The sequence below is a fragment of the Agelaius phoeniceus genome, chromosome 13, assembly GCF_051311805.1.
Source record: "Agelaius phoeniceus isolate bAgePho1 chromosome 13, bAgePho1.hap1, whole genome shotgun sequence".
NCBI lineage: Eukaryota > Metazoa > Chordata > Aves > Passeriformes > Icteridae > Agelaius > Agelaius phoeniceus.
In genome coordinates this window covers 10,547,428-10,613,623 of record NC_135277.1, presented here as the reverse complement: position 1 = coordinate 10,613,623, position 66,196 = coordinate 10,547,428, and the positions used below count along the sequence as shown (strand labels likewise).

The following is a 66,196-nucleotide window of genomic DNA, read 5'->3' as shown; positions in this document are numbered from 1 at the left end:
GGACTGGAAGTTCATTAATCTAGTGAAACATGCAGCACATCATCAACCTCTGGTGTGTCATTTTAAAGAATATGCTTATACATTGGAAGTATTTACAGTGTTGACAACTTTAAAATGGTGCCCACCTGGGTTCTCAAACCACTAGAAAAATACATTGTCACAAGCCAAAGACTTAAAACAACCTCTGGTCTCTGCTGCTGAACAGAGCAGACCCTACAAATAAGGGTCATCCACACTCTTTCCCACAGCCACTTGAGTTTCTGCAAACATTTGGACTCTGAAGAACATCTAGACAAACAGATTTCTATATGGCCTCCAAAACACTTGTCAGCCACTTGAAGTTTCACTTAAGGGGAAAAAAACCAAGGCAACTAAGAAGCAATTCTGATGATCCGGTTATCACCATTTCCTGTGACAAACAGAAAGATGAACTCTCTGATTAACCAAGATCCAGAAACTCAGTGGTATTTGAGTTCCTTGATCAAACCATGAAATCAAATCCAAAAATAAAAGACACCAAGAGCAAGACATATAACATCATTGCTACATGCACAGCAGAATAACATACAAGCAACTCTTGTTCCACAATGCTCATTCTTCCAGGTGATTTGGAGGATCTTATAAGTGTATTTTAAAGGATGTAGATGGCATGGATTGTGGTGGCAGGGCCAAAATCAGGGCAGGATAATTACAGGTAGATTGATTATAAGTAGGAATGGTAGAAAAGACAAAAGCCATGCTTTAAAGTTGGCTATCACCTGGGAAACAGTGACCCTAAATATTTACATAACTTTATGCACACTTTAAATCAAGTCCAGTACATTCCTCCAGTAAGACATCCTACTTGCTAACCATGCCTTAGTGTACCTCCCTGTGCTCATCACCATCATGGACATAAATCATTGTACACAGTGCCCAAATTATTACCATGTAACTGATCCTCAGAGACATACTTACTGTCCTGCTGTTTGGTTTTCATAAAGAACACTGGACTGAAATTTTCAGTGCTGGTGATCTTCATGCTCAGCAGCAGAGATGCAAAGTACTGGTCTCCCTCCTTGCTGGCCTTTGGCTGGCCAGTCCTCTTCATCTTAACTCAAACACTTCTTCCTCTCCTCCTGAAGGATGGTTAGCAGAATTGTCATATTTCAGGCAAACTGTTTTGAACTGTTGCAAATAAAAAAATCTTACAACTAGAAGTACTATGATAAGTAGTATCATTTCAAAAAGTTTTCAAAAAACTTTTCAAAAAGTTTTTCTTTATTTCAATTTGTATGAACTTTTGCAATAATTTCATTTTTTTAATCTGTAAATTTACTCTAACTCAAGTGAGCAAAAATAAGTATGTCCATCTTACATATTTCTTTATTAAGAGGCCTTTATTATGCCAATAAAAACAAATAGTGTGGGAAAGTTTTAGTGTGTGTATTTTTTTAAGTACATAAGAAGCACAAACAGTAATTACATCCAGACAACCAATTAACTGGTTTAAATCTAAAAAAAAAAAAAAAAAATAGGTAACTCAAAATAAAACACATCAATTTTCCTTAATGCTGTTTGGTCAGACAAGCTGTGATAAGTAGCTGTGGAATCCAATATTAATAGATTAGGGGACATATTTTACCCCAGACTTTTACTCCATTTTTACAAATGGCTTAATTGAAGTTTTCATCTATCAGCAGAGTTTACAGTGATGGAGAAGGAAATCCAACCTACATTGAGAAATAATTTCATCATTTGTGATATTGTGCAAAGTGTTATTGTAATATTTCTGTAATATAAGAAATATGAGAGGAAATAAAAGAAGTTCTTTCTTGGCTAAGATATTAGGGACCTATGTGCTTCTGCAGAAATTATAATGTATTATCTCAGTTGTATCCTAAGTGAGCATAAACCTATTACTTTTTATTACATTCAGAACACATCTCTCCTATTTATGCCTCTATGGAACAGTTTAACACAGATCTTATGTTGTCCTAAATAAAATAACATCTTTAATTTACAAGAAGGCAAATTTTATATCACTCCACCAAAACCCATACATTTCTTTTACTAAGATCTGAATGAAACAGATGCTCTTTCTCCTCCAAAGCACCTGGATTCCCCAGTATCAGTGACAAAGAAAGTACAAGGAAACTCAGACCCTAATTCAGACATTCCCTTCTCAGTATTTTTTAGGAATGTTCTCTACCCCATTCATAGCTGGTTTTGTTTCTAAAGCTAGATATCATTTTAAATCAACCCTTACCCAGAAAGGGTGAAACTTATCCTATGTCTCCATTTGCTGAAGACAGATCCATTATCAGAGTTATTCTTTAGGGGGTTCTAAAGAAAAGAATTAAACCAGAAGAAATCCAGACTTTCATTCTATCTTCCAGGTAGGGGAAGCAAAACCTATTTTTGTAAGACTAGTGTTGAATAAAAATAGAACTAAAAATACAGTGGAATTTTATTTTTAATCCCCATCTAATATACATACAGTGATGTATTTAATTATATGTGTACTACTAGAAAACTAATCTTAACAATAGCAATTGCTTCTTTGATTTAAAAATAAGAATTTTAATCCACCCTTAGTTCAAGAAAGGGAAATATATATACTACTACTTTCTGTCAGCTAATAACCCTGTCAAATTTAATGGGAATTTTGCCACAGTAACAGTTGCAAGCCAAGCTTCCTCAGTCTTACATTTGTCCCCAATGACCTCTTAAATCCCACCTGTAAACTCAGAAGCAAAGTGAAACAGCTTTCATGGCTTAGCATAAAATGCCAACTGTTGGGTGAATTTTCAGGCTAAAACACTGAGGAAAATGGATATAGCTTTTTATTCCAAATTAATACATTATTCCAAATTAATACATTCCAAGTGGGTGGAAATCAGTAACCAAGAGCCTCTTCTTTAAACTCTGATTTATGCAGAACTCCCTACTGACTCCAACAAAGACAGCTGAATCAGGCCCTACATTCCTTCAAACACTGTCAGCAAGGGATTGGGTGTCTCTGCCTCTGTTTTCCATCCTAGTGTTCCTCTGGCTATGTGATGTCTCGGTTGATAGGGAGTTGCCCCATGATGCAGTTAAAATAATAAAATAGGTAATAGGAGACCAGGGATTAGACAATGAACCCACCACATTCCATTTGCAAGGCCTTCCTTTGAGAAATAACACTATGAGAGCATTGCATAAAGCTCTGATAGAGTCAATGATGACTTTAAATAGGAAGGGACTTGTCCTTCAGTCCAATTCTCTGCTCAGAGCAGGACCAACTTAAGAATGGGCTGCTCAGGCTCTGTCCACATGAGTTCTGAGTATCTCCAAGGATGGACACCCCACTTTTCTGGAGTAACCTACTCCATTGTTTCACACAACCCTTGCTGTGACAAATTTTTCTTAAAACTTACTAGGAATTTCCCTTCCCTAGAATTTGTGCTTGCTCTTCATCCTACCACTGTTCAGGCTCTATCTGCTCTATACTCTGAAGACACCAGGCTATATATCTCCTCTCTAACCTCCTCTCTAACCTGTGCTTCTTAAGTTTGGATGAACCCTCTGCCCAGAGAGCATTGCTTCAGCCCCTCAGCACATTGGTGTCCCCCGCCAGGCTTGCTCCAGGTGTCAGTGGCTTTTGGGTTTAGGGTTTTGGGTGTGGTTTTTCTGTGCCAGGGTGCTCAGAGTTGGATACAGCACTGCAGATGCAGTTTCTAAAGCACCAAGAGAGGTAAAGAATCCCTTCCCTGCAGTCCCATAGCACAGCCCATGTGCAGCTGGCCACCTCTGCTGCGAGAGCGCCGCTGACTCACGGAGGACAGGGATGAGTCTCTGGCAGTAAAGAGTTCAGAACAGCTCTGATCTGCACTTTCCTTTATTCAGTAACTTTCTAAAGGCTGACTTCATTTCCTCAGGTTTTCTAGATACCAGTAAACTGAGACAACCTCATCAAGAGTCTGAGACTTCTTACTGGATATAAAATCATTTGGGGATTTCCCTCCCATTTTGCCTGTTGAAAGGATTAAAATTTACTTACTGAGGATCACTGGGTGGGTTTTTATCAGGTTCACAAGTTTCAGCAGCCAGCCTTCATTGCCTCCAAATGTCCATCAGATGCAAGGTCTTTATACACCATACTGGATAGAACATGATCCATTTATTAATACATACATCTTTAATGTATTGCATTGTACATTTCAGTAGTTACTTGGATAAATTCAGCCCACAGACATCAATAGAAAACTTCCTATTAACTCCCACAGTATTCTGTTTCATTTTTAGCCCCTTCTCATTTATGCATTGGCTCAACTCATGGCAAACTGATTGATTTGCAGTATATAGATGGCTTTTGGCTTTTTTATGCTTTATGGCTATTTTTTCAGGATAAAATCAGGTTGCCTTTACTTATAAGGAAATAGGAAATAAAAATTGCAGTTAATTAAAAAATATATTCATTTTACCAGTAGCCAAATTAAGTAAAAGAAGCTATTTGAGGAGGAAGTTGCAATAGATTCCACATACTGTTGCTTAAAGTGGGAATGAGAAGGGACAGGAAGAAAGCTCTGTATGCTTTTTGGAGCATGAAAACCTTTTTTACTCTCCTGCAGAAAATTAAGATACAGGGATAGAGTTAAAATCTATTTAAAACCACTTGAAAGGAGAGTAACTTTTACTAGTTTCTAGTACAAATTATTCAGATTATGTTTAAATGAGGAAAGAAATTCCAACAATAAAAAAATCTTTTCAGCTTTTTTTAAAACACAGAATTACTGCCTCTAGAATGTCCCTAATGGTTTACAAATTGCCAACACCAGGTCCACCCAAAACTGCTTTTACTGTGATGAATGGGGTGGAGTTCAGAAGAGATTGAGCTGCTACATTTCTTTTTTAAAGAGTCAGGTTTTGACACTTTACAAATTTGAAATAAAGATGTTGAACACTTTTTCTAGCTTCATGAACTCCTTTCAGTACCAAGAAAAATACCACACAACTTCAGACAAATAAGAATGAAGGTCAAACAGGCAGAGTCAGCAGAGGAAATGTCACTTGAAACACATGAGGGAGAGCCAAGGAAAAATACTTGACAGGAGATGCTTGGGAAAAAAAGACATCTATATCTATCTATCTGTGGATATATGGATATATATTAAGGCTGACTTTTCCAACTCCTGTTCATCAGTAAAAGGAAGGAAGTGTAATTTTATGGCTGAAAAGTGGATGATGTCAATAAGGAGATTCATGGTGCCTTTTCAAGATAGGGAAATCTTTCAGAGGCTCCAGTCTGGACACATTTTATGATAAACTATTGGGAAAACAGTTTCCCTGCAATGATCTGGAGAAGCTTCCCTTGGCACTACAAGCCTAGTCCAAGCCCAAGATATTTTTTTTTCCCCTCCACTTATTTCAGTGGAGCTCAGAGCATGCCCTGACTTCAGTGTGGTGAATGCTATTCCATCAGTTCAGCTAAGCTAGAGCAGTGAAATTTCTGAAAAGAGCCTATTACATAGATTGGAAAGCTTTATGGAGAGCTGGAAACAATTCCTTCCATACAGTTGGCTACAAAGTCTTTCCTCCTGTTCAAAGTTTGCAATCCTCTGCCTTCATTGGCCTGTACCTACTTGGGGTTTTGTCACAAACAGCAACCTAACAGCAAAAAGCCTGTGCAGTCTTGCTGACTAAATATTCAGAGTCCTGCACAGTAAAAATACAAAGCAAAATTCCAGAAGTGTTCTCTAAACCAAGAAATAACTTGTTTTTGAGTTTACTCAAACTTGTAAAAAATAAGTCTTCAGAATTCACATATGTATCATGCTCTAATACACATGTTCAAGAGTGTCAAATTCAGAGCTAGATGTCTTATAAAAACAACTGTACCATTGTATCAGTTCTGCAGATCACTGATATGCATGTGCCAACAACAGTCAATCCCCACAGAATCCTGAAGAAATTGTGTCTTCTTGGGCAGCTGAGCATTTGAAATCTGACTATTATTTTTTGTGTTATTTCTTTTTGTTTGGTTTCCACCTTTCCCCCTATCACAAACTCCATTTTAAGGACTGTTGACTTAGGCAACCCTGGTAGCTACTTACCCTGTTTCACAAGCTGTCCTTCCTCTTCCTGCAGTCAAAAACTATATAATACCATTTGCAAGCAAAAAACAAAGTTTGAACATTTTAAATTGAGTATTACCAATTATGCAATTGGCTGAATCCATAATATGGGAAATGTTAGTCCTGTGCTTATCCAAAGCCCATGCTGGATAAGACAGCTCTTCTAAAACATTTGGAACTGAATTCTGTTTACTGTGATTGAAGGACCAGAGCAGAAAGAAAACGTTCAGGAATTTCTTCCATTCATGAAGAATGCAGGTGGGATGTAGCCCAGGAAGATGCTGCAGAGTACAACAGAGTGTTAATCTGCAAATCCCAGCTATAAACCCATTGGAATCTGCACTGTTCAGCCCTGCTCCTGAGCTACCAGCATCCAGCTGTGTGTCAAGAACATCTGGCAGCTGCCAGGTGTAGAAGCTGCTGTTCTTCAGATGAACAGCATAATATGTTCCACAGTTTCCAGCACTTCTACAAGAAAGCATTCAGCAGACAGTGTGGTGATTTCATTTATAAGGCTGTTCATACTCCAGGAGCTCTCAGAAAGCCCAAGACTTGGCCTATTGCAGAGTATGAACAGGACAGAAAGCAAGCTCCAGACAAGTGGCCACTGCCTTTGACACCAGGTCTAGGCAAGGTGCAGCAGCATTGGAAAGACATTTGGACAGCAAGGCAGAAACACATGCAGCAAGTAGCCCATCTCTTGGGCTATTTGCCATTACAGGACCTTACAGCTTTTGGATAGGGCCTCTGTCATTTTAAGACCTGTTTTCCTCGTCAAGAGCCTCATTCTTCTCAAACTACAAAAAAGGGAAGAGAATAATTATAAGAGTGGCAGAATGTGTCTCGTTATTAGGGATTTTAGCAAGTGTTCATCAGTTATACTCAGAGATTTGTGGAGGTGACTGAACACTGGAACAGGCTGTGCCACAGGGGTTGTGGAGTCTCCATTGCTGGAGATATTCCAAATCCTGGGCACTTGGCTCTAGGTGATTCAAAGGAATCTATTCAGTCACTCCTCTCTGATACTTCTACAGGGCATGGTGTTCCAACAGATTTTCTGTTTCAGAAACCCACAATCACTGAGTTTGAATCCAAACTGGCCAATTTCCCTGTTCTCCTAAGCACAAGAACCCTGCAGTCCTACTTTGACTCACATGTAAAGCTGTGTCAAGCTCTTAAATAACTACATCTTCTCCTTGGACAAAGGTGCTGGAGCATATGCCTGGAATTGCAAGGTTATGGGACTACTACACAGACTGGATGCAGAGAGCTAACAAATGGAACCCACAAAGAATAACAGCAATACCACAAAGGAGACAGGGAAGTGTGTGTCAGCTCAGCCCCAGTGCCTGCACTGCAGTGTGGAGCAGCAGGGCTGGGTTGGGCCCAGCTGCACAACTGCCAGGGGTCACACAGGGTGTCACACAGCAGCAGACCCTGCCCTGCTCAGGCCCACACACCCCCAAGGCAGGGCCTGCCAGCTCATTGAGTAAAGCAACTCCTGCACCAGCTGCCTGCCTGTGTGCTTTTTACAGCTCTACATATGATTTTGTTTCAACATTGCATGTTGAACACGCTGCTTCCTACATGTGTACATGGGGATGATTTTGATTTAGTTTGACTGTTGACACTGCTGTTCATGAGAAGAGTTAAGAACAAGTTAAACTCCCTGGCTGATGAATTGGTCACAGCTTCCCACAGGGACTGCCCAGACATCCGCAGTGATAAATAGAGTCAAAGCCTCTGCTGGCTCAGCTCATGTTTATTAGAACTATCTGCTAATGACCTAAAGGGAACAATCTTGAGAAGTGTAGGAAATGGTTTCCCCAGCTATTGGTTATTGTAGCATGCATGGCTGACACAGGCAAATAATCTCTAGCAAGAGCACTGCAGGAAGACAGGAGTTACGTTTTATGAAGGATTTTACTTCTCACATTTGGTTTCCTTCCAGTTTGGAAGGAAACTGAGATACTTAAGTTTTCCACAAAAGAAAAATCACGTGGGGAAAAAAGGACGGATTTGGATCTCCTAAACTGTTTCGTTTCAATTTTGACTTTTTAGAGCTGCAAAAGTTTACAAACCAAGACTCATTTTAAAACAAAAGGTTCCAGTCAAAGAGTGTTAAAATGTTTTCATTCTTGGAATGTTTCCATTTTTCTCCCATAGCTAAATATGAAGACAAACAATTCTGTGAAGGATTTTAGAAGAACTGTATTTTTTCATATGGAAAATTGTCAACATTTTCTTTATTGACCCTATATTCTTTTTATTCCCCTTTATTTTCTTCAAAATATTAGTCCAAAGCATTCTAGAAGAAAATGGAAATGTTTCTAGTGGGAAGTTTGAAAAGAGCAACTAACCTCTGAAAAGTGAATCCTCTATCTACATTTTTTTTATACCCTTTGCCTAAGCAGAAACAGATGATAAGTCTCTCACTAGTTACCCTATCTTCTCCAAGGACATTAGCAAGTCATTTATGTTTAAAATACAGATTCCCAGAACCAAAGAAAAAGACAAGAACTTACCCATTAACTATTGCTAAATGTAGCTTGAGCTGCATACCTGGATTACAACATCAGTAACTTGAGCAACAAACCAGGGAAATATAGGAAAAGAAAAAGTTTCCATTCTGATCCTGTAGGTTCTTGCCTGCTTTCCACCTCATGAAAGCTGCATAGTACACAAAATGGCCAACTGGCAAGTTTAAAGGAGGAACCCAGTCATCTGACAGGCTCCTTATGTCCCACGGCTCCCACAGGCCCCAACAGTGTTAGACACGCACCAAAACCTGGCACGTGCCACAGAACACACACAGAGCAGCACTGCTGTCAGGACTGGGTTCTGCTGGTGTTTCTACAGCCCTGGCTGAAGTTTTAGTCACAATGGCATTGACACCAATACCCCCTGTGAGGACCTTTGACGGCACAGAAAATAAATGTTTACTACATAGCTTTGAGCTTTTTCTGCACGTACGGATTTTAAAGCTGGGGGGTACAGCTTGGCCTTCAATTAAAGTCAACATATAAAGAAAATTTCACTTAGAGACCTTCATTGGCAAGAACCCAAATCCATGAAGAGGTTTTTCTATGGAAGAGAAGAGAAGCAGAAGGAAGGAGAAGTTACCAGAAGACTTTTGGTTTTTACAGAATACTAACACTGTCCTTAAATGTATGGTGATGAAGTGTTACATAAACGTACATGTGGTGTGAGACCACTAGAGGGGAGTAAAGTAACTTACAAGAGAATGTTTCCTCTACTCGGTTTTGCTGTACAAATTGCATTTGCACATGGTAATTAACAGCTATAGTAAAGCCAGAGTATTAAAGAATTGCATTTGCTTAACATTCTAAGCAAAGTTGATTAGATAATTACAGTATTTCTGTACCATTGTCCCCTCTCACTAGGCTGCAGGCTGACAGGGAACATTCGTCATCTGGATGAAGCCAGAACACCAGGGATGGCATTCAGCCAGAACATTTGGCAATAGACATGTATTTCTTTACTTGTATTCACATTTACAAAGAAGCAATGCTGCATGATGGAAACAGACTCATTTTACCAAGTGTGAAAAAGGCACTGGGCTCAAAAGCTTGCTTGGTAGGTAAGCATGTACAGGAGGGAAATGAAGAACCTTGGTTCTCACAGAGATCACCATCAAAGTCTACACAAGAGTGAAATATTTACCCAAGCAACAAGAACAGAGAGGAGCATGATTAATTTGGAAGTGCAAAGTACTCTGCACCAGAATGCTGGGTGAAATCTCACTACAGCTGCAAGTAATGTGCTCCTGTATCACTGCCAGGTTGCCATCGTCTCCATTGTGAGCCATCCACACTGTGGGAGACAGGACTGCACAGTGAATCTGCACAAAAGAGAAAAATAAATTTCAATGGGAAATCTTAGCAACTCCCACAGAACAAAGGGAAACATGAGAACAGAGTTCCAACAGCAGAAGAATAGCTTTGACAGCAATTTTTAAGGATGAATGACTGAAATATATATATATGTGACTGTGTATCTCAATACTTCTGAGAAGTGTACCCAGCTTGAGATTTTATGGGAAAGGGGACATGATACAGCAGTAAATAGATCTTCAAACCTCAGAGGAAAGTTCCACCTATAAAGTAATGTAAGAGGTAAGGGGCAAAGAAGATATGAAATTGCAAAGGTGGTAAGTAAAGCCTGGGAATGCAAGCAAGCCAGAGATCTCCTTAGTTGCATATCCACAGGTGATACTTAGGGAACTTGAATTTAATCATAGCAGTCTTGAAAGGCTTTCACAATCTGATAGAGTATTTTGCAGATTACAGTAATTCTGCAGAATGGACAACTGGCTGAACCAGACTAAAAACTATCAAAAATGGTAGGACCAAGACTGTTGGCTTTAATTTTTTTCTATTTATCATTTGCAAGATAAATCAGCCAAAGAAAACACAGGGAACAAAAATACAGCAAACAGAAGAATACCACTGCATTCTGCTACTTTGGGGATGTTGTTAAAGAAAGTTTAAGTTATATAGTGCCAAACTGCAACATTACTGGAATAAAACTTGATCTGGCTCCTACAGCATAAACACAGTGCTGAAAAAGAAATCATCTGAATCAAAAACATCCAACAGCAGGTAACCAGTTCTTGAATAAAGCAGGTAAGTTCTTTCAGCCATATAACCTAGTGGGTAGGAATATGTGACAGGCTTATTTTAAGAGACTCATTTAGTGACTCTACTACAATCTTGGCTCAACTATCCAAGTCCAAGCACACATATTGCAACATGACATCCCCCTTGCTGACTGGTGTCAGCTGTCCAATTTCAGGAGTTGCCACCCCCTATGCTTCTCTGTTAATTGCTTCATTCTTTCCTACTGACATTGGAAGGAGGAGTGCTGAGGAACACTTTTGACTAGGAGCTGTTGATTCTCGGGCTAAGGATCATCTTGCACCTTAAACTTTACTCACCAGGGAATGATTGCTGCTATTTCAAGGTAGATCTCTTGGCCTCTACTGCTGATTTTCATTAAGCAAAACTTAAAATCTCCTTGGCAGCTCTGGAGCTCCTTGGAGTTGTCACTGCAACAAGAAACAGAGTAAACATTAGGTGAGCAAGGATTTAACTGAATCTTTACTTACCTTCACATTCCTACATACATTTCAGTTTTGGTCCCTGAAGTTGTCCAGTATGACACAACTGAAACAGCAATACAAGAGCAGTCAGTCAGTCAAGTGGAAGGTCCCTCCTCATCGGCCCCAGCTTCTAAATTTAATATGTAGGAGCAGTAATTACTTCACTCGATATTGAAAGCTCACCACTGAGCTTTTAAACACGGGGAATTTCTTAAAAGCTGTGGAAATTCACAGTAAGAGTTACATATACAACACTAAACAAAGCAACAGAAATGTGTTACAAAAAGTTACATTTTACAATTTTAAAATCAGTTTGCACATGGTCACCAACTGTGGCATTTGGGGGAGTTAACTATGGAGCTTTTGCACCCACCTCAGCTGGAGTATTTGGAAAAGTTCCATTTGGTCCACAGCAATGAGATGATGGGCCCTCAGCTGCTGTCTGAATGGCCAGGGATGTCCTGGATAGCTGGATGTTTACTTCTACAGATCAAATCTGTAAGCTGGGTTGGATTCTAAACTTGGCCAATGATTGAATCAGTCTGATGTGTTGGCTTAAACACTCAAACATCTTACACAGGACTAAATATGCTTCTTTTTTACCTTGTGGAATTTGGGAAAATGTTTAAGCTAACCAGAAACAGCCACTCATTGCAAAAAAAAAAAAAGGAAAAAAACCTCCACTTGGGGCTTAGAGGACAACTAGTAAAAACTTTCCTTTGCAGACAAGGCCACAGCTATTTCCTCAGTTAAGAGCTCGGAATTTGGCCCTTGAACTTAACCACGGCCTGTGTTTGTTTAGGCACCAGCGGTCTCTCATGGCCTCAGTTTGCTCCCACTGATGATGACAAACCCCACCTCACTAAAGAGGAAGTGGGGTTGGATTTATGGGCAACATGAAAGCCACCAAGAAATTCAGAAGTCTCTTGTTAGAGTGCCTGTGAAAGTCTCAAGTCCCAACCCAGGCCTGTGTACCAAGAGCCAAAATGCATTCTGCCTCGCCAGTTGTCCTGGAATATAAACATGCAGGACATTTTTGTAAAGTTAAGCACATTTATCTTCAGATTCTGTACTATTTTCCTCTTAAAACTCGAAAGATTCTCAAACTGAACTGTGATGTTCAACTCCAAAAGACCAAATAAGCAACATTCACAAATAAGCATTTAAATTTTTCATACGAAAGGGATACAGAACATCTTTGAGAGAACAGTCAGACTTTTTCTTCAAATGTCACAGAACAATAGCAAGAAAAACCTTTTTGCTTAGAACTCCCATATTACTGTGGCTGTGAATTGCTGGCCCATAACTATGAATTGCAACAAGTGTGATTTAATTACCCCCTGCATAACCAGCAGCAAAATTCTCTGCCCATCACAGGATCACTGGAAATTAAATGCCGTCCCAAGAAAAGGAAAAAGCCTAGGAAAAAAGATATATTTTGCAATTCTCTTTAAAATGTGAGCAAGCCTGTAAAATAGGATACTTCTAAGCATCAGGAGGGCAAAGTACCACATCTTCAGTTTACCCTGATAACACAGTAATTAAGAAACACCTACAGGAATATGGTCATTCTAACTTAAGATACTTTTCTTACACCCAGTATCAGCTATTTTTTGCTGTATCAAAGGGAAAAACAATTGAAACGTGATTTGTTATGATAATTTAATGAAAAAATGCAAGCATATTTGCTTTTGTTGTGGGAACACAAACAGAGGGTTACAGGAGGTCCTTCAAAATGGAAAAGTCAATTAAAATACTAACTTCAAACATCTCTCATTACACTCTGAAGGAATTTTGATAACCATTTTAAAAATGACCACAAGTTACAGTAGCTTGGTTTTAGATAAACACTGCACACTAAATTGAATATAAAAATAGATTCTATTTAATAAATTGGTATCTAGTGCACTATAAACATTCATGAAAGTGTTATTACAAGGGTAAAGAAAAGTCTGCAGCAATATTTCAAGTAACTTGATAAAATTTGTTCATGTAACATTGATCACGAAATGGACAGGGTAGGAAAGATTTTCCTCAATCATCACACTTTATTTAAACATCAAGTTAATTCTTTCCTTCAAACGAGGACTGCTGGCATTGGTTCAAGTTAGAGAGAGTGGGCTAATTAAAAAACACTATCTTGCTGAGACTGGGGATCCCACACCATTTTTCTCCAAGCATTTGTTGCAGCATTTTCCTACATTTGAATCTGATGTTGCATTGAGATGTGGGACAGCTGAATTTGATTTGTCAAGAGTTGAGGAATGAAGTATGCTCTGGGTTTGTTATCTGCTGGCCTCTACTATAAACTTTTGTGCTGCTTTTTGTACTGAGAGTCTTGCCACCGCCACTAGAAATGTCTCTCTGAGAAGTAACATTTTCATCCGCAGGAGAAAATGACCTGAGGTGAGGAAACTCTTCGCAGTACACAGTCTGTGCTTGAATATTAGTATTGGCTTTTTGTTGAGGATACAAGAGAGGCATTTCACCACAATCCAGATACATGCTTCCATTCCCAGAACTCCATTCACTACTGCTTCCTTCATCTCTTTCTGGAGGGTCTTTAAAATCAAATTCCTGACTTCTCTTAGACTTAGTTTTCCATTTTCCACATGATTGGATACATTTATCCTCTTTCAAGCCTGTTCTTCCATTCTTGCTCTTCAGCACATGATGAGTTGGCCCAGAGCTGCTGTGGCCATTTGTAGCCCTGCGTATTTGCATATTTTGTAGCGCTCCCTGACCAGCAAAGGGAGGAGCATCACCATTACTCACAGCACACAATGGTCCTTTGTCTATATTTGCAACGGGGCCATATTTTTCTCTTCTTCCATCTTCATTTGGGTAACATCCTGGTAGAGCACCTCTACATGAACCATCCAGATTTTGAGAATTATTCCTGTTCTGAATACCTGAAGTCACTGTTTCACAAAGCACATGTTGAGTTTTGGTCTGTGTTGCATCAAACTGCTGTCTCAAGTCACATGGAACACGCTTCTGGACAACTTTATCAGTGCCTTTTTCAGTATTGCTTTCACTACATGATTTGCTTTCCACATGGTGTGGCCTTGTCCGAAGCACACAATCTCTCTTGGAGCACTCACCTCCAGGATCAGAATTTAAACGCAGAGCTAGGAGAGGAGGCAAAGAGACAGATAATTAAAGATAATGTTAATACTGGAAGAAAAGCATTTTCATTACTACATGCATTAAATCAGTGTGCTCAAGAAGAGCAGGACCACAGAATGCAGCTCACCTGGGCGGGCAGATTTGCGCTGGGGAATGGGCCGAAGAGGCGTTTCCAGCCCTTTGGCCATCGTAGCAAGTTTACTGGCAGCATCCATTATTTTCTTCTCAGCTCTGCCAAGAATTGCAGAACATGTGGGAAAAAAACAACCAAAACCAAGTTTAAGGGTAATTCAACTCTACAGTTTACTTCAAGGCAATGTTACTGAGAGTCAGAGAATACTGACAGGACAGTGTGCCAGGCAGCTCAGCAGTGACCTGGCACCAACACTCAGACCCTGGCAAGACTTCAGGCCAGGCACTGTTTGCTCCAAGGTGGACAAACACCAGCCTGAGATCTACACACCTCTTGCACAGCCAACAGCCATTTCCAAACATCCTTGAACTCACCCTTCATGTTTGCCATCATCAGTGAGCAGCTGTTGAAGGCATGTCAAGTAGTATTTGCGCATTTTCCGTGCTGTCTCTTGGCGCTCTCTTAAAACCTCCACTTTAATCATTTCAGCAGCTCGTTCCTTGCTTTCACGGATATAACAAAGCATATCACCTACAAACACACTTCATTAGTACCAGTTTTCCCCCAGAGTGGGGAAGAAGCCAACACCACAAACTGGGATTGTCTAGCAGACCTGGAACAAGTCAGCAAGGAGATGGATTTACCTGCCAACATTCCACCAAATCCTTGTGCCAGTTGCTGCCTACTGGATGAGTGTCAGGGCAAACCACAGCAGGTCAATGTGAAGCATAAGAAAGGAATTCAGTGATCTGATTCTGCATCTTAAGCAGGGGATCTGGGAGGAATTTTGGCTGGTAAAAATATGGGTCTAGAAACTTTTCAATGGCCATGCAGAAATTTGGGGACCTGCTGCACTCAGGTAAGACCAGGTGTTACACTTAATCCTTTCTCCTCAGAGAGAAGGTTGCTGACCAAGCCAGAAGACAGGGTACAGCACAAGAGAAAAGCAGATTTTCTCTCGGAAGAAGCTGCAGTCTTGGTAGATTTTTTTTTCTGGAGAAACAAGATCATTTCTCAAAATGCACTTTACCACTTTAAAATACCTTCTACAGTACAACAAAGCAAGGATGGTAAAACAAGGCTTTGCCCATCACAATTACATGTTGGATTTAGGGTGACAATTCCATTTCTCACAGTCACTCTAGTAAGATGGAAAAATTTACTTCTCATGTGATTTGGTTGTCAGATTCCTGTCCAAGCTGGCTGAAGGAAGAAGCAACAAAGTAATTTATTTTCCTCCACTAAATCTTTAACTAAGGCTTTAGTACTTACACTTAATCTTGCTCAAAGCTTTGATGTAGTGAGCACGCATTTCTTCCAGACCTTTCACAGAATCAGAGGATGCACAAGGTTTTGAGATGCCTTCCCTTGACAGGGACCTGAAATGCATACACATCATACTGCACAAAAAAACCAACTTATATCTTCCCAAAATAAGAAATCATCTTCTTTATTTTTTTAAATACCTTGGTGGTGATCCCTGGTCTTTCAGTTTGGTCTTCATCTCAGAGTTTTGTGCAATTACAGCTCCTGGAACCATCTCATTTTCTATTTAAAAAAAAAAAAAAGCCGAACCATAATTCACTGCATTTCTCTAAATCCAAGTTCAAGAGATACTTATGTTATAACTGCTGCCTCTGGTACAAGACTTCAATGTCACCAAGCATCATTAGTTGCAGTACAGCTGTTGCAGTAACAAGCAGACACACTTCAATGAAGTCTGAATATAAAAATCATCTCATACAGTAATTAAATAAGCTTCAAGCCTTCATATACCATTACTAACACTAAACTGAGATATCAAGTATACTTGGAGAGAAAGGACAGGATAAAAAAATAACAAGGGTGGTTTTAACAAACATTGAAAAAGAATTATTAATTTGTGGGTTAGCAACTGTGCCTTTGAGATATAAAGATACAAGATAAAACTTAGTAGGTTTTGTCAGTTTATTGTGGTGAGGGGTTTTTTTGTTTGAGGACAATAACCAAAACCCCAGTATCCACTGAAAATTAAAAGATCCTACAGATGAGAGAATCAAAGTTGTCAAAGGTAGGACTATCAATCCTAACCTTGGATTTGCTCTGACCTAGCTTCATATTCCTTCAAGCAAGCTGAAGATGTTTGGGGGCCATCTCCAGCTTTCTTTTCAAGTCCTGGCACACAGCCTCTTTTATCAAGCTCCTGGCAGGAGCACTTGCAGCACAAATCTTCCTGAGACCCCAAGTTCCTTTTTGTACATTTCTGACTTGCAACAGTAATTGCTAAAAGTTATACATCAACATGGGACCAAAAAAAAAAGAATCAAGCCCAACCTATTTTCAGTGTTCTACTTAGTCCTCTTCTCACTGGAAAGTGTGTACTATTTTAGCCCAATTTAACTAATCACAAGAGACTGGTACCCTATTCCAGAAGGTGCAGCAGCATCTATAAACTCATACAGCCCTCACAGCCTCAATGCACTTCCATCAGTGATGATCTGATTTCTTCAGTCAGCAAAAAGACTTGCAGGTTAAAGCTTTTAGAATTTTTTTAGTATTTTTTTTAAATAACAACAGCCAAGCAGGGTCTTTTGAAGTCAGCTGAAGGAAATGTCGCAGCTGGAAAGCCTCACACATGTCTGAGCCTGGTTAAGGGATACACAAAGACTGGGCTCCTTCCAGGCCAGCCCTGGCTGCTCCCCACAGCCAGGCCAGGGCGCTCTAGAGGCAGGAGCACTGCGGTGCTGCTATTGTTCTGTGCTAATAGATCACTCTGATGCTGGTGCTGAAGGAATTCAAGCCATGCTACAGGCACAGAGCCAAAAACTCTCTTGGGTTTTGTTGCTTTATGTTTTTCACTTGCGTAAGATCTCAAGCTAAACAGAAAGCCCCAGGGACATCTGTCCCTCCCATGGAGCTTTTCCCATCTACACTGGCTCCAGTTTTGCCATAGTACACGTGACAGCCTTGGGAAGAGCTGCAATGCCAAACTACATACTAGGCTCAGGGAGTGGGGGGATAAGGAAGAAGGGAAAAAACAAAAAAAAAAAAAAAAAAAAAAAAGAGAGGAACACCACCCAGGGATTCACACTTTTTTCAACTACATTCTTGACCAAAAGAACCAGAGAAGACTACCATGCCAGGTCAAGCAAGTTCTTGACACAATACTATCTTTTACATGAATGCAGAATTCCTTGTCTGGTGTACTGCCAAGAGCAAGCAGTACAATTCAATCTTTGAAGCTCCAATCTAGTATTACCCATTTACAAAACATAATTTAGACCATACCCTGCATATCATGGCTAACACTGCCTTGCATGTGAACTGTTATATACTCCAAAGGCTGTGCTGCTAACAACCCCCAAAGAATACACACTGCTTTAGCAGATGAGACAGCTATTTCTTTCCTCCTGAAGAATGGCCTTAAAAAGCAGAAAGTTACTAGCATTTGATAAAATGAAACCTCAAAGCCAGCATTAAATCAGTAAACTGGAGACCAGTATCATTTGTTGCAGTTTGTGACTTTAACTTAGCTTATGCAGTATTAAACCACCTTACAGTCAGAAAAACTGTATCTTCCTCTGTCACCCAAATATTTACTAATTAGCTAACTTTGCATGGGGGTCATCAAGAGGACATGGAATATTAAAGAATGCTACTAACAAGCTCAATTTGATGATATGCAATCTGCCAGATTAAGATCAAACCCAATACCTTTATCTGTTCCTGCTTCCTGCAAGGGTGTCTGTCTTCTCAGTCTCCTTTGTGCTTCTGCCTGGTGTCCAACACTGCACACAGGGGGCCTTGCCACATCCCCAGTGTTTCCTGCACCATGTTGTGGGTAAGGGTACGATTCTTTATTTGCATTACTCACTAGCTCTTCATATTTCTGAAATTGAAAAACACTTCCTGAAAACACAACACAGCAAAAAAAGCATTCCACACCACAACCAATCCTGGTCACCAAGTAGCTTTAGGAATTTTAACACAGGTACTTTAAACCTGCAGTAGAACCACAGATTAGAAGTCAAATTGTAAAGAAAACATCTATTCTATGATATAGAAGTTGTATTTAGCATAAATCATTGCAACAGCAGTGCCTGAATATCTTGAGTATTATTTGGAAATGCCAGTAGGCCTTAACATTGCAGAACTATACACTTTGTCTTTGAACAGCTGAAGACAATTTGCTTTTTAAAGAGAAAAGACATTACTAGGAAATTAAAAAGAGTTCAGTAGATAAGGTGGTTCAAGCCAACCAATGTTTTGAGATTCAAGGGCATATTAAACAGTTTACCAAGAGACATTTCGTTTCCACTGCAAAAGGTGCATAAGGCAAAGGAAAATATTATTCTCTTTATCATCGTGGATATGACTTGTGACATGAAAACCTTTCAGACCCACTTGCTGAACAGAAATATATTAACATGAAAGAAATGGTAACATCTCATCTTCTCTTGAAAAACAAGGTATTTTCTCTTTCTTATTCTCAGATAATTCCCCAGCTTTTAACTGCTGGGTAGCAATGGCATTTCCGGTGGGATGCTCCCCACAACAAAAAACTTATTACAAGCATAAGCACTGCAAGAAGAGGAATCTGCTAAAACAACAGAAACAAGGGCTTTGGGACACAATTTGACTTAGCCCCAAACTCCTCCAGAAGAGGGTAAGACATCTTTCCTCATTTGAGCAGGCACACTGAAAAAGATTTCCTAAAGGCACAATAAAATAGGCAAGACTTTTATTCCCAAAACAGAACTGACTGACAAACTGACCTACTGCAGGCAACTTGCAAAAAGGATTTTTAGTTCTGCAAGGTTTTCATCTTTATTTGTATAAAGAGGAGGAAAAAAAAGTGTAACATGATCCACAATCACTGTCCAATCACCACTGCAAACTGGATTTTGCAGCGATGCAAAAATCTGAGGTGAGTTCTGTCTTTACAGCCCATCAAAGAGATTACAAGGAGCCTTTAACAGACTCCCAACCTCAAGCAGGTGGACTAATCTCCTTAATTTACAAGTCTTTGTATAAATGGCATTCTTAACCTGACCTTTTCTTCTTTAAAGACTCAAGATGTCAAAGCTACATCCTTTTCCATTTCACTTGTTGATGGTAAATTTAGTCTCCTTTCAGTTCTAGAGTACATTAATCAATGTACTCAAATGCTGAATTTTCTATTTTTCACAATTACATGGATATTTCATGGGAGAAAACAGGCCTTAGTGATTTGTCAAATCCCTTTTCTGATTGGCAGTTATAACTTACAGAAGTATTACCTCTTGCCACTCTCGCTCTTTCTTTTCCAGAATCGTGCAGACTGTGGTTCTATAGGCCTTTTGTAAACAAGCCTTCAGTTTGTCTTTGCCTTGACTGGTTAATTGAACATGAGATTCAAAACCCTTGTCCTTCCAAGAATGTTTACTCTGTGTGCACTTGACCAGCTCTTCATGAATTTCTCTCAACAAATACTCCAGCTCAAGCAGAGTTTTCTCCTCATACCCATTCATTTCATCCTGCAGCCTCTTGGCTTCCTGAGCCTCCCATTCCCGCTGCTTTTGCTCTAGTAACATCTTGATTTCTGCCTCTTTCTGAATGGAGAGGTCATTCTTCTGCTTTGCAAGGTCCTCCTTTGCTGTTGCAAGGACCTCTTTAATTCTGTTTCTATGATCATCTAAGAATGATTGGTAGTCTCTCTCATTTTGCTCTTGTATCTGCAGAATTTCTTCTTGCTTTTCTTTGTTCCACTGCACACGGGCTTTTGCTAGTTCTGCTTTGACAGCTGCAGGGATTTCCTCTTTCTTTAGCTCCAATTCCCTCCTCAGAGAAATTATCTTTTCTTCAAGTTCTTTAACTCTTAGTCCAGATGTCTCTGTACTTTCATATTCTTTCTTCCATTTCTCCTCAGCAGCTGAGAGAACCATGGCTAACTGGGAAATAAACAACACAGTCATTAGAAATATATACACACATTCATAGATAGACAAAACATAACTCTGAGTCATTAAAAATCTATTGGAGATCTTTTCAATTTATTTAATAAAAATTAAACCTATATAGGCTTTTCCTTTTATAGGGAAACATCTTTCCTTAGTGACTCCCTGTGCCTATGTCTACATTCATTGCAATACTATATGGGATTTGGAAGATTTAACTGTTTATCAACACACATATAGCAGTATTTTGGGCTACCTGCTCTGCTGTAGTCTTTTGGTGCTCCTTTTCCCATTTTTCTTGTTCTGTCTTTAGATTTAGTTTGTACTCTTGCAGCCACTTGGCATGAGCTTGGGCTAAAGCTGCATCTACCTTTAAACAGATAAAAAACCTGCTTCAGTAGGTAGGTAGGTACACTGAATACATTTTTATTATTACTTTCATGTAATAATAATTCATACTTTATCATTACTTTCAAGAACAGATTTCAGTTTGGATTGTCTAAGTTTATAGAAATCAAAAGAATCAGACCAGCAGCACTTCATGCATTTCTTGATGCAAAAACTATGCCAAAATTAAAAATACCACATTTATTTTTAACAAAATAGTATAAAATCTAAGTGTTGGCTCAGTTCTGTTCAAAACTTCTGCAAAACTTGTTTAACGGTGTGAAAAACAAACCACATGCTACAGTTTTTTTTACAGAACTTTAACAACTCTATTTCTAATAGAGCAAATATCAATACTAAACTTAAGAGGAAGTTAGTGAAGGAGTCCACTTTCTTTTTTCTTTTTTTTAAGATTACTAAAGTGGACACAGCAGTTTCAGAGACTCCAGGTAGATAGAACAATTATTTGTTACCTGGCTGGCAAGATTTTTACAGTATTTATTTTCCAGTTCTAATTGAAATTCTTTTAAGGCCTCTTCAGAGGCTGTATTTTCTTTCAGAGCCTTCTGGATCTGCAGCCTCTGGTCTTCAACAGTCCCTTCTAACTCTTTAGTTGAAGCTTCATCCACAACTTGGTCAGTTTGGCAGCTGCAGTCATAACATTCAACTACAGTTCTTCTCACTTCTTCCAGCCTACTTTGCCATTCTCTTTCTAATTTGGCAAAGACTTGTTCTTTATTCTAAGGAAAAAAATATTTCTTTTAAGAAAATCTCTCCAGTGTCTAAATCAACAGATTTCACTGGCGCTTAGCAAATGAAACACTGTTCACATCAATGATCCTCCCTAACAGGAGAGGAACAAAACCATGCACAGAGAGAGTTTGGTGACTCATCAGAGCTTTCTCCTATGGGATGGGATCATTTCCACATGATACCAGAAAGCATAACCTTCACTCAAGCATCAGGGTGGAAAACTCCAGCATATTACCAGCTGTGACATCCAGGGTGTTCTGTTTGTTACTTTGCAAGATCTAGGTCTTGGGTTTCTTTAAAAATATGAAACATGTATAATATCTAATGACTCCTTCAGAGCTTTTAAAATGACAAATCCTTAACAGCCACTTCCAATGGCAGAAGAGTAGCACATAAATCTAAAGTTCTGTTCCTGAAAATAAACAGCAAAACAACAACAAAAAAATTGAAATTCCCTGATCTAAGTTTCATACCTCCTTTTCTTCCTTCTCCCAGTGAACTTTGGCTAAGGCAACTTCCTCTTGAACTTGCTGGTTTTTCTCTTCCAGCCACTGCTTCTTTGCTGCTGCCATGGACCTGATGTGTTCCTCTTCAAGCTCAGTCCTTAGAAGTTTAAGGGAGAGTTCTTTCTCTTCTAGTAGCTGTTTCTTGAGCTAGACCAAAAAAAAATAAATGAAGTATTCTCCAAGGCACAACTGCTCTGGTACAAAACTATGAGAATGCATGAGACACGTGATTAACTCTCAAGAGGCTCTGCACTGATCTTAGAGATGACACCTAGACAAGAGATTTAGCTCTCAAAAAAGGTGTTTTAAAATATTATATCAGAGATTATTATAGGCTATTGCCATAAAGTAGGTTTTCATATCAAGCATCTTTACTGCCCTCATACTTTGAACTGCACCTCTTTGCTGTACTTGCTTACCCAGACAGCTGATCTGCTTCAGTCATTGCACACTGGTATCTTCATAAAAGCAAAGCTTTTAATCAAATCAGTCTGAATTCATTACTACTTAAAAAAAACACTGTGTTTTTCATATCAGTTTTATATAGTTTTGTATCATCATTCAGGGTTTTTTGAAAACGTCTTATGAATGTAAAAGCTCATACTGCTGACTAAGCATCCTCAGAAGTCAGAATTATGGAAGTTCACTACATGAAAACAAACAGCTATTGGAAAGAGTTACTTGTGCAGTATTTCAAAACCCAGAACACAACACCAGCTTAATTAAAAAAATCACTAAGTTATATGTATGAGCTTTCTGATTCAGCTGCATCTCTTCCAAGTAGGTTCTGCAAACATTTACAAAATTAAATACACTCTGTTTTCAAGATGTAATATTAACAAGTGAAATTATATGGTTTATAGGCAATGCCATTTGTACCTTCTCTTCCTTCAGCTGCTGCTCTTGTTGAAATTTCTGTCTTAAAGTCGTTTCCAAGGTTTCCTTCTCCTGACAAACTCCAATGTAACATTCCTTCACTGCAGTAATCTCTTTGTTCAGCTCCTCTATGTTATCCCTTCAAAGGACAGATTACTTATTATCAACTGGCCTCAGAAGACAGCAAGCCAGCTTTAAAATAAGTGTAACTAGCAGTGAAAGTCAGACAGGAAACATGAAAGGTTCAGTAAAAATGGAAATAATGCTAAGTCTTACTTTAACTGCGAGATTGTCTCTTCAGAAGTTTGAAGAAGCAGCTGCTTTTCCACAGCAAACCTCTCCATCAGCTCCTTCTCAAAATGTGCTTTGGTGTCCTCATGATGTTGCTGATAAGTTCTTTCACATCTACAATTCCAAGAAAGGAAAAATAACTACCTGATTTTAACTACCTAGGTTCAATTTTCTGTAAGAAAATATCTTTCTAACATTGACCTCCTCTTGTACCTGATAGCTGGAACAAGATTATGTGTGCAGGATGAAAATCCACAAATTCAACTAAACTAAGTTAACAGACTTACCTGTCAATGGCCTCTTGCTTATCATGATCAAACTCCTGAACCATCTTTCTCATCTGACAACAGAGGTCTTGATTTAAGCTTTTCAGTTTTTCTTCATTTTCCTTCAGTTCCTCAATAGTTGAAGTATGGGCCTGGGCAAACAAGGGTCAAGTAACATGGGGTTGTAAGAACCTTTTCTAATCAGAGATTTTTAGCATGGGGTGGGTTTTTTGTGATTTTTTTTTTCTGTAGTGGTAAGCAGCATCTCTGTCTTACCTCAACTTGCTGTAGCAAAGCTTCATTAGCCTTTTTGAGTCTCAGAACTTCTTCCTTTAGATTATCAGAAGCATCCTTCAAATTTGTGACAGGCTAAAAATAAATAAAATTAAGATGATATCTTTCAAGACATAAATGATTTGGCAGTTAATGCTTAAAAAGCTCAGTTGTCAAATAAAAATTGTACTTAAAAATACAGGGAATTATTGCACTGCAAGATCACAGAATCACTGCTATTCTAGATGAATTCTTAAAACTCAGTATGATGAAGCTTTGCAGAAGCACACACTCAGTGTAGTGTTTGCAAGCTGAATGACAACAGCCATCCAACAGAGAGCACACTTCCCACATACACTGCATTCCTATCCCACATCCAGGTCTCCATGTACAGATACTGCACCTCTGATCAATCCACAGAGGGAAGGCAATAATGGGGTGAAGAGAGATGCAATATCAAGGAGATTTCTTTTTGATGAAATTACCCATGAAGGCCCTCTGAAGGCAATCTGTTAAATGTTCTGATTGTACAATCTAATGGTACTATCAGCTCTCTTGCAGAAATAACAAGGTCCTTTTGGCTAAAGAAAACCATCTTTTTCCAATGAAATTTACTTCTAACATAAGCAGGGCAGACACCAGACACTCTCAAGCATATAATACATCATTTTAGGACTCAATAATGCATAGGCTGCCCAGGTCTGCTTCAGTTCTTTTCTTTTCAACCAAAGATACAAACCCAGAGTTGCTATGAATACTCAGCTGTGCATAAATTTTTGATCTCTTGTCATAAGAAGCTTTGGTTTTGTTCACAAAAACCAGGAATACTTGACTTTTAAAGAAGTGTAAAAGAACAAACCTCTGAATCTCTTGATGCTTTTTCTGCTTTCAACTGCTTGTATTCCTCTAGTGTCTTCTGGCAATCCTTAAGACTATTTTGTAGTTGAGTAATCTGGTTTCTCTTCATTTTATTACTGTTCAACAAACGTTCCAGCTCAGCTTTTAATTCTACAATAATTTCATCTTTAGAGAGTTCTTTATCCATGTCTCTGTTCTGTATTGCACTATCAGGAAAGACACAACCAGTTCAGCATTTAAGAGACAAAAATCTAGCTGAAAGGCAGTGGTAGCAAAGAGAAGAGTAACTAATGCTACCAGAAATACCAGGATGTCTAAGATGTCATAGTAAACAGCATAAGAGGACATGAATATCAAAGCTTTTCCATCAAGTTGCAATTAATTTACAGAGAACTTGTTAATTCAGCTGTTTCCTCAAAAGGATCATTCTCACACAATGAGAAGAGTTTTAAAGCAACTCCACTGGCTGATGTAAAAGACAGCTTTAGCTTTAAGCAACTGTGTGGAGTCTTTGAGCAAGAAAAGTATCCATGAATATAATTCAACAACTAAAGGAACAGCAATATAGTCCCTATAAAATCTGAAGACTTATTAAATAGCAACCAAGATTATTAATTAGTTTTATGGTATTAGTACAGTTTCTGTTTCTCAGATTACCTGGCAATACAAGCAGTATTTCAATTATCTATCAAAACCCTATGTATTGATCCAGTAGAACCCTCTTTTTACACATAACTTGCATGATTTCTTAAGGATTTAAAATTTTTCTTTCCACAAGAATCACTCAATACCTGCAGAATTTTGGCTTCTTCCCTGTGATATTTTTAATTCCCAGCTCTACATATGAATCACCCAGGCTCGTAGGTCGCTCTCCACCTGCATCATTCAAAAATACTCCAAGCTTGGCAGCAGATTCATACAAAGCTATTTCTTCTTTCAGTTCCATTAATTCTTCCTGAAAGGAAGAGACAGGAAAAAAAAATTACACTGACCAGAGAGACTCCAAGCCAACATATCAGGCCCATGATAACTCTACCAAAGAAAATAAACACGTGGAGCTCTTCCTTCTAAATGTAGTTGTATTTAGCTGCATTTAGTTGAATTGTCTAGCATTAACTTATTTATACTTTCATTTTTCATTTCTGATACCTCTAGCAAAGCATACATTAAAACTAAAATCTTGTTAAATATACAAGAAATATTCCCTATTGTTCTTGTTACAGTCCATCTATGAAGTATTATTTCTTTTGCTCTTCTGCATTCCTGCTGTCCTTGTACAGCAAAATGGATGACAACAGAAAAGTACATACCTGGAGAAACAGCTATTACTCTAGTACTTAGTAGGATTCACAGTTTCCAAGACAACAGATCTAAATCAAACATATGAATTGGAAACACAGACTTCCACTGATGTTTTAGAGGACTTTGTAGCACTCCCTTTTGCTGACAAAAGATAAATTTCAGAACATGGTATTCTCCTCATTAAATTACAGGACTACAAGCACACAGAATTTACATTCAATTTTTTTCCAAAAGCAGGTTGGACAGAAGCATGATATCAGATTTGTGCCAATACAATTGCCCAACTGTGTTTTAATTGGTGAGGAGGGAGGAAGCCCAACATGCAACTCTGGGAGAGGAAGTAGTCAAAGATGATGTACTTGTTTCCTCCAAAAATTTAAAATGTTTCAACCACCAACCTCTAAGTAATAATGCCTCTCCCCCCACCATCAAATGAAAACATTTTATTCAAACATAAAATATTCAATAAAATTAACCTGCAAAGCCTTGTTCATGTTGTTGCTTATCATCTGTGCAGACTGAGCTTGCTGCAATTGAAACCGTAACTGATTCGTCTCCTGCATTGAGCCTATTGTAGGAGAAAAGGGAGAAAAAGAGCAAGTCAGAAACATGCAAGAAAGTCCATGCAATCTGAAGATCCCTATTAAAAATAGCAGTGTTGATTCTGGCAATAGACATTACTTTTTCTATTTCCTTGGGCTCACTAACAGTTACTAAATACATTACTATGAAAAGACTTCAATGTGTGAAGGTAGGGCAAAAGTCAAACACACAAACTGCAAAACATTTCACAATCTATTTCTATGATACAGGTTTCCAAAAATCAGCCTCCAGCTCCCAAAACAATTCTTCTCACCAGGACTTGAATTCAGAATGGCAATTCAAGTCAAGCACCTCAATACAAAATTAAGTAACTTGCATCCAAACCCTGTTGTTTAGTATGAAACAAGGTTTACACACGTGCAGCACAAAATACGTATGAAAACTTTAATCACTCTTGTTTGGGGTTTGGAGATGATGTCTACTTTTATTTCTATTTGGTTTTCACATCTTAGTCTAAAATGAACTTTCAATCTGACTAATCCACTGCATAGCAAACAGTCTAGAACACAATTAGCTTGATCTTGATTCTACTTCCATAGAAACATCAATATGCAATTTCACATTCAGAAAAAAATGAAGACATTTCTGCAAGGCAAGGTAATAGTATGAGTAAAAGGCTGACCTGTTTGGAGTAAATTTGCACACTGCTTTTGGCTTTCTTCTAGGCTTCTTGTCAGTCGATTTATTATTTCAGTTTTTTCACATTTGGTTTCTTCCAACAATTTTTCAAGTTGCTTAACGTGCTCTCCTAGATTTTTGCAACGCTCTTTCTAGGAAGAGAATATTTTTACTCACTTTACAAACATTTAACCATCTAGAACTGTTTCAGATACAGAAAAATTCAATACATACAGGATAAAGGAGAAAAATAATCAATCAGATACCTAAAGGGGTAGAGGACAGTTAAATCAATCACAGATCAAACACTATCCTTGGCTGACAAGAGACCTCCTACAGCATCAAAGTTCAGTTTTCATTGGGAAGCAGTAATTGTACTCATATATACACATACATGGATGAGAATCATTTCATATTTCCTAGAGCAGTTACTTTTCAGCACATCAGATTATCCCCTGTAATTAATCACATACACTTAAGTCTATTACAGAAAAAAATCAAGCCTTCACATGATATCAAGCAATCAGTTTATTTTAACTGAGCTTAAGCCAAGCTAGCAAGTGCCAATACTCTGGAAAAGAGGAACTGTAGTTTCTTTTTCACAGGATATACAAAGTAGACATTTATATGGCATTACTTAGTTACCTCCACAGCCCTGGGAGGCACAGAGCTTTGTATCTACACCTTTTGACTTTTTTATCTTCTCTCAAAAAACAGATCTCCCTCTTTGAATACCCCAAAAATGCTACCATATATTTTACAGTAGAGACAAAGTTGTATAAGCTTTGTTGTGGTACTAACAGACAAAAATTCAGCAGTGCATTTTGTTTAGAAGCAAGTACCAGTCACCTTTGCAAGTACACATCCCATCTATTTCTATATGTTGAGACAAGAATTAGAGAAATTTAATTTTATTTTCTTTACATGAAATAAGAGGAAAATGTATTAAGACCTGCCTGGAATACATTGTTTGAATATTTCTAATAGTGGAATGGATTCTTATGACATATCAAGTGGGATAATTTCAGTGAGCTCTACAACCATGTAACACAATCTATATCAAACTCCATCTTAAAGACAGCCTTTTACCCCTTCTCTGTTTTTAAATCCTTACTTCTAAAATAAAGTCACTGTTGAATGGTTAGTCATCCCTCAGCATTCTGAGACCAAATCTTGGCAGACTGTTCAATAAAAAGTTTTTCTTGTTTTTTTCTTGCAAGAAAACATTATTTTTTAATTAGTCCTTTTCTTTCCCAGTTATTTGCAGAACTCCTTCAAAAAAAGATTGTGCACAGAAGGAAAGCTCAGGAGAGCAACTAAGACAATGAATTTCTGCCTCCTCTGCATCTGCTATGTACAAACTCACAATTTGAATTTAGGACTGCCTGCAGATGTTTATGAAAACATACCACATAGGCCTCATAATATTGAGACTTTCCATTTTCTTAGCAGCTTCCAGAAGGAGTTCTTGGAATTGTAGGTCAAGAAATGCAGTTTGGGAAACATGGGGAGCTCTACAGTGTCTCCAGTACCATACTCAGCATCCTAAAATAATTTCTCACCTGCTCTCTGAGTGCAGATTGTGTAGTGTCAAGCTTCTGCTCTAATGCCAATACTTGCTGTTCATACTTCTGTTTGAGTGCAGAAATAATGGCCTCATGTTGTTCTCTGGCTCGCTGGAGGGCATCTGATCTCTGAAGTTCTAACAGCTGCTTCTGCATGCTTTCCATGGCCACCTCTGCCACTTTGGATTGCTTCAGTATCTGTAGGAGCAGTATGACAGTAGTTCCTAGTTACATACATTTCACTGTTGCTCCAATATTCTGTACATCAGTTCATTTTTTTGTGCAGAAGTTGCCACAAGTCCTCAGAGGATGCCTGTGTTTTCATACACAGTATTTTCAAGCAATGAATCCTATCCATCCATCATGTATTTAGCTCTTGCAATGATCATGACCAGCATTTCAAGAGACTAGCACTTCTGTCTAATGCAAGTGCACCACAAATTGAACTGTAGAGGTCTTTCAAATAAACAGTCTAAAAATATTCACAGTACCTGCTCCTCATTGGCAGTAAGAGTCTGAATTTGAGTTTCAAGGGCCTTGATTTGACCTTCAAGATGCATTTCCCGTTCCTTTCCATTCTGATAGAGTTTCTGAGACTCATGAAGACTAAGAGCCAAACCATCCTTTTCATCTGAAGAAAGAGACATAACTGTGTGACAACCATGGCCAGCCACCCAAGAGCTGCATGCAACACGACCATTCACTACCTGCTCTACAGAACCATTCACTCTGCCCTGCACTGTGAACAGCAACAGAAGACTGAACAAAACCACTCAGTCTCCATCCAGCACCCCCTGTGTCCTCCTGGCAGCAGGGAGCACTCCAATGAACTGTTTCCAGTAGGGTCCTGAAGGTACAAGCCCCATCTTGGCAGCAGGAGGCCCTCCCATTGTGGCATTCACATTCTCTGAAAAATCCCTTTGCCCAGGATTTTTCTCCTGGGAAGCTGAGAAGCCTCAGAGAAAAGGGAAATAATTATTATCTCATTTGCTTCTCCTGTGTTTTGCTCCTCTGGAATGTGTTTGGAGATTGTTTACAGGTGATTGTTTCATTGGATTCTGGTGTGAGTTGTTTTCACTCATTGGCCAATCAGTGCCAAGCTGTGTCAGGACTCTGGAGAGAGTCAGGAGTTTTCATTATTATCTTTTTAGCCTTCTGTAAGTTTCCTTTCTGTATTCTTTAGTACAGTTTAGTATAGTATCCTTTAATATAATATAGTACCTTAAAATAATAAATTAGCCTTCTGAGAACATGGAGTCAGATTCATCATTCCTTCCTGCCACAAGGGTCCCCACAAATCCAATCTCACATCCTCCCTTACACCATTTAAAGGGAGACTCCTCTGGAGGAACAGTCAAGACACAGCCAAATGGTTCACAGTTGAACTTTTCTCTCTCCTTTGCTTCTTTTGCATTCCAAAAACTATAGTCTTAATTCTCTACATTTAGTACTATTTTTTGTCTGTTCCTATACGAAATGGGAAACTAAGACAATCAGATTTTGTTATTTTTGAAAGAAATTTTCTCTATGAACAGTCTATGAAATGGCCTGTTAAACCAGACACCACCACAAAAAAAATACTTTTTCATAGATGTCCACTTCTCCTATTGGGGTTTGGGTGTTTTGGTGTCAACATTTTTCCCCCTTCCCCCCAACTTTGAAAAGACTACTTTGGCAGAACTTCTCACTTTTCTGTACTTTTGTGATGCCTGACACATGGGGACTCTGGAAAACAACAGTGGTCTTGAAAATACCAGTAGTATTTTGGTATTTAAATTCTACTAATAGCAGAAGTTAAGACATTTATGCAGTCAGGCACCAATCCAGAGACTTTTACTTAGAACAATGTTTGGGGGAAGAGGTTTGGTCACATATAGTCTCAAATCAAGTTTATAAGTATAAGAAATACCTTCAAAGACACTTTCTAAATCAATCAATCAATCTCAGAATTTAAAAGTTGCTCAATTTAAATAAAATCTAAGAACCAGCATAAAACATTTTACCTTTGACCATTGAAAGCTGATGATTCAAGTATCTAATCTGTTGTGCACTCTTTTCTAGCTTTTCATTAAGTTCTTCCAGTTGTCTTTCCCTTGCTTTATTTAGAACTTGGAGTTGAAGAATCTGCATGTTTTCTGAAGAATCTGCCAAATTTCAAACAGCATGCAGACAAGTCAGCACAGATACCAAGAAAGTCATCACTGTAATTCCTACTCCTAAATATTTTGTTATAGTGCTAGGTTGATTGGTGGTACACAAAATCTTTTTTTTAATCCACATTTGATTTGCATCACTCAAATTGCTCTGGCAGCAATGGCTGAAGGATTGTGCAAACCACAATTTCAACCTTACAGCAGGCTCAGATACAAGTTTACATGCTGTGAACTCACAGACTTGTGGCAAGTACAAGTTTACAACATGTCTGACAAAGCAGTTCAGTCATTTGAAGCGTACCTAACAGAAAAGCCCAATGTGGCATCACTCAGAGTGCACTTCCTAAGGTACAGCAAGTCGTTCTTTTCCAATATTATGGAAGGAGGCAAAGTGTCAACAAGGTCTGACATCAAGCCACCAGAAGTAATTCAGTTGCATCAATCAAGACTGCATTTTCAATGCCCAAAACTCATATACCCTGAGCAAAAAAAGATCATTTCTGGATATAAAAGATTCTATACTTCAACATCCTTTTAGTTGTCCTCTTACTGAAAAACTACTGAAATCAACGTATTCACTGATTTCCACTGAACTTTTTACACAAGTTTATTTCAAGTCTAAGCAGCAAACACTTACTTTCATCATTGCCCAAGAATTCATGTTGCAAACCTTCAAACACTTCATTTCTTCTGTTTCCTTCTTGGATTCCTGGAATATTTTGATGAATGCCATTTTGGTATGGTTTATAAGTCACTTTGTAAGATTCTGATGACTGGCCATTGACAACATCAGATGCAACAAATTGCTGTTGTGACAATAGATACATAAGAGGAAATACATTAAAACTACAACTGAACTCTTGCTCAGTGAAAATATTTTTCATTTTACAAGTTGACATTAAGAAGAGTTCTAGTAGCTCTTCATTTTCAGGCTCCAATCCAGCACAGCATTTAAGCATGACAGAATTCTTCATGAAAGCTTCCAGCTTAGCAAAGCAGTGAAATGTAATTTAAATAGAGTAAGCACACACTTAAGTGAATCACATTCATTCTACCTCACGGAATTCTACCAAGGCAACAGGACAAAGAACAAAAATCAAACATGAACATATGAAAACTTAGTTACTAATGTCTCATTTTTTTAAATAGGCTACACAAGCCTCCCATCACTGTTTGAACTGATTCTAAGAGACTGAAGGCATGCAGAAATATTACTACCAATAGCTAAAGTCCTGTGAAAATTTTCCAAGAGATAGAAAGATGTGTCAGCTTCTAAAATACCTTAAGATGTTCTTTTGGATCATCTGAAAAATTTAATATTTTATTTTGCTGATTGTCAAATTCTGGTTTATGGCCATTTGTATAAGGCCTGAAGTTTTCAGGAAGATGATAGACATTGTTCTCTTGGTAGCAGCTTGGAGAGTTAAACCCATCTCTACCAAGATACACATGATCTGGATCATCTTGGCCATCCTGGCCACAGTAATCTTCTTTAACATCATATAAATGTTTCTTCTCTTCATCATTATGTAGGCCATTCCAATTCTTCCCATGTTTTTCACCATGATCAGTTTGCTGGTCACACAAGAATTGTTCAGGGTACAGATTTTGTCCTTGTTCATAGCCCTATGAATGGATATGAGGTTTAGAATTGCTCTCTCAAAACTCAGATTTCACCCCACCCTCTTTTTCCTGAGGTTACCAGCCCTCAAGTTAGAAATACTTCAAATGAACACCAAAACACTTCACCTACATGTATTTCTCTAATTAATTTAAACAATATTCAGCATGTTATTATGAACAACCAGTAATTACATCCCTGCTCATACAAACTTACATTTGGAGGATCAGTGATCAATGGATGATCCTTCCACCTTCCATCAAGCTTCCCAGGCTCATGTGACCTAGAAAGACACAAGCAGCTTAACTATGTACTAATAACTTCAGGGAAAAAACAAACCTTCTTTTCTTAAATTAAGACACATCTAATTTACTGCAAATTGCACTACAACTCCCCTTTTATTTGGATTACTTTTACACACCTCATCAACTCAGACTTTGCTCTATTCTTGAAAGCACAACATAAATAATAAAAAGATGGTGCCAAATGCCTTACTGCTCCTCAGTCTCCTGAATGCTACAGTCTGAGTAACTGGAGAGTTGGTCTCCACTGTCCTCCAGCATATCATGGGGAAGGTCTGTCAACAATTGTTGCAACTGAAATAGAACAAACAATATTCATTATATGATCTTCAGGAAAATTAGAACAAGTTCAGCCCAAAAACATTGGCAAAGTAGGCCACTTGCACAAAATCCTGGTTTTCTTCCTCCAGGGAGGAATTCACAACACTGGAATTCACAAAGAGACTTTTACCACAGAATGCTTACTAGACTAGAGTACCAACCAAAGCATTTTTCTGAGAAACTCTTGTTAAGAAAAGAGCTGCACCAGAAAGAGGTAAGGCAAATGCCATCTAGTAGACACATCCCAGGACAGACTAATTTCAAAGAATCAGCTCCAAACTGATGATGCCAGGATTTCTTCTCTCTGAAGTCCAGGCTAGAGAGGTAGCGAACATTCAAAACATGCTCTGAGAAGTCTGGATGGAAATGCAGATAAGAACTTGCCAGTCAGTATCACTACAATCAAGAAGTCATCACTGCAATGATCAGTGCTCTGCTCTGGACCAAGCAACTGGACACAATCAGAGAAAAACACCTCAACTAAAACACACCTGAACCTCACCTCTTGTGCTTTCCAAGAGTGGCACAGTCTGCACCCTCTTTTGCTCTTAACAGACTACAAAAACTTTTTTTTTCATTTTATGTGCTGAAAAGATAGGAAGAAACTAAATTCACAAGCCTTCAGATTAAAGTACTTAATTCTTTTTCACCTCTTGTTCTCTTGCATAATCTTCTTGGTCATAGTCTTCATCTTCATGTTGAGTTTGTAGAGCTCCACTATCAAAGTCAAGGGACATTGTTTTCTACTATTGATTTTGTGTATCCAGCAAAACCTACCACAGGAGAGGAAAACATCACACGTGAGCAAAACACATGAGGAATCAAAAAGCACCACCCTCATCACCTGAATTGCTCAGCATGAAAATATAATTCTTGAAACAGTCATTGCACATTATTTGCTTCTCATATATCCAAGCCGACCCACTTCCAAGAATTTAGCATTTAAAACAAGGCTGACATAATATAATTTCTTAAGCTCACTTACAACAAGACATTATTTTCTGCAAGTTCTAGTACTGCACCATATACATATGATGTGATACATGATGATAGTAATGTCCACTTTTGAATTTTGCTTCATAGTCTTCTAGAGAATAACTACAGTTTGTATTAAAAACTGAAAGTATGCTGTTCCTTATTCATTTGGATAACAGCTCCAAAAGGAAAAATAGGAAAAGTATCCCAGAAATCTGAAAAGCACCACATGAGTTGCAGATTTTACTGCTTAAGAAGAGAGTCTTGCCTCCAAGGGCCTGTGTGCACTGAGCAGCGTGCTCAAAGAAGCTGCTGTGTGTAAGTGCTGGTCCAGGTTTGGTTACAAATAAGTTACTCCCCGTTCAAGGGACACTTGTTTGGGCACACAGGTGTAGCACACACTGAAGTCTTCACTTGGTACAATGTAACATTACAGGAGCATTATTTCCAAGTTAAAAGTCACTTCATCACGTTTAAAGGACCTTTTTGCCCACAGCTGTTGATGGAAACTCTCCAGCAGAGCTGCAGGAGGCCTCACAACGCAGCTCCTGTCCCTGTGTGCCCCCCGTGACCCCTCTCACGGGAGGCTCTGAGGCTCCAGCTGCCCCCACACCGCCACCGGCCCTGTCCCCTTCCTTAGGGCCCTCCCCAGCCCCGGGAGCGAAGGCAGCCAGCCGAGAGTGCACGGCCAGCCCCGGAGAGCCGCACCTGAATGGACCGGGGGCAGCTCCAGGGGCGCGGGGCAAACTCGGCCGCCGCCACCTCAGTCCGCTCAAACTGCGGCGCGGGGCGGCACTGCCGTTATCCAGCGCACCTCCCGCGGGGCCGCCACGGCAGCGGACGGGGGCAAAGCGCGGCCCGAACAGCGGAACCCACCTGAGCCGCCACGGCCACCTGCCCTCCACAGCCACCACCGGGGCGGGCCCGCCGCGCTTCCTCATTACACCCGGCCCGCGCCCGCCGCGCTGATTGGCAGCACTGGGCACCAACCGACGGCCAGAACCGCCCCGAGCCGTGCTGATTGACAGCCCCGGGAACCAACCGCGACCAGAGCCCGCCCAGCCGCGCGGGCGGGCAGGCCCGCCTCCGCTGATTGTTTAAAAGCAGGCGCGCATGGTCGCGGGAACGCGCCTGGCGAGCTGATTGGCCGAGCAGACGACCAATGGCAGTGTGAATTTTGTGGAGGGGCGGGGTCTCCGCGGGCGGGCAGCGGCGCCATTTCGCAGCGGGACGTGGCGGTCGCCTAGCAACGCGCGGCCGCGGGGTGACGTCACGAGCCCGCGAGCCGCACTTCACGACCGTGTCACGATGGCGCTGAGGGGATGCGGGGTCACCGCTCCTGCCCGAGCCCCTGCCCCAGGCAGCCTTCGCTTGGCTGCTCGGGAACCCGCTCTGCTTCCAGAGCGCATTCTCTTTAAAAAATAAAAACCTCCTCAGAAGGAGCAGATTTATTGCGCAGAGTCGCAGGAAGCAATTCTGACGGAGGGTTGGTTCCGTTTGTAACAGCCCCACCTGGTGCCTCGCCCTCAGCCCGGACACCGGGAAAGGACCCCGGGGCAGAGACGTTTGGGTCATTTGTTAGAGGATTTTTATTGATGGGAGCAAACACTTCATGTGTTTCAGTGAAATTTATAGAAGTTTGAAAAGGAACGAACATGCTATGTCTACTAAACGTGTGACATTATGGGCGAAATCAGCCATTTTTCCCAGAGGATTCTAGTAACCATTCAGAGATTAACCAATTCTCATCATTTTTACAGGCATTAAATGACTCAAACAAAACAAAAAGCATTTAAATGTGTCTGACAATTTATATTGAGTTTCTCAAGAACAATATTTTGGAAACTTTCCAAAAGTCAGACAACTATTTTTCTTTTTAGCATGATTATTTCTAAGACTTCCACAGAGGAGCTGACAGCGTATCTTACATGAGACAGCTGGGCCACAGAGCAGCATTAAAAGCTTAAATGAAGGCATGGAAATGCTAGAAACCAAAAACAGGGAATGAATGTAGTTTATTCTAGGAAAATGCACGGATTTGTTATCTTTGATTTTTATCTGTAATTAGTTGGATTATCTTCTTCCTCCCACATCAAAAGATATTGATATACGTCTTTATTGCTCTAGCACCCAATTATCTCCCTTTCCTTCCTTTTTACTTCACAGTTCAGCTTCAGATACATAAAAAATATGCAGGAGCATCAGAACAATGATCCAGGTCTTTTAAACGTTTTACATTGGTGATATTCAAAGAGAGAAACACACTGCATTATCCTGTGATATACATCACACACTGGCTCTGGCTGTCCTTATTCACTGGTTAAGTGAAAACTGATGAAGTGAAAAAAGTCCCTGAGTCAGCATCTTGACTGGCAAAGTCAAGAAACTTTGATCTCCTACTATCACCGCTCCAAATGCTATTATTTAAGTCCTGAGTAACTTTGATTTGTACTAAAAATAGAGGTGGAGTTCTGAACATTTTCCTTCTATGACCTGTCATAAAACTCAGCTTTGATACAAAAATCAAAACTGCAGGTCTTTCTCTCCACTTGACATGCCACAGAAGTAGCTGGGTTTGCTTCATTGCTTGCTCCATAGTGATAGCAAGCACATTCTGAAGTTTGACAAGATGTGAGAATAGAAAGGACATTATGCAGGGGGTTGATATCCCAGTTACAGTTTCTTGCTGTGGTACAAAGCTCCAGCATGAACTCTTGCTGGAGACCTTCACTGGTGAGCACCTTGCACAGGATAGAATGGGCAGAAGTTTGGGCTGCTAGCCCTGAAGGCTCAGGGTATCGAAAATGCCAGACTATTAGCAAGGAAATCAACTACTAATGTTTATACCTTCTCACTGCTTCAGTATAGGTAGTTGAGTAGTTTAATCATATTATCAAAGAATGAAATGTATTTTTATGGCTATTAGCTGAGGATAAAAATAAAGATGTTTTCTAGTAGACTCTAAGTGTGGCTCTTTACATTACATTTTCCCCTCCAAGGAAGCTTGTCTTCCATAATTTTATAAGACCTCTCCTCTTGTTTCCTAGAGGAAGGAGCTCATACTACAGTGTTCCATTTACCACGAACACTGGCAAACAAACAATGTATTTTTTATGGTCAAGATTTCCAGCAACTGCTGAACTCCACAACAATTGTCTGCCTTAGGAACTGAGCCGGTGGGCTGGGAGACAGAGAGAGTTATGTCTGTTCATGCCAGAGAATATTGCTTGTCTCAAATGCACCATTTCCCTCAGGCCATCACCTGGACTACCAGTTCATTCCCCAAATCTCCCCTGCCTTTCTTCAGTCACTTATTAAATCACTCTTTCTTCAACAGGAAGCCAAATAAATCACTGTTCACTCTGAATATAGGGTTGTTCATGTTTAGAGTATTTATTGTGGCAAAACAATTAATAGATTTCTTTTAAAAGATTTTTCCATGTTTAGGAACAAATGGACTCTATGTGAGGAGGGGAAAACTATCTTGTTTTGGAAAGAACACTGACTAAGGACACATGCAAAGTTCAAACATCCTTTAAATAGTTTTCTCCCAAAATGTATCATTAGTTTTGTTCAGCTTTTCTAGTTTGTAAACAACTATGTAATCAATGAAAATATATTTAGCCTACCTTTAAAAAGATGTTTCCAGTATTAAGTGATAATAATAGTAAAATCATATGCAAGACAAAAATATTAAGATCTAGCATGCTTGTCCCTTAACAAGTTCTATTCCAAAATTATATTACATATATTAATTTCAGCTTTGTAAATGTTTGTAACCTCAAATCTTTGAGCAGTCAGACAGTGACAAAAAAATTATTAAGAAACTGGACAACCTTTCTGTATTGTGAATGCCATTCATTTCAAATGTTACTTGCTAGTAAAGTGCTGTTACAAGCAAAATGAAATTGTTAGTGTCTATTGAAAGAAGATGACATTTTAGTAATATTCAAATTGTACTTGTTTTTGGCAAATAGTTAAAAGCATAGACATGTTCGTTTAACCACCCAAAACTAATTCAGTATAAATAACATTGGTTTCAATAATTCTATGCTAAAAGGCACATACTAATGTTCCAGCAGTTCTTTCAAGTGAGCTTTTGTATGTAGAGTTTTAATTGTGCTTTTAAATAGTTACTGATTCAGTATGACCTTGAAAGTGACATTTGTGCATGTCTAAAATACCTTCTCACAAATGAATCTCACACTCTGAAGGTGTAATTTTGTTAAGATTAAGATTATATGTATCTATATAACTATGCTTGTTGATCTCTATAGATCTACATAGATATACACATATACATATATTCATACATACACACACAAAAGGGCTTCTTCTGGAACAGCAGCAGAAAGTGCAGTCTATACTTTTTTGACTTGTCTCCATAACAGAAAGTTCAGGTATGAATTGTCTTGGGATTTGTGAGATCCAAGGGATTATTTGTGATACTGCGTATGTCCCATATTACCCTCTTTCCTTACAGGCTGCTTCAAGCTCACTTCACTTCCAGAAGAGATGATTGGCAAATTATTTTCCATGTGATACTGAATAAGATGACCCACACTATCAAATATATGATCTTTGGTTCTCACCTAGTGGAAGAAGCAAAAGAATATTTTAGGTTAGTTTGTGCTTATAACCAGTTGGACATGAGGCTAACACATTAAAATCAAAAGCCACTTAAGCCACTGAACTCACTTGAGCAGGATCATTAGGCTGTAGACAGCAATTCAGATCTATCCTTTGGCCCACAAGCAAAGTAGTGGTAAAGTGAAAAGATGGTATGTCAAACTGGGCTGATTATGCACAGGGGAAAGAAATAACCTTTTTTTTTCTCCAAAGAAGAGAGATATTTTTCCCTAAATCCCATTGAGGATTACTTTTTTGATTAACTCTCTCTTCAAAAATGTCACCCAAGACTGCTCTTCTGAGCAGAAGAACGTAGCATTGAAGTGACAACAAACCTTTTTGTATCCAGAAATTCATAATTAAGGATAGGGTTATTTTTTTCTAGCACTCATGGTTTGCAGGATGTGTTAAGTGTATACACTAATTATCAGCACTTGGACTAACAGTATTTAAATTCCTCACTGCTACTTCCATGGTACTTCAGTGCTTTTAAGTTTTTGAACTTTCAAACCCACTGCAGCCACTGACTATATTAAAGTTAACCTGAATGGAGTCAAATCACTTCCACTTGATGGAATGCAGCCATGCATTTTGATTGAAATATCTGAGCAGCACTGAAATTTCATGATATGAAATATTCATACCTTGCCCTCAGGATCCACCAAGAGTAGATGCTTTGCCTGCCCTCCCTGCAGTCCACTGAGGACATACTGACCAGGTGACGTTGTGCTTTCTCGTACCAGAAAATCCCCGTCGTTGACTAAGAGGCTCTCTGCTGCTTTCCTGTTCAATTTGCCATGGTAACAATCTTCATTCTTTAGCTGTTGCTTTATTTGTGGCAGAGCACAGAGACCAGCTGTGTTGCTTGTGGCACTCTGCTGAACAGGTTCCGGTAACTCTAAAATTAAATGAAAGGGAATGTATTGGACACTTCACCTAAAGCCTCATGCTAAAAGGATGCAAGCCAATATCTTTAATAGCTTTTAAAAAATTCAAACAATTCAGCCTTGAAGCAAACCAACCTTACAGACTATAAGAATATGCACACATGAATGCTCATGACCCTCCAGTGCATTAGGCAAAATTATCACACCACCTCTTCCCCCTACCTTAGATGGGAAAGCCTTTGGTCGCTAGGCAACAGTGATTAGAAAGAGGAATTTTTCTGATGCTGTACTGGTTTGGGGTTATATTTCTTTGTATGAAAAAGTCAAATTTTCCCTGTAAAAACAAGATTTTTATTGGCTTTTTAGCTTTATTTTTTTCCCCGTAAGATCTTGTTTTTCCTTTTTCCTTAACAAGCTCTGAAGAGATTGTCACAGATCATTGGGAGAGTCATGTTGAGTGGCTCCAGCTATGTGCAGGAATGTAAGACAACATAGCCAATGTAGCCAGAAGGGAAGGATTACAGCATGATACATTTGCTGTTAAAAAACGAACAATTACCAAATGTACTAAAAAAACTGGGTGGTTTGGGATATAGCCAGTCAGACTGCAAATGATTCACAGGCAGGATTCTTCTAAGGAAAATATGAGGATACCACTTCTTCAATGGAATTGTGCAACCTAAGGCTCCTCAGGATATAGGCAGTTCCTTTTAGAGCATGATGCAGTCCCAAGTTGGAAATGTCTCAATGGTCACAGATTTCTTCATTGTGTTTCCTTTATTGTCCAGTCCTTTTTCCACTTTCTTGTGTGGAGCCAACTCTGACAGAGAAAGCACTCAGTGGGAAACCATAAAAGGCAAAGCCAATAAAGTATATTCAATAATGAGGACAATTAGTAGCAACTATGTAATCATTTAATGGATATCCTCCACTTCGAGACCATAAATCAAGTTTGGACATATATTTAGTTGATACCACAGATCAAACAGTTTGATTTAGAAATTATTGGATGGGATTCAATGGTCACTTATGGAAGAACTAAGTAAAGACTATCACAATAATCCCACTTTAACCATGCATGCTACTGCCTGTGAAGCAAAGGCATCTGAGGTTATTTCCACCTTAGACTGGTTAAGACCTTGAGCATACAGGAGAAGCCTTTTCCTAGAGGCAATGTGCAGTCCCAAGCTCCTATCATCCTCAAGACTTGCTTTTTAATACCTGCAGCACTCCATTCATTGTCATCAATGAACTACAGAGGATGAAAGGTTATCCTGCTTGTTTACCATCACTATTTCTGCTCTTTAATCCCTTTTCTCTTGAATCTAACAAGGAAAAAGAACAACCAGGATAGATTTCTTTCCCCATCTTTTCTGTATTTCTTATGGGAAAGCCAAATCTTTCTGCATGCAGAGAAATGAGAAACCCCCCTCCTTCCACGCTTAGACAGGTGTGGCATCGCAGTGGGAACCTACTGGCCTGACGCAGAGGGCTCCCAGGGATCTGTGCTGCTGCTGCTGCACCTCGGGCTGCACAGGCTGCAGAATGCAGGGACTGGGTGTTGATGTAACATGGATCATCAAATAGATCTGCTTTGTAGGCAGGTTTCAATGAGGTTGCCTCTTTTATTGTCTTCTGTGATCTCTCATCGCAATTACCTGCAATTAGTATATAGTATGCACAGATTTCCTTTTTTTTTTTTTTTAACTCAGCTTTAAGTAACTGTAAAAGCTGAAAGAGGAATGATGTTCTTCTTTATAGCCCACTAAAGTAATTCAGAAGGAAAATAAAAATGCAAATGAACTTATGTTTCCTGATGTCTAGAAGGCACCAGGTCCAAAAGTAATTAGAATGAAGTTTTCAGAAATGTTCTGTACTGGTCCAGTTCTGCTTCAATCAATGTCAGCAGTGAACCCCCCACAGACTGGAAAGAAATTAATACATATGTCTCTACAGAAACACATACCATACATGTTATTTGTTGCAAAACCCTTTCCTTCCCCTCTGCACCACAAAAAGAGCTTGTGGGAAGCTGAGCAATTCCCTCTCTTGCTATTCTGGTGGAGAAGGGAGAGATGGAGGAGATTGGTGCTTTGAGGCTCTGCCTGGAGAGCCCAAGCCACATCTGTCAGGTTAGGATCCAAGGCTAACAGAATATCCCCTGCAGGGTATGAAAATAATAGCACTTCAGCTAGCCAAATAGCAGGCATATTTTTGCTCTTCAACAAACGTTTTATTCATAGATCTATTCATTCATTCTTTTATTTGTTCTCCCTCTCTTTGTAGAAACCATTTGATTCTCCTTTCCTTGAATTGGAAATAACACAAGAAACTGAAGTATCCCCTACAGACAGCGTAATGGATCACTTCAGAGTCGCGCAGGTGGGAATTCAGAAAGGACCCCATTGTGCAGTGAAAGAGAGGAGCTGAGCAAATGTGCTCAGGGCATCAGCTGTGGCAAAGGAAGCCCAGAAGGGATGGAGGCTGATGATCTCCTGGGGTCCCTGAGAGCAGACTTTGCTAAAGGCAAATTGATCCTGGGCATAAAGCTGCCTAAGGCAGGGGAAGGGCACAGTCACACTGAGAAGCCAGGGATGCTGGAACCAAAGGGCCAGGCTCTGTTGGAAAAACCCAGTGCTGATAATCTGAATCTCATTGAGCATTTGTAGGAGAAGGGGATATATTCAGAGGCTGATAAGAAATGAAGTATCTTCCTTTTTCAAATGGTATGAAGAAAGGGAACAACAAAGAGTATGAAAGAGAATAAAAAAACAAAGAGCTACTGTACAGTATCATGAGAAGTAAAATGAGTAAGTCTGCCAGCAGACTTGAAGATAGATTAGTGGCCTTTAGAAAAGCTGTAAGGCTTTTTTGTCTGCCCTCCATCTAGGGAACTAAAAATGACCCACTAAGTAGAACACTTTTCACCATTGTATTGAAAGCCAAGGGACAGCTCTTCCAGGCAGCCTGCCCTGGTTAATTCTGCATATGCATGAGAAGGAAAAGAGAGTACATACCCACAGTTTTGTTTTCTTCTGGACAATTTTCATATATATTGATGAAAGTTGGGCTGCCTGTCTGTATAAAAATTTTAAAATCAGTCACATAAAGTAGTCCCCTAGAAAAACCCAGGTAACTTCAAAACATCCATGCATTAGTTACTAGATATACAGGTCATTAAACATGTTCTTCACCAAAAAATTCCCATCTCCTCAAATAATATTTCACACTGATACTCTTCTTTCTTTAGATGTCAAGTCTGGACTCCAGTGTGAGTCTCATAACTGCCCAGTTATGTATCTAATGTTTAGTATATATACAGTGTAACTCCTAGGTAAGAAAGCTCAGATTTTCTAGTAAGTGTCCCTCATCATAAAATCAACTACAGGTCTCATGGCTTGAAAGTGAAATGGTTACTAAGTTGTCTGAGCAGCACTGAAAGAGAAAGGAAAACCAAAAAGTAACAGCCCATGGGAAAAAGGCATTTGCATTAACATGCAGGGTAGCTCCTTGCAACAGTACTGGTGAGCATCAGGTGCAAACTCTGGATATAGTAAAACATTTTTTGATTTAGAGAACTGCTGGGGAGGTGGGGACCTGATATGCAGAGTAGGGTTCATGTCAGCAAAAAATAGATGGTGCAGTAGCACAGAAACACACAGCAACCTGGGAGCAGTTGCTACCAAACACAAATAACACCTGGGAGCAGCAAGCTTTTAGACAGAACCACCTGGATTCCAGCAGGCACATCTGAGTGTGCTCCCTCTGAGCAAAGTGGTGGTGCCTTCTTTCCTGTGGGGAAAGGATGGTGCTCCCAAGGCCTCACACAGCAGACTCTGAAATCTGTGCAGCCATCTGAACTTGGCTTGTTTTACTCCCTGATTGGTTTTTATTTCCCACTATGCCAGACAAGAGCCACAGTCTCTTTTGCTGATTTAACAGAGCTTCTTGAAACAATCCAAGAGTAATGAATATTGTATATATATTGCAATCAGTCAATGTTGTATGTATAAGTTGTAGAGCATAATGGACAGGATGAAATATTTATTAGATCACAGAATAGGGAGCCAGGAGGTCCCAGATTTTGCAGATGTTCTCTCCAACAAGCCATTTAAATTGGTATCTATTTTCTTCTCAGAGCTAATGAGTGAACAAGGGAATATTACTTGGTCTCCTGAAAGTACTCTAAGGACAAACCAGTTAATATTCAGAAAGTGCTTTGGGATTCAATTATGTACTAAGCATCATTAAATCTAGCCTAAAAAAACCTTTTCCCAGGATAATCAGGACCTGGTTCTGATGTTAATGCCATGCTTTAACACCACAGAAACATTTTATTATTCATTCCCATAATAGGCAGTGAGTATTTATCCCAGCAGATGCTGTACTTACTGAGCAATACTGCTTTTTGCACTGGACAGGACACTTGGCCCTTGGGTCTGTCTGCACCTTCATTCGCATGTCTAACACTCCGCCGGTGGGAGGCTCCTTCCCTGGAATTTCGTTGTAATATTCATGATGATCCTCCCTCTCCTGTGAATTCCCAGCTGATCCATTAGCATTTGCTGCCTCACTGAAAAAAATATGGGGGGGGGGAAAAAAAATGAAGCTTCTGATGTAATCAATTGCTTTCTAGTGCAGGCAAACCTCCCCAGTGTCTGCACAACGCACAATACACAGATTCGCCATACGGAGGCTGTAAAGGGCTTTGGGCCGGAACTTTCAGAGCTGTTTATTTTTCCAGTTACTTCTTCCTGAAATAAAAATAGTCATGACAGTTTGGGGTAAAGGGAGGTACAGTCATTTCATTAGCACCAGGCAGCCCAGATATATTTTCGAGTCAAAGAAGAGGTAAGAGGAATCTACTGAAACATTAGGAATTCCAATGCATTGTTCATTGAGGTATCCAAAATGCTGGCCATAAAACTAATTCTTATGGCTTCTTGACTGAAGTCTATAAATCTAGAGATTGCTGGGGGGCAGCCAGACTTCAAGAGAAAAATGAAAACCTCATGGCATTTAGTCAGACAAGCCTGCAACTGTTTTAGAAAATCAAATATTACTACCAAAAAAATAACTAAATAAATAAATAAAAAAGTAGCTGTCCTCAGAGGCATTTACCCTGATTTTAATAACCACAATCAATATTCTGGCTCAGCTTGAAGGGAACGCTGAATGACATGAAGGAGAGCACACAATGTTTTTTTTGAGCTAAACCAGAATGATGATAGTTTAAATGTACAGCTGATACACTGCAAAACAACTAGGTGCTTCCTGTACTGTCTCCGGTCCCAAAATAAAAAAAACTCATCTCAAATCTTACTTCTCTGATTAACAAGAGTATAATTGGATAAAAGGCCATGAGCAGGAAAGAGATAAAGTTCAAGTAGTTGATTATGTGATATGCAGTGCAAGTATTTGATTATGTGATTCATAGTAGTTTGGAAGGGAGTGACTCATTCACACAGCAATATCCGACTCCTCTGCCTGAGGACCGTTCTCGGAGGCTGCCTGTGGGTTATGCTCAAGGAGGAAATCTAATTACCCTCTTCCATTCCTCCCTGCTCCTATGCTGCTTGTGACATAACCTAGCAGGATTTCTTAGGAATAAAAGGCTTTTCCTCTGGTTATTTTCCCCAGGAAAAACAGACCAGTTTTAGCAGTGGAATGGCAAGAACCATCATATACATTGAAATAAATATAAACTGGAGTTGCATTTATGCAATAAAACCAGCTCTGCTGTGATGCATTAGGCCCTGTTCCAGTGACACTGCCTGCTCAGGACTCCTGTGCTCAGGGTGCAGGTAAGCAGTGGCACAGCTTTACCTATTCATGGGAAGTAGCAGACAATCAAATTTGGTGTTACAGTAAAAAGAAGCCTGAGAAAAATAGGCATGTCTAATCTGTGAGGAGAGCCATAAATTAGAGCAAGAATTGTGTCCCCAGTGCAATGGAAGAAGGGTAATTGAAATGGGGAATTGTGGTCCAGAAACTAATCTAGGCCCTGTATTTCAGGCAATGTGTAGAGGACAGGGCTTCACGCTTTAACATGCCAGTGGTGGCTGTGTTTATCTCAATTCATGAGGCTGATGTAAGTCATGCCAGGTGAAAACTGAGGCTGCTGCCAGAACATGAGCAGAATAGCAGAAAGGTGAATTAAAATGGCTTTTTTCCCCACCACACACTTTCCACAGCTGCAGCAAGCTTAAACTTGGCACAGGTCAGGACTGAGCTCAGTCTCTGTGTGTGTGTGTCTGCTATTTATAGAGCTGAACTTACTTGGGCAGAGTAATTTGAACATTTGTTCAACTTGCATGACTTAAAATAAAGCTGCTTTATCTAAGGAACAATACAGCTTAATTCTGTGTTCTGCACCTGTACAAATGTCACAAAAATCAATGGAGTTCACTGGAATAAGCTAATTTTGATATCTTATACACTGCACGTACAGGCAGGCATACATTTGAATTATCCTATGTCCAGAAAGCATATTCAAAGCATCTTACTTATGGATTACTCTTTGTAGTGTATTGTTTTCCTGAAAAGTACTAAAGAGAAGGAAACTGCCAGTTAAGTGACTGAGAATGTGCTGACCTTTCATTAGATGTAACCAGGCTAGATGGGTTCTTCAGGTACTGTCTGAACCGGAGCTCAAAAGCCTGGCCTATGGTGTTGATCACCTCCTGTGCCATCCCATTAGGACATTCCAGGATGTGGCATGCTGAAAAGAGACACCTTACTTTAGTTAAGTAAATGTAGTTTATACCAGAAAGTAAAGACTCAAGCTATATTGCTTATAGCAAAGCTCCTACCCCTTCATGGAGCCAGCAGCTAGTACAGCTCCAGTCTGACCTGCAGTTCCCACTTCATTGCACAAAGAACATGATATTTAAAGCCACAGCCTGCCTACTATTGCCTCTACACACACAGAAAAGCCAGAAATTGTACAGAATATTGAGCTGAGTTCAGTAGCTTCCTTATTTTAAAACTCAAACAATTCCTTGTTACGTACAAACAAAGCAATCATATAAACACATATAACAGTTGGAAACTTGTTTCAATACCTCTCTGATTAACAGGGTCTTTTGCTACATATGCCACGTAGTCTGTTGTATCCTACAGGAAAGAAGACAACAAATGTCTTGAACATTGTAATTATGAACAACCCTACCACCACAGCACAGCAATTGCATATAGACAGGTACATTTTTAGCTTTAAAATGAACGCTTCCTTCAGGGAAAAACAACCAGAGGCACTAGCAAAGTGAGCCAAGGAAAATATCAATGACACACTGGTGGCTATCAACACAGTAATTGTCCCATATTCTTTTTCTTCTAAAAAATGGACTAGACCATTTGTCATTCTTTGGGTCTTCAATAAACTGTGTATTCAATTCCAGCTCTGCAATAGGAGTAGAAACACAACTGGTGCCTCATCACCAGGCAGTGCTGCCCCTTCCACTGCTCCCGTGGAGCTCACAGCCTTTCCCATGTAACACATCAGGGCTGTGTGACTGCTGCTCACAGCTTTTGGCTGGGACAGTCCTTTCCAGAATCACTGGAAGATAAAATAGTGCTAGCATACTGCAAAGGAAAAATTTCCAATGTTCCCAATTTGTAGCAATAAGATTGAGTTTTGAAGGCATCTTAGAGAAAAGTTAAACTCTAAAATTACGCAGAATAAAATGGGTTGCTCCTGCCCAATTTTAGTCTGGCTACAATCAGGTTAAATTACCCTGGATCTCAAAGCTGCTGCTGAGATCAGACAACCTCAGTATAATCAGTTTTCTGTTTCTGATTCTCTTTCTAGCCAGCACTGAAATAATCCTCTTTTCCTAGTCAAATTGAAAAGGGAACTGGAATAGAAAAATTAACATTTCTAATGATACCGCAAAAGCAAAGAGTGGCTTGATAATTCAGTCAAGTTGGTGAGGTAATGAATAACATTCTTTTAATTATTAAAGATGCATTTTGTTATTTTGGATCTTTAAGGTGGGACAGGGAAAATGCAATTCACAGCTTAAAGGCATGGTTCTCTTGAGGGAAGAGGCAATCAGCTGGCAGGAAACAAGGCCCCATTTGCAATATGCACAAGAACAATCATTTAATAATTCACAATGAAAGACACAAGAGGCAGGTCTTAGGGCCAGCAGAACTTGTCCTAGATTTTTTTTTTAATCTCTAAAGTTAATATTACTAAAGCAAAGCAAGCTAAATATTTCTTATGTGTCTAGTGAACTCAATTTCCTTCCTTTTCCTTTCAAGTTTTTCTTAAAGTTCATAAATATTTCAGGATATTTTAAAATAAATCAAATCTAGGGAGTGACTAGAAACTAAAGTAACTGGAGCAACACCTGCTATTTTTTATGTCTTTTTTAATGTTTATGTAGATGCCTGGATGATTTTGCTTCAAAATAAAGCCAGAATAGGCTTAATTATCAGGCAGAATAGTCCTACTCTTTCACAGCCCAGAACAACACTGAACTTCAATTAGACCCTGAATGTGGGGCAGGTGGAAAGACAGGTCCTGTGGAACCATCTCCATTTTAAATGTAAAGAGAATTTTGAAAAAAGTACCTGAACAAGACAACAAAATTGCCCCTTATGTGAAGGGCCACTAGATTTATAGTTATCACTGATGAGCAAGACCTCTATTTTGCATTATCCTCCCAGTAAGAAGTGTCAGCAGCTGCTCCACCAAGCCCATTTCCTGCAGCACATCTGTGCACACACATCTCTTGCTGGCTTTGCCATTAAGCACTGACCAAACCCAGCCCTGCATAGCCTCTGAAATCTGAAGTCACTGTGCAAGAGCAGTGCAGTATACTAATATAAAAAACACTAAAAAAGGCAAACAAGCCCTAAGGAATTACTTATCCAACCCAGATAGATGCATTTCCTGCTTACAATCATTACAGTAAAGAGTCTGGAATAGAATAAAAACCCTCTGACTTGAAAACATCCATGACTGCATGGCAGTGACACTAGGAAGAACAGCTCTATCTGCAGGAAGAAGGTGGTTATGCCATATCTGTCTCATTGGAGCTGTTTGCTTGAGTTAAAATTAATCTAAAAATTTAGAAGTGCCAGTGCTGACAGCTTTTATGATAGGTATTGGATCACAGGGACCACTGAACTGGATCAATTCCTATGTTCACATTCTTATTTTTAGATCCCCAAGTCAGAGGGCTTTTGAATTGACTGACACTCACTGATGGGTGACAGAAAAGTTAACTGTGTATCTATTAAATAGGCACTGAGTCACTATTCCACACTTCCTTTTCAATGTCAGTCCCCCAGTTTTCTTGTATTACTGCTCATGATCCAGAAGTGCAGTGTACTCTGTTAGTGCTTGTGGAAGGAAAGGATGAAGCAAAGTATTTGCAGGTAACAATTACTACATGAGTTCATTATACCTGCAGAAATATATTTAATAAATCAATACTTACTGGGTCACCTCCAGAAGCAAATGAGATGGACTGCATATGATGGTTGGCAATAATCTGAAAAGCATAACAGAATAATTAAAAATGCCCTTGGGCCACACATTAGAAGATATCAGAACATATGTCTCCATAGAACAAGCAAGTAAATTCATAACAATCCCATTTATTAATTTATGCATGTATCATTTAGGAAGGAAAGAGATAAAAATAGGAATATTTTTGAGATTACCCATTCATGTTTACCAATGTCTAGATCCCTGAGTAATCTTCCTTAAAGAGTCTTCAGAATTAATTCAACCACCAACTTCTAATTGTACCAAAAGGAAGAAAGGGAAACCTGGTGTCCTAATCCCCTCCCAGGATGAGCAATGGACAGGAGACCTCTGCACTACAGACAACCCCTAAGAGCTCCTTGATGCTCAGCATGGCACCAGCTCAGTGCAGCATTCCTCAGAGCCAGTGAGGCAAAATGACCTCCCTGATGTTCCCCTGCTCCAGCTTGGAGCAAAACCTGCTGCTGGCCCGGGGTGAGATCACCCAGGGAGCAATACCAACAGCTGAGGGAGGAATTAGGTGGGCAGGACAAAGATCCTTATCATATCTGCCAAGAAGGAAGGGAGCACAGCCCAGTTCCAAGCAAACCCAGGCTCTCAGGAACACACCTCAATAGAGCCTAGAGACTTTACACAGTATAATTGATTGTACATATGCATTATCCAGCTGTAAAATAGCTTTGAATGATACCAAAGCCAAGCTCTGACTTCATACCTACATCAATTTTTTTTTCCTCCTATGACTTGTCAGAAACTACAGTCAGGACTTGTTTATTGGCACTTTACAGGCAAACACATCCAGAGAAACAGTTTGCCAAGAGCTCAAGGATCCCTCCCCATGGAACACGCCATCATGAACAAAAAGGACCTGCGCTGTATGTCAGGTGCTTTCATTTCTAAATTCAGAGGCATCATGTAATTCAGCTTCACCAGGCATGCTAAAGGGTGCCCTTTGCAGGGCACTTCCTTCCCTCAGAAGCCACAAACGAGGACAAAACTGTAGCATGGAGAAAAGGACGCTGAGTACATGGATCCTACCTGCTGCGTGTCAGCATTAATCAAAGTGAGGCTGCTTGTTGAAATGGTCAGCTTTATATTCATGCCAGAAAACTGAAGGTTACTTTTGCCAAGTACAGAAGACAGAAACTTCACTGGAGGCTTTGAACAAAGAAAGAAAAGAAAGAGGCTGTCAGCCCAGTCTGTGAGGGGCAGAAACATATGAAAGTCAAGGAGGTTTTATGGTATCTTATTGAGACTTTCAATGGAGCAAGGATAATGGCTTGATCAAATGCAAATAGATCTTCTAACAAACATCAGCTCTGAATGCAATACTGGTAGGAATGGGTTTTATGTCAATAATGGGGAAAAAAAAATCCCAGTGAGCTAAATGTTATAGCTGGCTCAGGAATTCAGAATGTGCAGTTTTCTTTCTGAACTCTTCTTTGTTTCTGGAGGATGAAATGTTTCTGGGTAAAGCAAGAAATTCTCTCATGTATTCCTCTTGAGCTCCACAGTTACAGAAGGAAATCTGTAAGTTCTGCTGGACACAACCCAACAGCAACCACTGATGTTGCCCCTCACTGCATCCCAGTTACTTAATAAAATCCATTAAACACTGCCATTTTAGTTTAATGTGTTTAATTTTTTTATATAAAAATAAGCAGCAGATAACATTCCAGTGAATTAGCTCCCTCTTGCAAACCAAAAAAAACCCCAATTCCAATAGTTTAGCAGCCAAAGCCTAAAACTTGTAAAGCACCATGCACTGCAAGGGCTGGTAGAAGCAGGAACTCTGGACAAAGCATTAATCCTGGGAAAAATAAAGTAGGGCATAGCCTCAGCCCCAAACCAAACAGACTAAACACCCTGCTACCAGCACTTCCATGTTATCCAGGCTGAGTTCAGATGGATTAAAATGCACTAATTCCAGCATGGACTGAAGCCTGTTAGAGACTCATGTATCCAGCTTATCAAAAGCAGATACAGAAAAATAATTGCTGAGCTAAAACAGGATTTACCTTCCTCTTTTTTATAGCTCCATTTGTACCCGCCACAGCTTCACACAGTCGGCTTATTGCTTCCCTGCAAATAAAAAATACAGCACAAACTGTTGGATCATTTCACATGCACCATCTGTAACAGAGCCAGCAACTCTGCAATTTATTGTTATCTGCCCACTTATAAACTCTTAAATCTTCTGGAAGGTCTTTCACAGTTGTTTTTCTTTCTTCTTTCCTCCCACTGTTAAAAAAAAAAACCACCAAAAAAAAACAACCAAAAGAACTATTTAACAAAATACAGTGATTCAGCAGCCGGGTTTGGATTCTTTTTCTTCATCAAACCCATCCATTTCACCTTATGAAAATGTTTAAATGTTTTTAATTAAAAAACCCTCAAACATAACTAACCAGAAGACAAGCAACTTAATACCATCAAAACCTTTTTTTCAGAATGGTTGATAGGTCCCTTGCATGGCAGGAGGGGCTCCTCCCTACTTAATCCTTCCTATTTAGCACAGCAGGTGCATGCTGAGTGAGCCCAGCTGGGTTCTCTGATTCACTTTCTGGGGTTTGGGATTTCTTTTCCAAAAAAAAAAAACCACAGAAAAAAATCCCAAAACAACACCTTCCCCCCCGCCCCCCCCAAAAAAAAAAAAACAACAAAAAACCAGAATCAAAACCAAAAAACACAATAACCCAAACAACAGTAGAAGGGTGGGGATGTATGATCAGCTTCCCTAGTTCCTTTTCAGAGCTATCAATCCATATCTTTCCATCTCTGGTAGGAATTTTCCAAACTGGACCTTCTGTCCAGCCACCCCATTCTCCTCTGCAGGTTCCTCTCAGTTCAGGCAGCAGAAGGGTAAGGCATAAAGCACACACAGTGCTCATTTCTAGATGAAAGATAAATCCACACAGGATAACAGAGTGCTGTGCTATGCCTGTTTTCCAACTTGAACAAGGCACATTGTGGCCTCTGCTCAGGAAGTGACTGGTTTGGACATCCAGCACAGCACTGATGGCCCTGGTCAAGGTTAGCACAGCAGCTGGGACAGAACCTTTCTGCTGGCAGTTACAGGCTTTTCCTCACTGACAGCTGCTGCTTTGAAGCCAGCAGGAGAATGGTGCCTTGCTGGGCTGGGGTGTGCTCAGCAAGTTTCCATAGCTTGCCTGGACACCCTGGTTGGAGTAGCAGCCCCAGTGTCTCCAGCTGCCCTGGCCCTGTCCCACAGGGGCTGGGTCTTCCCAGGCTTAGGCTCCCATATTGGGCACTCCAAGCTTCAGCCTTTCTCTTGGGGCTGAATTCAGATTTACCTCCAAGGATGGGATTTTGTTTGGTTCTAAAGGGGAAGGGAGTTTGTTTAATTGTTTGTTTGTATTATTGAATTATTATCCAAAGAGCTAATTAGGAAACGAGCTGGTTGGGAAAGCTTGTCTGTTTCCAGATCCTGCTGTGTCTGTGGGAGGAAAACACCACTGGCCTTCACCTCCTGAGAAATATTTAGTCCAGAAGGGCTGAAAATTATCAGGAAACCACACAATGACAAGAGGCTCCAGCCAGGTATGTCCAATGAAGCAGAGATGCCCAGGGAGGAGGAGTGTGGTCCCCCCAGGACCCTGCAGATGAGAGAGGAAGTAAAGCCAGGCCAGCAGGGGTGAACCCCAGACTCACTCCTGCCCCTGCTCAGCCCTCCAGGGCTGCCACACCAGTGGGCTGTGTGCTGGAGCACTGAAGATCAGTGATACACACTGAGGGAACAAACACCCTGAGAAATTCAGCCTGGATGCTGTCACATGAATGGAGACCTCACCCACAGCAATATATAATTAATATTTTCTGAGTGAAAACATCAGGAAAGAAAAGGGGCCTCATTGTGGGCTACACAAGATCAGAAACCCTTTTAAATACTGACTCTTCTTAGCATTTAAAAGCAAAGTACTTCTCCCTACACAACTGAAAATATGTTTTTAAAGTAAATTTCTGATACCCTTCTTGGTTAGCTCCTGCTGTTACCAGGGGGAAGGCCAAACATGACCAAATTAAAAAAAAAAAAAAAAGAGGAAGGCATCCTGCAGGATGATCTTGCAGATTCCAATAATCAGCTTGGAAAATGAGAACTCATCTTCTCATTCAATATTAAAGGAAATTAAAATCAGAGCCAAGACATTAAGGCTACTTGGAGCCTTCAAGTCTAGCCTTACCTAGAAAGAAAACCAGATACAGAACAAATTGGAAAAACAGGGAAGTTGTCTCTTTTGGTGACAAATGAGTTATTGCACATGTCAGGCAGCCCATGTGAAATCAAGAGTTGCAGGCAGAGTTGCCAGCCACAGAGCCAATTCTTGTACAAGCCAGTCTGGTGGCTGCCCACTTCACCATGCTCTGAATCAACTGTCCAGTAAAAAGGAACCAAAAAGTAGCAAACCATTTAATAGTTTCTACTACCTCTCTTTGGTAGGGGAAATAGTTGTACAGACATTTCTTGCTGCATACCTCTGGGTGATTTTCTAAGAGATCTAACAAAACTTTACAAATATTATTTGAAAGGTGTGAAAAGCAGGAGTTTGGTAACACCTGCTGCTACAACTGAACGCTTCCTACATGCAGTCATTTCCACAAACTGCTCTACACACTAGGAATAAAAGAAACTCTGGATGCACCCATGATAAAACCGAAATGAGTGACCCATTTTTGGCATCCATAAACCTTTAAACCAGCTTTTTGGGTTTTTTTTCCAGGCCCACTCAGAAGCACAGTCCACAGGTTTTCTCTGGGTCTGCAGCCCTGCAGTGAAGCCCGTGGCTGACCCAGCTCCTGCAGAGCACGCCCGTGAGGGAGAGGCCTGTGGGCAGTAACACTGAGCCACTTTGTTCATTGTTCCCCCAAAACCAGAATAAAAGACGAAGGATGGCTGATGTAAGCAAGCAAGCATGCTGTTGAGGATTTGCTTTTAAGCATCTAGGGCCCTGCCTACACCATGTAACAGAAAGGGATTATGTGGCTCAACAAAGTTGAAATTAATCTTCCAAACAAAGTCAGCCTTCTTCCAGCAGCCCTCCCTGGCTGCACATTTGAGACACCCTTCACCCCTCAATGCCTGACCATTTTGGAGTTTATAAGTTAATGCCCCAATCCAAGATACAGAACCTCTTTTCCCAGAAATGCCCAAATTTGATGACTAATAATCAGCTTGATTTAACAGAAATGTGTAAGAGGAAAATAGCTGAATGGCTGGACAAGAGAAGCACACATGAGGGTCCAGCAAAGGCAGGACCTGCCACAGCACAAGGGTGACAACCCAAACACATCTTGTATCCAGAGCAGCAAGCACAGGCTAACCATTACAAAAAAAAAAATAAAATACAAAGACCCCCCAAGCAGAAGAACTTGTTATGCTTATTGTTATTTTTTGGTGTTACTTTGTCCTCTACATGGAGGTTGAGATCACAGATTTCTGAAAAATGGGAGGAATGTCCCTAAGAACAAGTGGGGTCATGGGCAGGCAACAGCAGAGAGCTGGAAAACTTGCAGTGGAATCTCCTGTGCCAACGTCCTCACCCCACAGCCACCCAGGGTAAAAGCACCTCAGTGCCCAGCCCTTCTCTGCTGTGCTGTGGGCATTTGGCCACAGAGCACCTCTGCATCCCATGGTCATTCACAGCACCAGAGAGGCCACTCTCTGCCTTCCCTGACCATGTGCCTGCCAAGCAACTGAAAATGCAAGTCCAGCAAGAAAACAGACAGTAAATTCTCCATGTTCACTCCTTTGGACTCCTCACTTCACTTTGACAAACATGAGTTTGTTCATCTTTTCAACATTCATGAGAAAGGTAAATAATATCTTCAAATTTAGATACCATGAGGTAACTAAGCATGCACATGCACATAAATCAAGGCAGGGTGCAGACATACTAGAGACCCTTTCTACATCACTTTAAAACAGAAGATGTCTCTTTGTTTAGTGAAATGCCATCCAAGTAAAAATATTTTTTACCCCAATTCAAGTAACAGGCATGGTTAAAATGGGGTAATTTCCAGCAGCTCCTTGGTTGGTGCATTGTGCATGTGTCTATAAACTTACTCCCCTGAGAGAACAATAGGGGAATAATCAATGTTATCTTTGCTCCAGTCAGCTTGTCATCGATCGGACTTTAAAGTCTGCATGTGTGAGCTCAGCACTTCAGCATTTGGTTTGCAAACAGTTTAAGTTTTGAATTTCTCATGCACAAAAGAGCCCGTTAAGGTCAGCAGTGGCATTTTTTTTAGGTGATGGAAATATTTCCATTGTTAAGTTTTGACACAGTTCTGCTTAACAAAACCTTACTATCTAGCCCAAATTTAAGTTGGCAAGCTCTTGTCACGCAGTAATTCATATTCATTATTTTCCTGACACACCAGACAAAGCTCTGTTCTGTTAGCACAGCAGCACACACACCTCTTGCAAACAGGAGATAACCTTGCCCTCTGGCTGAGCTGTGAAGAACACAGTGGCCTGGGCTGGGTGTATTACATGGCTCTTCTTGGTCTGTAAAGGACCTGCCCAAGGGAAGTATATTGCTATCTCAGGCACCTCTTCATCCAGATGTGAAGGAACTGGGTGAGTGTGTGCTTATACCAGTGGTACATTCAACAACTGCTGGTTTGAATATAAAACAAACGGGACAGCTTTGAAGTGACGTCTATAGGCATTGAAGGACTCATGTTTTTCAGTTTCTTTCAGTTGGTAAGTTTGGGAGCCAGAAGGTATAAATGTAACACTAATCTCTTCACGTTGCTTTCCTTTCTCCAGGAATTTTTGGATACAAACTTGGGAAAGCAAAACAGCATCTGAAAATCTCCCTCCAGCAGGAAGGAAGAGCTGGGCAGGTACAGGAAGCCTCAACCACACTCCTGGCATCCTCAGCACAAACTATGCCAGAAAAGCAGATGAGAGGACAAGGGAACATGTCTAAGGCCAGGTGAAGATAACCTGCAGCCACCCATCTCTCCAAAAAGCTGGGTGGCTGCTGGGGCTGCCTGGCACTACTCCTGACTGGTGGACCATGAGCACATCACAGCACCACACAGCACTCAGAGCTGGATAGAAGGTGATTGTTTTGAAAACTCAAACACTCCTGCACTTCCAGACTTACAAGAATACATGTAAAAATAAAAATGGGCTTTTCTCTTTCTGACAGGACATTTCAGCCACCCCACAGGCATGGGGGTACTAACAATATACAACCAGAAACTGGCAGTAATCTGCAACAGAAGTAGCAAAGTTCTCAAAAGACCACAAAATATTTCATGTTTTAACCACATCCCCAGTTGTATCTGAGAATGAAACATTAATCTTTCTCTGATTTGCAGCCTAAAAACTTAGGCTTGCAGTACAGATGGAAACAGCTGTATTTCAACATGTTTTCCTTGTGACTCCACTTCCAGCTGAGGCTGGTCTTGGTGCAGATGGGGTCAAGCGATGTCATACATCTGATAAAAATTCCTTAGATGACCTTGCTGGACTGAGGGACTGATGGCACTTTCTGCATCAGGTGGGAAGCAGTGTGATGACAGAGAGACCCACGAGGGTCCTGGCTCTGCACCCTGGCCATGGCACCACAGGCACAGCAGCACCAGTGGCTTTCCCCCTGCCTTGGAGAGCCGTGCAGGCAGCGCTGAGCCACGTGCAGAGCCCAGCTGCTGCTGGTCCCCAGCTGGCTGGGGATGTCTGCTCTGTGCTGCCACTGCAGGGGGAGGCTCTCTGAGCAAGAACTGGGAGAGAAATTACGTCTGTGCCTGAAACAATTCATTTTCCAATGCAAATAGCCTATTGTAATGATCAAATAATTCAAATCATCACTTAGGAAAAGACAAAACAAAACATGCAAACTCCTATTCAGAATTGTCTCAGAGCTTGGCACGCACCCTCAGCTTTATACAAAAATTAGCACTCAGGCTTTTCATTCTTGGGCTGAATCTCAGTTTTACACCACCTACCTGGTGACTTGTGTTCGTGTGCCAAAGTCCAGGGATCTCATTGACTGCAGCACCTCAATACAGCCCATGTACTATGGAAAACAGAGAAAAGGGAGGACTGTTAATATCTGGTACACAAGTAAGAGGAGGATCACAGGAGAAAGCAAATGTGATTATTGTCCACTAAGTTTATGCAGAACCACAGTCTAAATGGATAATCAAATCAGCCATCCTAAAGCTGCTTCCTAAATAGATCTTGTTTTACTAAAAGTGTAGAGAAGAGCAATAAAGATACCAATGGCTTAAACACCATAGCACCAAAAAAAAAAAAAAACAAAAGGCAAAGCACTCTGGGGACACAAAATCCAATTATTCCTTTTTTCCATTTCTGCTTACTCTCACTTATTAGCCTGTGACACTGAGCTGGGAGGAATACATGAGGAAATACTGGAGAGAACGGAGTCTTTGGGAGCAGAGAGGCTCTGGAAGCCCCTCGAGACCAATGCACTCAGAGCCCCCATGCAGAAGAGCTGAGTGTCCCTTCAGAGAATAGGAGGCATTACAGGCCACAAGGAAAACCACTGGCTCCACACTGCTACATGTCTGATGACAAATAACCTCTGCAGAAGATGAAGGATGTGAAGTTGCAATTCCAGCTCATAGCAACAGCTCTTAAGAGCCTACACTATTAACTGACCTGCTTTAAATTAAAGGCTGACTGCCACACTTCTGTTGTATGGGACAGAGCTGGGGCTTTTTCTATTCTCATTTGGGATTTGTATAATACTAATTCTCAAAAATATCAAGGATGTGATGGTATATCCCCAACCATATCTCACTAATCCTTCAGCATCTCTATGGATGTCAATCTCTGTTGTTGAAGCAGTCTGATCTCTTCATTTCAACAGGCTGGCAGAGGGCTGGGTCTCTCATTTTTGCTCTTGGGACCATCCTGCAGTGCTCACACAGTGCCTGAGGGCTGCAGTGACAGCATGCCTGTGCAGACCTCTCCTGCAGGGAGTCAAAGCCTCTGGGACAGAGACAACTTGGAAAACCCAGGCAGGGTCATGCATACTCTGTCTCTTGTCTGAACGGATGGAAGAGGCATTCTGTGTCAGAGAAAGGTACCATATTTAGTTCCTCTCCCTCACTTTGCCTGTAAATCAATTTTTCTGCTGGGCCATTCAGAGAGGGTTGGATTTAGGTATCTGTTTCAGCTTTGGAGACTTTCAGAAATGAGTGTGTGAAAAAGAGAATGTTATATGTGCAGTCAGGGATTCCACAACAATTGTATTATCCCTATTTTGCTTTCTTTCCAATAGCAATGTAACCCTTGGGAGAACTCCAGAATTAGGTCAGAGACCTGGAAGGACATCAATAAGAATCTGAAAGGTTGGCAGAACTGCTTCCCTAATGAACATTTAATGACTTTGAGAGCTATCTGCCTTGTTAAAGATATTCCTGCTTAACAGGAACAAAGCAAATGTGGAAAATATGTCTAGAGCCTCAGCTTGTAGCACAGCAACGACCTCTGATCCTACAGTATAAGGTCAAGCATCCTGTAAGCTGGTTGGCTGCTCCTCTATCCTTGAAAAAAAAATAATTTAGAGAAGTAGGTGAGTCATATGCTGACAAGTGAGTCCCCATTGCATCCTGAACAGATGCGTGGGAAGCTACTCTAAGCAAAGATGAAAAATCAATATTAGGTTTTTGCATAAGTGACCCTGAGTGAAGCTGAACTTATCAATGATTCACAAAAGACCTTTTTTTTTTCCCCTTTAAAAGCCTGAGTAGGGAAGTGCATTAACATGGCACCTCACTGCATCTCTCATTTATTTCAGCTGTCGTTGGTTATCTGAACTGGCACAGTTAGAAATGGCTGAACACTCACATTGCAGTGCGAGGGCACAGAGAACCAGCAGAGCCTCGGGCAGGGGGACAACATGGGGCTGGGGCAGAGCAAGTCAGGGTCACAGAGCCTGGGAGAAGCCCATGGAGCACACAAAAGGACAATGGAATATCAGATGCCTATTCAAGAAAACAAAAGACGCTCTCCAAGGAGGAAAAAAAAATTAACAATAAACAAAAATATTAACCCCTCCATAGCAAAATATGGGAAGCAGCACAACCAATGCATGAGAGGAAGAGGAAGGCAGCAGAGAAGGACAATGTTTGTCTCAGAGACTTCTGCACCCAAACTCCAGTTCAGGTGGTGCCCCCAGTTCCTGTCCGGTACACCCCAAACAGCACATCCCAGGAAAACAAAAATGGGCTTCTCTGGTGATGCAGGGCCAATGCCAACTCCATCCTTCCTGCTGCAGGGAAGGTTAAACTAAAGCATGAGCAGGGCAGCAACCACAGGTGCCTGGGAGAGGAAGCCACAGCAGCCCACAGCTCTTGCTCCAGTGCAAGCTATTCACCAGGTGCTCTTGTGAAAACCAGATCCAAAGGTGGTGTACAGGGAGGGGTGTTCATCTTCTGAAGCCCACAGAGAGAGGCAAGGCCCAGCTCACTGAGCTGCTGGGCAAGCTGGGGGAAGCTGGACACAGGCCCAAGGGTGCACTAACCAGCCTGGGGCAACAAGCACAGATGTAACTGCAGAATTCTGCTACCTACAGAAAAATAGAACAGCAACAGTGAAACAAGCCAAGTGCTAAAGATCTGATCTGGCTAATGAAAGAGGATGCTGAACCCACTGTTCTGTCAGCAGCAGGATGGAGAGCTCTTGCCAAGACAAGCAGCAGCTCTTAGGAAGGAAAGACTCACTGGCCCCTGCTGGAAAGGGAAGGGCTCCACTAATGACAATGTGTGCAGAGTTATCCCATCTGCCTGCAAAGGGCTGTGAGAGCACTGGCACCAGGGACTGCTTTGTCCCTTGGTGTTCGAGTACAAAGGGTGATCTGGGGCTGGCTTGCATTTCCCCACACCACCAGGAGAGAACAGCAGTTATTGAAGATGCACACATCTTTCCACATCTATTTACATGAGATGACAGAAAGTGCCTGCAAACAGGATGAGGGACTGCGTGGGAGGAGATGAGAAGGCACCAGGCAGGGCCCATGTGAATAAGCAGCACATGGCAGGACAATGCAGAGTGCCAGGCTCAGGAACCTGTTGTGAGATTCCTCTGCTTTCACCCTAGCAGGAAGGTAAAGTGTTGTCTTCCCTCCATGGACAGAAGCCAGCCAGGATGTGGGGAAGGAGCAAAGCATGATTTACCCTAGTTTTGGTAGGGAAGTTTTCTCAGCCCTTCCTTAGATGCCGCCTGCGGTAGCCTTGGGGTTAGAAAGTCCCTGTGTCCACTGGAAAGCAGAGACCACCAGAGCTCCCCTGGCAGTGGCTCTGCTCCTGCCAGCACACAGACTGCACTGTGCCAGTCAGCTCAGTGCTCATCCTGCCTCACACAGCAGGGTTTACTGGGCTGGGGTAAGTGCTCTGTAACTCTGTAAGCAGCCACTAGTCAGGCAGCTAATGGAGAACTTTGGCCCAGGTTTGTGCCCTGCAGGACATTCAATTGGCTCATTCCTCAGCCTGAACCTCACTGGTTTCCTCCAGCAAACACCAACCCCATCCAGATCCAAAAGCAAAGCCAGCAGAACCTCTGCCATCCCCACCGCAGGAAGCAGAGAGGCCAAGGCAGCCCCCAGCAGCCGTGAACACCACTGCAGATGTGGGTGGTACCCCCAGGGCACCTGTGAGACAGCACAAAATCCAGGCAGAACCAGCTGGAAAACAGACTAGATACCTTCAAGGATTAAAGGAGCCCATTAAAGATCATTAAGCACAACCCACGCCCTCCCAGTAGTTTGTCAGTGCTAGTCTAACTCTCCTCATGTGCTTGCCCTGCTCTCATCTTCCCCCCTTGCAGCAGCAGCAGCAGTGCAGACAGACAGACAGACAGGCCCTTGGTCTGTCCCACACCTCATGCCCACGCAGCACAGCCTGAGGGCAGCAAGCCAGGGCTTTTTGTGAAGAAGATTCGCTTTTGATAAATGATTTTTTTTTCTGGGAAAGTCTGACTCTTTCATTCACAGGTTTTCAATTAAAAAAAAAACAACTAGGGAAAAATCATAAATACAGATATATAGAAATATTTTAGTTTGTTGTCTGAAAAACCACTTTCTGCAGCACTGCACTCAGCCAGGTCTCTAACAGAATTGTTCCCAACCCACCCTGTCCCCGTTCTCCGGCTGTGCTAAAGCAAATGGCCCGAAAACCCGCGGGTTCCTGAGAGGATCGATTCCAGAGCGGCGCGAGTGCCCCGCGGGCGATGCCGGGGCCGGGCCGCGTTCCCGTGGGACGAGGCGCTGCAGGGCTGCCCAAAGCCCAAAGCCCAGCACAGCAGCACCGCCCGGCACCCCCGGCTCATGATTCACAGCTGCGGCTGGAGCCATGAATCACCGGAGCCCAGCTCCTTCCTGCGGGAGCCCCGGCTCTGCAGACGCCTGGAGTTATTTATTTACGACGGGCGATGCAGAGCAGCTCTCCGGGGGCAGTGTCGGGGTGCTGCGCGCCACGGAAGCGGCTGCAGCTGAAATACCACAATATTTCCCTGCCCTGATCATGGAAGAGGCGCTGGTGGCAATCTAGGACCAAGAAAGGGCTGTGCTGGACCCCTTCCCCACACGGGCAAGGAGCAGCTGCTCCAGGCTGACCTGTCGCATCCTCCGTGGCCAGCAGCAGGACTGTGCAGGGCACTGGTGCCCACACGTGCTTTCAGGGTGCAGTTCAAGTAATTCTGAACTACCGTGCTAGAAATGGTCAGGCTCCTTTTAATCTAGAGACATGTGGCTGATTTTAGACATATACAATGGCATATATCTATATGCATTCACCATCAAACCACTAGCAGAGGATCAACCTGTACATTGCTAAAAGCCCTTTGAGACAAAGGATGCTGCAAACAACCTTTACCTTATTATTATAACGGTATTGTAATGAAACATCTGGCAATAGTATTTCCTTTTCATATTTTAGTTAAATAATTTTTAAAACCAATCATCTTTCAAAGACTCACGCTTTGATTTAAGCTCAGGTACAGAGCCTTACTCCATGTTAGGTCCAGTAAACATCATCCTTGCTATTCTCAGAGAAACCACTGATGTAGGACAGTGCTGAGAGACAGATCTTACCCTCCTTCCCAGCAGCAGCCACATCCCTGGCACTCCCCAACAAGCAAGAGAAAGGATGACAAGTGCCTCTTGGAATATTCCTCAGGCTCATCACAGCCATAACAAACACCAGCAGGAAAGATAAGTGCCATGGCCACTATGGGTACCATTCAGAGACAACCTCAGCCCCAGATGGGCAGCATTGTGGGAAGGTTTTTAACAGGTAGAATGTGAACAAGGACATGGTGAATATCCCCCTTGTAAAGCCTGCAGCAATCTGCATACAAAGTATATTTTGAAACACAACAGTGTGAGAATCAGAGCTGTCCACGCTTCTCTTGGAACATTAGTATTTGGGCTGTTTGTTATTTGCATGAGCATTTGGGGGGACCAGGTGCTATTATGGGTCTCAGCTTCCTCAGCAGGCCTGGGTGACATGTGGCTGTGACACAGGTGCTCTGTCAGCACCAGTCACACCCGGCACAGCTGCCTCCCCAGGGGATGCAGTGAGCCCAGCACGGCCCCTCGTTAAAACAACACCAAGAAAAATTCTGCCTCACTCCAGACTGCAGGGGACAGCTTCTGTCCTACAGCATTTCTTTAATTCACCACATTATTGCCTTTCTAAAATAACTGTAGATCCTCTCCATGTAATTGCTGAATTCTCCTCTTACTCTGATTAAGCTGTTAAGGCCAAAGATCTCTGGCAGCAGCAGTCCCAATAACATGGACCTGACCTGCCTCCTAGAAGGGTCTCTGTGGAGATCCCAGCCATCCCATACCCCAAGAGGGCACAAGAAGCTGCATGGGGAGACTGAGTGCCTCCAAACACACAGGAAGGAGGGCAAGGGCCAGGGCTAGAGGGTAAGGATTGGAAGCAGCTCCAAATGCCCAGCCCTTGGTCACTTGGCCCCGCTTTGCCTTCAGGTGAGACCATCCCTCTGCACCAGAGTCCTGCCATGCTGCAGCCCTGGCCATTTCCCAGCCCATCTGAGCCCATCACCAGCTACTGAAGAAGTCTGATGGTCTCTGGGGAAATTATTACCTTGCTTATCCTCTCACCTTGCACATCCTCTGATGCTGAAACACCCAAACCCCCCATGTTACTTATTTACCAATCTGCTGTTACTATTGAAAGGGCTTGTTAAAAAAACCACCAAGATTTTGGCCAGGACATGTCAGTGATGTTCCTGCAGGCCCACAGCCATGGGAGCAACATAACCAGGAAGATGAAGGGAAAAAACATCTCCCTGTTGCATTGTGAGGCTCCTGCCAATGAACCCCTGAACCCCTCTCTGAGATACTGCCCACAAAAGGAAGACCAGCAGAAAACCATACTGGAAATACAACCTGGGCAGTGCCTGCCCCACAGCCTCCCTGACAAATGTCAGCAGCGTGGGTCAGAACGCACCTAATGCCTGGAGCTGCTCTCTGTGAGGGATGGGAGGCCCTTTCATGGGCCTCCTTTTCCCTCCTTACCCTTATGCAGAGTAACCTGTTTCAGTTGCGGTTCAGCCGCACTCCTCAGAGGGTCTACAGACAGTCCCTTGGAATTGGATGTTGTGTTACCTCGGCAAGCAGCTGGGATGCTTTTAGCTCTCCCAGCTCAATGCCACAGCCCTATGTATACCAGAAGATAGGAAATACATGGGAGAATGCAGTGGTTTGGGGCATGGACTCTAGAGGCAGGAAAATGGAGGTCACCCAGCAGCCAGCTGAGCTGTTTGCTTTGTCAGAGGATGGGAGCCCAGGGGGATGTACTCACCCGCACGCTGTAGGTGGTTCCTGGCTCCTGGCTGTACGTGCTCTCATTGCTCTGGGCCAGGCCCCTGTCCTGCCTGCCCACAGCAGCCTCCTCAGCACAGTCACCTGCTGCCTTTGGGGTCAGGACCAGCTTGTCCAGGTCGGGCTGGGGGTAGGAGGCCGACAGGCAGCTGATCTCAGGCGAGGTCGGGCTGCTGGGGATGGTAACGCACTCCGTGAGTTTAATTCGTGGCACCTCTTTGGTTCCCAGGCAGAAGCTTTTCAGGCCCGGCAGATTGGATGGGTTGGCAAGTTTGATGTTGGCCATCCGGGGGATCAGCGTGCACAGCGTGGTGCAGGTGTCCTGCGGCCCCAGGGACACATCTTCTGTCAGTAAATTGGGTGTTGAAGAGTGGGAAGAGGAGGAAGAACCTTTGATATTTAAAGACGTATTTTGTGTGCCTTCATCTAGGGAGGTTATGGAATCATTCCTGAATCGGCTGTACTTAGCCCTGTGCAGCATTCCTGGATGTCTGAATAACCCTACATACAGGACGTGTCCACCGAGGCTCTGCTGGCTGCGTTCTCTCATAGCCTTGGCAGGTCTGTAACTGGATATTCTTGCATAAATTAGCTCTTGTAGATAAATTATATGGAAATCAAGAAAGTCAAACAATTTTCAAAACAGAAACCTATTGGATATTTTTGCTGACTCCCTCTTGAATGGTTTATTTTGCTCAAAGAACAAGGCTTAAAACTGCATGGGCATCTGGCATTTTGTAAGCAGAAATAAAAGCAGCATACAGGAAAGCACATCGGTGGTACAGCAGCTTAAGCTGAAGAGCCACTATCCAAACCTGCCTTCATTGCTGCCTCAAGCCAGGCACTAAATCCCACCTAGCTCTGAAGATTCACAGCTGTAGCATCAATAATTGCAGAGTCCTGGCTGCAGCGAAAGCTCAAGCATATTCCACACAAAGCAGATCAAGACAGCTACAAGCCCAAACGTATTTTCAGACCGGCATGAACCCCGTAAGGTGCCCGGCTCTCTGCACTTCCACCGCCGCTGCCCCAGAGGCGAAGAGCATCCCTGCGCTGCAGCTCCTGCCCCGCCGTCAGGCGCAAACCCAGGATTCTTTCCAAAAACACTGAGCAGCGTCGGTCTCGCTAATTCCTGCTGGAAAGTCCTTCAGCACCATAATAATCCCGAAACAACGGAATATTCCCGCGGCTCCGGGGCCGTTTCCCGCAGCGCCGCGGGGCAGCAGCTCCGCAGCGCCCGGGCCGCCCCCGCCGCCGCCGGTTTTATGAATGAAGTTTTTGTGAATGGGCTCGGCGCGTGCGGGCGGGCAGCGCCGTGAATGGCGCTCGGCGCGCGGCCGCGGCCCGGCGGCCCCCGGGGGGCGCCTCGCAGCCAATCACCGCCCGCCGCCGGCTCACGCGCCCTCAGCGCGCGGAGAACGCGGGGGGCGGGGGGAGAGGGGGCGCGAGGGACCCTCGAGGTGGTGCCCAAAAACCCCCAAAATCCTCCAAAATCCCCCAAAATCTCCGTTCTGCGGCCATCCCTCCTCTGCGGCTGCACGAGCAGAGCCGAGGGCCGGGGCCCAGCCGGAGCCGGGGCTGCGATGCCTCCCTGGCTGCCCGGCCGGCGTCAAGGGAAGGGCAGGCTTGCCCAGCGCTCCCCGGCCTCAGCTCGGCTCCGGCCCGGGGCATCCCCTCAGGCATCGCGGGTACCTCCGGCAGCCAAGGAGCGAGACAGGTTTGTTTTACTCTCGAAAATATCAGGGCACGAGTTACCTCGGCTCGGCTCCGTGCGGGGCTCCGACACCCGGGGCAGAGAAATTCGGCACCACGGGGCCCGGGCCGGGAGAGGAAACCCGGCATGAGGGCCTCGCTCTCTCCCTCAGCTGAGGCGTTTTCTCGCTACATTTGCTATGTTGAGTTCACCTTCCTCATGCTCGCAGTGCTGCGGCCTCGTTCTCTGCTGGCGCTCAGGGCTGTGCATCAGCTGCTGGTGCCCGAGGAGAGGCCGTGCTGCCCATTGCCCTGCCTGCGACAGGCAGAGAGAATGACAGCTTCTCTCTGCCACAGAGAGAAACCTCATCACAGCCATTCCGTGGTTTTACCTCGTGTGTGAGAGCTGATGTTAATCCTAAAGATGCAATAGTTGCCACAGTAGAGGGGAAAAAACCAGTCCAAATTCTTTTAGTGAAATGTGGCTCAAAGAGGAAGTGGCTGCTTTGAATCAACCCATTTTGGTGAGGATGGCTCAGACTGCTCACAAGATCAAACCCAAAGGCAAAA

General features: G+C 41.6%; 2 protein-coding genes across 6 annotated transcripts; both read right to left on the bottom strand.

Moving 5' to 3' along the window:
• Window positions 1–12,865: 12,865 nt before the first annotated feature.
• Window positions 12,866–35,051, bottom strand: CEP152 (centrosomal protein 152). Of its 4 annotated transcripts, XM_077185250.1 has the most exons (27): window positions 34,944–35,051; window positions 33,743–33,865; window positions 32,965–33,065; window positions 32,686–32,752; window positions 32,130–32,474; window positions 31,486–31,654; window positions 30,699–30,839; window positions 29,187–29,326; window positions 28,693–28,893; window positions 27,135–27,282; window positions 26,386–26,477; window positions 25,399–25,562; window positions 24,609–24,813; window positions 23,753–23,845; window positions 23,498–23,628; window positions 23,196–23,324; window positions 22,923–23,058; window positions 22,011–22,190; window positions 21,258–21,524; window positions 20,654–20,767; window positions 19,741–20,391; window positions 18,176–18,350; window positions 15,949–16,030; window positions 15,755–15,861; window positions 14,857–15,013; window positions 14,477–14,580; window positions 12,866–14,351 (listed from the first exon to the last, which is right to left on the bottom strand). In XM_077185250.1, exons 2-27 carry the CDS (start codon window positions 33,827–33,829, stop codon window positions 13,471–13,473), a joined length of 5,067 nt encoding a protein of 1,688 aa, XP_077041365.1. In that variant the 5' UTR covers window positions 33,830–33,865; window positions 34,944–35,051; the 3' UTR covers window positions 12,866–13,470. The 4 variants fall into 4 exon arrangements, with proteins under 4 accessions (XP_077041365.1, XP_077041366.1, XP_077041367.1 ...); XM_077185251.1 differs by lacking the exon at window positions 21,258–21,524; XM_077185252.1 differs by lacking the exon at window positions 32,130–32,474.
• Window positions 35,052–37,436: 2,385 nt separating this feature from the next.
• On the bottom strand, window positions 37,437–65,286 carry SHC4 (SHC adaptor protein 4). 2 transcript variants are annotated; one of them, XM_054642050.2, is made up of 12 exons: window positions 63,915–65,286; window positions 57,060–57,130; window positions 51,101–51,164; window positions 50,121–50,240; window positions 49,033–49,086; window positions 46,648–46,699; window positions 46,178–46,304; window positions 43,976–44,156; window positions 42,601–42,661; window positions 41,059–41,241; window positions 39,341–39,594; window positions 37,437–38,659 (listed from the first exon to the last, which is right to left on the bottom strand). In XM_054642050.2, exons 1-12 carry the CDS (start codon window positions 64,482–64,484, stop codon window positions 38,504–38,506), a joined length of 1,893 nt encoding a protein of 630 aa, XP_054498025.2. In that variant the 5' UTR covers window positions 64,485–65,286; the 3' UTR covers window positions 37,437–38,503. The 2 variants fall into 2 exon arrangements, with proteins under 2 accessions (XP_054498025.2, XP_077041600.1); XM_077185485.1 differs by lacking the exon at window positions 41,059–41,241.
• Window positions 65,287–66,196: the final 910 nt, after the last annotated feature.

Excerpts from the sequence above, each read along its gene's own strand:
- CEP152 (XM_077185250.1), bottom strand. The coding sequence starts at position 33,829 with ATGTCCCTTGACTTTGATAGTGGAGCTCTACAAACTCAACATGAAGAT. Across the intron at positions 23,059-23,195 it reads GAGACAATCTCGCAGTTAAA|GGATAACATAGAGGAGCTGA; the intron begins GTAAGACTTAGC and ends TGTCCTTTGAAG. Across the intron at positions 14,352-14,476 it reads GCGCAAATCTGCCCGCCCAG|CTCTGCGTTTAAATTCTGAT; the intron begins GTGAGCTGCATT and ends CTCCTCTCCTAG.
- SHC4 (XM_054642050.2), bottom strand. The coding sequence starts at position 64,484 with ATGAGAGAACGCAGCCAGCAGAGCCTCGGTGGACACGTCCTGTATGTA. Across the intron at positions 46,700-49,032 it reads TTGCTTCTGGAGGTGACCCA|GATACAACAGACTACGTGGC; the intron begins GTAAGTATTGAT and ends TCTTTCCTGTAG. Across the intron at positions 41,242-42,600 it reads AGAAGAAAACAAAACTGTGG|GTAATTGCGATGAGAGATCA; the intron begins GTATGTACTCTC and ends TACTAATTGCAG.